At 40.9% G+C, this 72,089-nt stretch overlaps 1 protein-coding gene across 4 annotated transcripts; it reads right to left on the reverse strand.

Moving 5' to 3' along the window:
- Positions 1–7,105: 7,105 nt before the first annotated feature.
- On the reverse strand, positions 7,106–54,677 carry PTPDC1 (protein tyrosine phosphatase domain containing 1). 4 transcript variants are annotated; one of them, XM_032799619.2, is made up of 11 exons: positions 54,595–54,677; positions 53,598–53,678; positions 30,161–30,253; positions 26,755–26,926; positions 25,873–25,953; positions 25,530–25,648; positions 24,633–24,770; positions 21,323–22,527; positions 19,671–19,856; positions 16,117–16,227; positions 7,106–7,590 (listed from the first exon to the last, which is right to left on the reverse strand). In XM_032799619.2, exons 3-11 carry the CDS (start codon positions 30,243–30,245, stop codon positions 7,474–7,476), a joined length of 2,214 nt encoding a protein of 737 aa, XP_032655510.1. In that variant the 5' UTR covers positions 30,246–30,253; positions 53,598–53,678; positions 54,595–54,677; the 3' UTR covers positions 7,106–7,473. The 4 variants fall into 4 exon arrangements, with proteins under 4 accessions (XP_032655510.1, XP_032655511.1, XP_032655507.1 ...); XM_032799620.2 differs by having other exon boundaries at positions 53,598–53,674; positions 54,595–54,641; XM_032799616.2 differs by lacking the exons at positions 30,161–30,253; positions 53,598–53,678; positions 54,595–54,677 and adding an exon at positions 27,539–27,865.
- Between the last annotated feature and the right edge of the window lie 17,412 nt (positions 54,678–72,089).

Here is a 72,089-nt window from a genome sequence, read left to right on the forward strand (position 1 = left end):
CATCATCTGCTCCTATCTTCTACTGCAAGGATTAACCCCGCAGCTTCCATCACCTAGATGACGTCTCCCATGTCCTCCTCCACATCCTCCCTGTACTTTTTCCTCAGTCCCAATTAAGCTCCTGTAAGCCCCCATACAACCAGTCATAGCTTCATCTATTGAAAACATTTCCTGTGAGATCTTGTACCATTGGGCTGCATGTCCATCAATAAGGAATCTCTCCTGTGAGACCCCATATAATTGGTGGCAGGATCTGCAATGGAAGAGTTTTATTTATAGCTGATATACTGTGAGCTTCCTGGTGCAATTACTGTCTTGCATCTTGTACTGTACTGGAATATAATAGAACTTGTTTTCCTCTGTCTCTGGCTTTTCTCTGTTTTGCTTGGCTAGTGGAGAGTTTGCCCTTTTCATCATACACCCTCCCTATGTACGTGTGCTGAATTTGTAAGGATGCCTGAGCTTTGGAAAGTGCTCTCATTCACTTCCCATGGTTCCCATTGCATTACAACTGTGAATGTTGCAGTAAACTGGGGAAGCTGGGGCATCAGCAGATCCATCTGTACTTCATTCCCTTTTTTTGTGCGCTTGCTGAGCTGCTGGTAACAACAAAGCACAAGGAAGAAGCACATATCACAACAATGTTCACCTTCGAAGGCTTCATAAACATCAGGTAACTAAATGTCACAACACACCTCAAAATCATACGAGACCTAGGCAAAATCATTCTTCTCCCGCCCAAGAGGCACATAGACACACGTAGCATTTTGACAGGTCCAGGGTGTGAACAAGCAGGCTTCATATCTGAGGCATAGTGCAGGCTCAGCTTTGCATTCACATGCTATTTTGTAGGTAGGGGGATGGACATCTTGGAAAAGACAAGTGTAAAAATTCAACAATATTCCCTAGAGCAGCACTCTGCTCACAAGAGACAAGTGGAGCTGCATAAAGAAAGTAGCGAGGGAAATGTGTTCTCCAAATAAGGTTCGCTTTTGCTGCCTTCCTCACAAGTAAAGGCTCATCACTTGTGCTCCTGAATGATCCATTTTGTACTTTTCCTCAAGTGCAGGGGTGTTATCTCAGGTGTCTTAGCCAAGTTCCAATGTAGGTTTTTACAAGCTGCCTTCCTAAAGGAAATCAGCTCCAACAGCACCGTTCCCCCATACTGAAAACCCATATATAAAATAAATTGAGAAATTGAAATCTAAATATTTTTCTGCCTCTTTCTCCTCGACATCCTAAATTGCCTTAATATGTGATAGTTATTAAGAACCAGTGGTTCTACACCAAACAAGAAAAGCATCTCCCAGGAGGGCAACAGTAACTATTTTTCTCCCCTCCTCCAATCAAGAATATATTCATCAATACAGGCCTCAAATAGGGTGACCAGACAGCAAGTGTGAAAAATCGGGACAGGGTGGGGGATAATAAGTGCCTATATAAGAAAAAGCTCCCAAAATCAGGACTGTCCCTATAAAATTGGGATATCTGGTCACCCTAACCTGAAACACACACAAAGTTTAAAGATGGATTGGCTGCTTTACGGCCATGACATCAGCATGCGTCAGTTCTAGCTTTCTTGGGCACCTCAATTCCTGTACAGAATCCCAGCTGTCTTGTCAGAGACTACTTGGTTTGGCTGGATCTCCCGAATCCTCATTCACACCAAGCACACACATCTTGGCTAGAGAACATCATCACATTCCCATATCCCTCCCTGAGTGCTGGGGGGCATGAAGAACTTCCCAGCAGGCACGTTGAGATGGAGGGAAAAGCATGTGTTAAGTACCTCCCAGCACGCTAGCATGAGAAAAGGGAGACTGTGAAAAGCCTCCTGGAAGCTGCCCCACCAGGCACCCAAACTAATTCAACCTCCTGACCCACTGACCAAAATCACCTTAGCGCTCCCACACAGTTGCACTCAAATGACCAAAATCACCTCAGCTGTGCCCCCCACAACCTCCCTCCAACCAAAATCAGGTCAGTTCCTCCCAGAGTGCACCTCAGTGACCAAATCACATCAGTGCATCCCGGCAACCAAAAGCAATTCAACTGCCCTCCCCTCTGCAACCCTTGTGACCAAGAGCAATTCAGCGCCCCCCACATGCACCTCAGTGACTAAATCAATTCACCATCTCTTGTCAATGCATCCCAGCAACCCAAACCCATTCACCTCCCGCAACACCTCTTGCCTCCAATACATACCAGCAATCAAAAATCCAATCAGCTCCCAGGAACCTGGGTGACTGGAAGCAATTCTACTTCTTCCTCCCACAATCCACCCGACACCATAAACCAGTCAACTCTCCCTGCCCCAAGATCATTCCAGGACACCAAAACAAATTCAACTGCACCATGCGCGCCCAGACTCACTCCCGGAGACCCAACTCTCTCTCTTACACACACAGAGATGACCCTCTGCACCTCAGTGCCCAAAGCCAACACACACACACACAAAAACTCCCAGCAACCAAAAACAATTCACTTTGACCTCCCTTGTACCTATTTGTAGTCTCAGCTTCATGGCCGCATACTGACTGTGTGATTCTTTGGGCCCCTCCCCTTCAGCCCCTCACCAGGGCTGAGGGAGCCATTAGGGGCTTGTCACTCTCTCTCTCTCTCTCTCTCTCTCTCACACACACACACGCACGCACGCACGCACGCACGCAGCCAGGAGAGGGGAGGGAGCTTCCCAGCTCAACCCCCTCTCAAGGTCTTCAAATTTCCCCAGCTTCAACCCAGGACTCGGGGAAGGGGGTGGGTGGTCCTTCACCACAATGCTTCTCAGGCTGCTGGGAAGATCCACACTGGGTAGGGCTTAGGCAACTTCCCTCTCTGGCTCCAGGCCCTGCCGTGCATTGTGGGGCTCTCTAAGCTGTGGGCACCTCAAAACGAAGCAGGGTAGCATGTGCCTGCTTTCCTGCACGTGTCCCCTGGGGAGGGAGACCCCCAAAGGGGCCTATGCTGCTATAAGGTTTAAAGAGTCAGGCATCTCCTTTATCACACAGGTGAAAACTAAGATCTCATTGGCTGACTGGGGTCAGGAGATTTCCTAGTAGCTAGTTTTAAAATCACAACTTTGCAAGCCCTAAACCTGTCCCACTTAGCAATCACTTCCACTGCTTTATGGAGTGTTGCAGCCATTTAGCATCTGATTATACCTCATATTTCAAGCTACCTTGTAACTAACCCCTCCCCCCCCACACACAGACGTGCTTTGTAAGCCTTGTGGCCTGACGCTGGAGTAAGTCAGTCTCTGTGCCCATCTGCTAGTGAACAGGAGGAAGGATAGCTACAGAGCAAGACCTTCATTTGCATATGGTTTCTACCCAGCATTCCTCTAGTAATGTTTTGAGAGTGACCATCACTGTAAACAAAGTCAGAATTGTTAGGGTAGTGGAACTGATTTCCAAGGGAAAATAGAAATCTTTTTTTAAAAAATTATTATTATTGTAATTTGGGTGAACAAAAAGTTTAGCCGTGAGTTAGACTTCTGTTCAGAAGTCCTATGTGCTCCTGCTTTTCCTTTCTAGAGAATTCTAGTTTTGGAGAGGAATTTTTTAGGTAAAACATGATGTAGACTGAGAATTTCACTACAAGAGCCATTACAGAGAGCTTTGCAATGGGACATAATGCAAAGTTGGCTCCTTGACTGAGTACAAGTTAGAGAAGGCTTTTTGAACTCCAGTGAGGTCCCTTCAACCCACCACTAACTAAAACTGAAATCAGTCTATGTGGGTGACGTGGGGGAGCCTCAGGACCAGGCAACACTTCCCAAGAGACTGGAGACAAGTCCGCTCAGGTGCACCTCAGGACTTTGCAACTATGATATCCACTGACACCAAACCATGAGTGGCATTTAACATATGGGGGAAGGAGAGGTAACATTTAACAGATAGAGTAAATGTTAGTTGGTCATCTTTCCTCACCCAGTGTGAGTGTCCAATAGGCAGAGTTACCATTGGGAAGTGCTTGATTTGTCATTTAGTTACATTTAGTGTTGCTGTGTTTTCCCAAGTTGATGCTGTGTCCCCTTTCCCACTAATAACATTTTCCTTGTTTCATCTTAGACTCAGTGCTTGTAAATGGGAAAGTACTGCCTGTTAAGAGCACTGAGAGAAGGTAGTTAGTGATTCTAAAAATTGTGGGTAAGGGCTCAAGACGGTGGTGTTTGTTCATTTTACAAAGGACTCCTAGCTATTTGAACCTGGCCCTCATTGCTTCCTCATTGCTAGCAGAAAAGTTATACTTTCTATGTTTTCATTGTTGTCTTATTGGCAACTATGATCAGTTCTGAAAATTAAGGACCTAAAAATTGGCTCATTTTAATATATTTGTCTAATAATCTCATGTTTGTTTCCCTCCATCTGACCAACAAAATCTCCTATCACCACAAAGCTTCACCTCAAGGCAGGTATTGAAATTGGGTTCCACAAAATGGGCTGTAAAATGGTCAGTAAATTAACCTTTTAGAAAATGCTGCATGATTCTGCTGCCTCCTTGAAGCCACAGGGAAAGGGATAGGATTGAGGATGGCCCAATACTAGAACAGGAAATGCAACACAGGCTGAGCTGCTCCCTGGGCTAATTAGCTGACAACCCTCTTAGCAGCTCTGTTCTAGGGCTGGCTGGCTGCCTAGCTCAGAAGCAGAGCCTTGGTCAGTGAACTAGCTGTACTCCTATTAGCTTATGACCCCTTGGTCGTCTCAAATCCCACCACTGTCCCAAGCCTCCCCTCCCCCCCCCCCCCGCCCCACACACCAATTCTGCTACTTCATAATCTCCAATGCACCACCAAATAATGTCAATTCTTCTACAGCTCCCACCTCAATCTCTGCCACTGTCCATCTGCAGCTGCCCTTTCCCCCATTATTCCTACTGTATCATGTTCCCACCCCTACCTTCTGCCTGCCTCCCTTCTCCCCAACAGCAGAGTCCACATAACGTTCAGGGCAAGAACACATTTTCATACAGGTAAACATTTAGAAATGTAACCTGCTTGTACTCATATAGGTCTTTGCTCAGTCTGAGATTTGCATGAGCTTGTGCTGGTGCACAGTATGCCCTCTCTCTCCAGAACTATGCTTCCCTCAACCCAAAGGCTCACCTACCAGAGCCCTGCTCACTGCATATCCTTCCTGACACAGTGTCACTCTTACTGTGCTCATGGTACAGGACCCTAATGCTCCCTCATCAGCTACCCCGTTATGCCACGTTACTAAAGCCCCCTCCCCTTCTCCTCCTGTCAGGGCTGGCTCCAGGGTTTTTGCCGCCCCAAGCAGCAAAAAGAAAAAAAAAGAAAAAAAGCCGCACTCGCGATCTGCAGTTCTACCACTGCCGCTTCAGTCTTCGGCGGCAATTCGGTGGCAGGTCCTTTGCTCCAAGAGGGAGTGAGGGACTCACCACCAAAATGCCACCGAAGACCCGGACATGCCACCCCTCACTGTTGGCTGCCGCAAGCAGCTGCTTGCTGGGCTGGTGCCTGGAGCCACCCTGCCTCCTGTGCCAACTGACTGAGCCCTGCTTCCCAGCACCTGTCCTCCCTCTTGTTCCATCCGATTCCTGCTGATATATGATTCCCTCCCCATGTCCCCAAAGAGAGCTCTACTTCCCCAAAACGTGTCCTCCATCTCATCTCTTCCATTTCTGCCATGGGCAGACGATAACCATACTTGCACTTCCTCCATCCACAGCCCCCACATTCACTCCTGGGGCCTTCAGTAGGGGGCACAGTGGTAATTAGCCACACTCCTCCAACCATCCTCTGGGTGTGGCCAGCAAGTCTGCATCCACCATACAGTCAATCACAGTGCACACATCTGGTTCCTCAAACACGTGCCTAACCTTAATCTTAATCTTAGAAAGGTTAATATAGCTAATGAACAGACTAACACAGCTACTCCTCTGATACTAATGAACATAAGTTGAATAGACTTATTTAAACTTAAACTTAATAGACATTTAAGTTTAAATAACTAATTTGTTACTACAACCTAAACCATTCTGAGTTTGGAATGAAGGCTAGGCATGTGAGGAATTGGATCTGTACTTTATAGGTTTTTGAATGGTGGAAGTTGAAAAGAATTTCTTGTGGAGCTGTGAAACCTATGAATGCACTTGGGTATTATAGATGGATGATAAAGGCATGTGAATTGAACGTAATCTGGATGTTAGTGTTGCCTTAGCTGGTGATTTTCTAGAGTTTTAGTTTACAACGTTTTTTGGGTGTGATTCATATACACTATTTTACTTTCACATGTACACATTTTAAGATCATTCTATAAAGTCAGGAACTGATTGGCTTTGAATTTGGTTTATGGAGTTATCATGCAGTTAGCATTTATAAATTATGAACATAACAAACACTCCTATTTTTAACTGAATATATGCAATCACTGATGGTGTTGTATAGCTAAATATTTTAGAACAGGAAAGGATTTTTTCAAGTTTATCTTACCATATGAGCTGTAACCCTGCAAATTGGGGAACCAACTTGAATCCTAATCCATAAACAGAAATTGTTCTTTGGAGTATACATAGATGTCTTTAATGAAATAAATAGACAAAAAAGCAACACAATACTTTAGCATCTGCAATACACTTTTTACATTTAAGATTTTCACTGGTTTAATTTTTATAGGTTACTCATGTAAGTTATGACTCAGCATGAATAAAAAATGAAGCCTTTGAATAAAGTTTCAAATTTAAATAACTTTTCAAACATCTGTAGGTTTCTCTAGCCAGCTGGAAAAGATTACTCTTTCCTTTCAAGCACCTTCACATACATTCAACTTTCCATTAAAAATAAAATAATTTCAGAAACCTTTTATATTAAAATACCTAAAAATATATAAAAGTTGGTAAATAAGCAACATATGTTGAAAAGTTAAATGCTTGTTAGGGTTGGGGGGTTTTTTGACACAAGAAAACAACGTTAAGACGTGGTGATTTACTACAGCCTATTTATAGAGAATTTTTTCCTACAAATTTGTTTACTACTACAACTAATCTTATTTTAAGATTTCCAAAGAACCCAATAAATACATCAGAATGTTGTCAGTATTTATTCACTGTAAAGTAAAATGAAGTATCATTAATGTAAACATTAATACATTAAATAATTGTGTAACATGGCACTGACATTGTGGCAATTGTTTACCATAAAAAAATATAGCTTATTGATGAGACTTCTAAATCAATAAATACAGTTTTAAAACAGAGTTCACAATATAAAAGCATATTGCTTCAAACCAAATGCTACAGTACAGTCACACAGTAGCAGCTCATTAAAATATCAACTTTTTAAAGCTGTAAATGGAATAAGGCTCACTACAGCTCCCTTTTTAAAAAAAAAGTTCTTTAACTAAAACTAAAATTTGGTCAATACATGCCAATTAGCACAAAATACTGTAGCTGGTAAATGAAAGATAATTTGACAGGACCACTGAAGTCCCCAGCATAACTGTGTAAACATCAAGAGAGGTTATCTGTTTCTTTTTTGGCCTCCTTTCTTTTTGCTTCCAGTATTTGTTTAAATACTTTTCTCAGAGTGTTGTAAACCTGTGGTCCATTTTCAGAATCCAAACTCATCTGGGAAAAGGGAGAAATTAATTTTAATGTTTTACAGTACTGTATGACATGGCACAATACAGACAGAAAACACTAAATAATACATATTTTAAAATACAAAGTACCAGATGCATTTTCATATACTTATTTTAAACCAGGAAATAGGTATTTTTCATAAATCCCCACAGGTCTGAACAAAACTATTGCAGAGTACTTCAGTTCTACCTACTGACAGGTTAAAAAAAATGGCGGTTAGAAATAAAAGAGGTAGGAGGAGAGATGTCATGCTGATGTCTACAGTCTGAATGGCTACTAGTTGAAGCATGGTTGTGCGTTAGATATGATCCTTCTTTTCAAATTATTTCAAATACTTTATCAGAGGAAAGATGCTCTGAGTTCACCATCACCAGAACCTACCATATGACTAAATTTAACCTTCACAAAGCTTTACATCTGCTTTTATAATCACTTGTTTATATGTATATATCCCATGCTCCCCACCACCTGTGTATGTGGATAAAGACCATGCATCCATGGAACAGGGGAGGGGACTTCACTTCTGCTACATGTTCCCCTTTGTGTCCCTACCCAGCAGAATTCTAGTTCCATGACCATGGAAGATTGGGAGAAATTGTTAGGCTCTGGATTCCTTCACTCCACCCAAACCTGCAAGAGAACATTGCACAAACGAACACAATTTGAGGTTCTGTTAATTGGCACGACTTTCTCCTTCATGTGAGGGGAGTTCAGATGGCTGTTGCAGCACATGGAGTGCTTGAGAGCATGGGTTATGAAACCATACTATCCAGGGTCTAGTTCAGGGATCAGCAACCTTTCAGAAGTGGTGTGCCGAGTCTTCATTTATTCACTCTGATTTAAGGTTTCACGTGCCAGTAATACATTTTAACATTTTTAGAAGGTCTCTTTCTATAAGTCTATAATATATACCTAAACTATTGTTGTATGTAAAGTTTTTAAAATGTTTAAGAAGCTTCATTTAAAATTAAATTAAAATGCAGAGCCCCCTAAACCAGTGGCCAGGACCCAGGCAGCATGAGTGCCACTGAAAACCAGCTTGCACGTGCCATAGGTTGCCTACCCCTGGTCTAGTTGAAAATGGTGAATCTGGGAGGCAGATCAGAGACAAGATAAATCCATGTGCACAGTTCTTGGATAATCTACAGGTAATGGTGTGGAAGCCTTAGTTCCTGGCCAGGGGGACAAAACAGTAATAGGTATAGATTTCACATGTTGCACATGCTTCCTCTGCCCTCCATGATAACTAGCATAGGAAGGATGGGCCCTATAAAAAATAACCAGTATTTGACAATGGAGCTACATCAAGTTACCCCAGCTGAGGCTCTGACCCACTAAATGCAGAATTCTGTGCACACTACTAGCTTTACTATTCATGGTGTGTGGGCTTAACAAATGTACATTGTTAGTCCTTTTCTAATCTTATTTCACCTAAACCGTATTTTGATCTGACCAGAACAGGTTTCTATTCTATATATTATACACACTAAGGCTCTGAAATACTGGGGCTATAGTTTCTATAGTTAGTGCAAATGACCTTCATTTGTAAAACTACAATATTACCAAATATTCCTTCAGAGATACTTAGATAATTTGCAGGTACTGCCCCAATTGATGACAGGAACAACATACACAACTCTTCCATAATCACTAGATCATGGGCCGGAAAAAAGCATCTTAGTTAGTTTAGATAAAGTTGAGGACAATGTTAATCTTAATTACTGAGGCGGGAAGACTTATCTGGGGGAGGGGAGGAGGATCCAAACTGAATCAAACAGTGATGCCAGCCTTATTAGTGAAGCTTAACTTCCCCTCAGGGAGACTGACATATGACCAAGGGAAAAGTATGAGCAGAAAATGAATATTCTACCTGGTTTTTGCTTGAGGTCTGCCAAAACACAATGAGAGGTGACTTACATTACAGTGACTGAAATTTACTAAACCGTAAGTCCCAATTCTGAACCTTAGCGTCCAAAATGTGGGTGCTTGCATGAAACCTCCAAGCTTAATTACCAGCTTAGATCTGATAGCGCTGCCACCAGCCAGAAATTCCAGTGTCTGGCTCACTCTGGTCTCCCCAAAACCTTCCCTGGGGGACCCCAAGACTCGGATCCCCTGAGTCTCACAACAAAGGGAAATAACCCACTTCCCTTCCCCTTCTTGTACCTTCTCCCAGATTTTCCTGCCTCTGGGCTACACTAGGAGATCACCTTGTTCCAGTCCTTGAACCACACACACAGAGAGGACATTTCACCTTTCCCACCTCCTCCTTTTTCCCCCTCCAGTCTTTCCCTGAGAGAGCATAATCCTGGCCACGAGATCTATCCACCTTGAGCCTTAACCAGATAGAAAATCCACAGTTTAAAACAGAAGCTTTATATCAAAAAAGAAAGACATAAAAATGGTCTCTATATTAAAGAGTGACCTATACAGGGTCAATTGGCATTAAAAGAAAAACAAAATGACTTTACACAGCTTATGCAAAAAAAAAATACAATTTAAAACATTCCAGCAAACTACACACATGTAAATACAAAAAAATAATATAAGCCTATTGTCTTCTACCTTTGTACTTAAACACTTGGAAACAGAAGATTAGAAAGCCTGGAGATAGAGAAATCAGTCTCAGAGCCAAGAGAGCAACAGAGATGAGACCAAAGAACACACACCCAAAACTTTCCCCCCCTTTGAGATCTGAAAAATCTTGTTTCCTGATTGGTCCTCTGGTCAGGTGTTTGGTTCCCTTTGTTAACTCTTTACAGGTAAAAAAAACATTAACGCTTAGCTATCTGTTTATGACAAACTTCCCCTCAGGGAGACTGACATATGACCAAGGGAAAAGTATGAGCAGAAAATGAATATTCTACCTGGTTTTTGCTTGAGGTCTGCCAAAACACAATGAGAGGTGACTTACATTACAGTAACTGAAATTTACTATGCTTTTGTCTGTACAGATCTCAGTGCAGATTTGCATGCCCCATGCATACAAGCCAAGAATCTTTTAGCCAGAAGTTTCAGTTGTGCCCCTCAGAGTATAAAGAGCAAAGCAGCCCCAACCATCACTCAGTTCCTTCACTAATAGAGACTATTTGGGGGGAAAGTGGGTGGGTTGTGGGAACCATGGGGGGGAAAAAGCACTTTAAACTCCAGTTACTGTCAGTTAAGTAACCTCTCTTTCTTCAAGCATTTGTCCACATAGTTCCCACTATAGGTGAGTGGCTAACAACTACCTCTCAAGGAGGTGAGGGATAGGAGTCCTATTTAAAATATCTGTAGGCTAGCCCTGCCAAATTGGGTATCTGATCTAGAGGCTACCACAATGAAGCATTGATCGGTAAATGTATGAACAGAACTCCAAGCAGCTGCCCTAAAAATCTCAGAAACAGGGATTCCCCTGAAACAAGTTACAGATGTAGACTGAGCTCTAATAAAGTATGCCCCCTAACTCTAGAAGGAAGGGGTAGTTTATTCAACGCATAGGATATCTTCATATAGTCTGAAATCCACTTCAAGAGCCTCAGAGGAAACAGCATGACCTTTAGATTTGCTACCAAAAGCCATAAAAAGTCAATGAGGTAGGGATACATGTGAATGCCTTGTCTCCTCTGCACAGCTGCTCCCACTGAAAAGCATTTTGCAAACACACTCAGAGCTGCTGAGAGACGGAAAGGGAGGACTCTGATCCAGCAATAATGTCCACTGACCATGAAATGAAGAAGCTTCCTGAGAGCTGGATGGACTGCCACATGGGAGTAAGAATCCTGAAGGTCAGGAGTTGCAAACCAGTTCATGGGATTTAGAGAAGGAATTACTGAAGAAAAAGGTGGTCATCTGAGATTTGAAGCTCCTGATGACTTTGTTGGGCCCTCTGAGATCTAATATAGAATACCACCCTCCTTTCTTTCTTGGAATGAGGAAATAGTGAGAATAGAAGCCCTTGCCACACAACCCTAAAGGCACCATCTCAATCACACCCTGAAGAGTATCTATCTCCTCCTGCACCAGACTATTGTGTTAAGTGTCCCTGAAAAGAGACAGGGAAGAGAGTGCAGAGTTGGCATAAACTGGGGCTGAATTGAATACTCTTGGTAGATAACTTCTAAGACCCACTGGTTGGTATTAACTGAAGCCCATGCATCTGCAAACAAGGCAATTACCAAAGAAAGAGAGGGGAGAAAGGGCATAGATCCTCAACAAACTAGCCCACAACTCTTGACCCAGGCATCAAACCTGTAGCCTGTGGTCCTATGATGAATGCACATTAATAGTAGATGGAGGGCTTTTCTTTTAAGAGTTTTTTTCCTTGTACAATTCAGAAATTCTTTGCTGGTATGAATAAGAAGATGGAAATCTCTGTTTTGAGAAGGCCAGTGGTTTTGTTTGCTTTTTCCTCTGGTATGCAACACAGAGGCCAAAAATCAAAAGGTTGCTCTCAAGTTCTTCAGTGCATGAAGCACCTAATCAGTCTTCAAGATGAAAAGATTGTAGCCCTCAAAAGGAAAGTCCTCAATCACCCACAATCCAATGCTCCGAATGTCCCTAAACTTCCAACCACCAGAAGCTGGGATTAGACAACATAGGACCAATCACTCGAAACTGCCCTGTTCTGTTCATTCCCTCTGAAGCATCTAGCACTGGGCTAGATGGACCATTGGACTGATCCAATATGGCTGTTCTTATGTTCCTATGATGTGAAGCTCTTTTGGAATTTCTTACTATTGCAGCCAGAATGTTCTGCATATATAATAGCCTCCTACTCAGATTCTGAACCTTAGCGTTCATAAACTGAGAAGCTAACATGAAACCTCCAAGCTTACTACCAGCTTGGATCTGATCTCGCTGCCACCAATCAGGATTCAGGGCTCCTGATCGCCCCCAAGTCGCCCCAACCTATCCCTGGGGGACCCCCAAGACCCCCCCGCAAACCCAGAGCCTGGGTCTCCCTACCTCATCCCCCGCTCCCGCCTTTCCTGGCGTTAGCCTGAGCGCGATGCCGTATCTTTCCTTGCATACAACAAGAGGCAAATCTACCTCCCCTGAGTGCTCTGCCTTCAAACCTAGTCAAGCAACCAACAGAGTTTTCCCACCTCCCGTGTTTGTCCGTAGCCGTACTAGAGAAAAGATCTCCGCAAGTCTTAAAGAAACTTATATAAAAAAGAAGAATTACAGAGTAAATCACCTCGACATAAAAAAAGCTCATACGGCCATTGCTATAGAATTAGGATACCAGTCTGATCAAAAATAGCCAATTTCAACCAATCCGCCAGCACAACATGGCGATAAACACAAAACAAGATAGCATATAACGCCTATTGCTTGCTCCTTGTACTTACAACTTGGTAGCTAGAAGGCTAGCAGGAAGATGGATTAGAAAAAAAAGTTGTTCTCCGATAGCCGAAAGACCACAGACACAGACTCGAAAGCCCAAACCCCTCCTGAGGTTCCTCCCTTTCTTTAAAATCCGGGTTCCTGATTGTCCCTGTCAGGTTGTTGGCGCCTTTGCAGGTAAAAGACATAATGAACCCTAGACTCATCGATTTATGACAGCATACTACTTAACAGCGTAGCCCATTGTCCAATAGCTGCCTGTCGAACTCCAAGACACTCTGTCAGCTGCCAGTCCTTCCAACAAGCTACTGGCTTTGATTTGTCCCTGATGTCCTGAAGAAGTTTTTGCTCACTGTTGAGATCTTTTGCTCTCCTTACCCTCGAGTTAGTTTAGGGGACCGGCTGCTGGGAGTTTCTATGGCCAGCTTTACTACTAAGAACTCGGGCCAGGGTCGAAAATTAACCCCTGGAGGCAACTTGTATTATTACAGCATCTGCTCTTTCTAGATGCGGACCCTGGCCACATATCTTTACTGACTCATAGGGATTAGCCTGATCATGTTTCCCAACAATCAACCCTCGGAAACCAGATGCAATTGCTAGATAACTTGTAGACTTTCCTCAACAACTTCAGGATATTATGATCTCGCTACTTGTAAGAGGTTGTGAAAGACCTGAATTGACTGTGGGACAGAGCAGATCATGTACACCTTCATCTGATGAGGAAGATGAAAAGCAAAGATCCAGCTGATACTCATGTTCCCTTTTAAAAATCCGGTTTCCTGATTGGTCCTCTGGTCAGGTGTTTGGTTCCCTTTGCAGGTAAAAGAAACATTAACCCTTAGCTATCTATTTATGACAGCATATAGTTACTACAGTAGCCATTGTCCTAGCTGCAGTGTCAGAAGCCTCCAAAGACACTTGTCAGCTGCCGTCCTTCCAAAAGCTACTGCTTTTGATTTGTCCCTGATGTCCTGAAGAAGTTTTTTGCTCAACTGTGAGATCTTATGCTCTCCTTAACCCTAGATGTAGTTTTAGGAGGACCAGGCTGCTTGGAGTTTTCATGAGCACTACTATTACTACTAAAAACTCGGGGCCAGGGGTCGAGAAATATTCAAACCCCTGGAGGCAACTTGATATTTAAGATCTGCTCTTTTAGATGCAGGACCCTGCCACATATCTTTAACTGACTCAAGGATAGCCTGATCATTTTCCCATACCAATCAACCCTGGGAAACCAGATGCAAATTGCTAGATAACTTGTGAGACCTTTCCTCAACAACTTCAAGGAGTATCTATGATCTCTGCTATCTTTTAAGAAGGTTGTGAAAGACCTTGAAATTGACTGTGGAAAGAGCAGATCATGGTACACCTTCATCTGATGAGGAAGATGAAAAGCCAAAGGAATCAGCTGATACTCATGTTCCTCCATAAGATCTTACTCCTCAGTATGAGGTTTTTGTTCAAATTGCTAGACAAGCTCCTGGTTACATATTTGGGCTATCTTAGATGGTTCCTCAGGAGACGGTGATCAAATTCTAGACCTAGATCTGGATGAATAAAGAGCAGGAAAATGGTGATGCTTCCACCCTGACTACTATGGTCAAGACTGCATCTCATATGAGAAAGGCATACAATGCCACAATATGGGATGAAATACCAGAAGTATGGGATCCATAATGAGAAGGACTCCTTCTTGAGTCTCATTCAGGAGCCAGCCTAGGAAAAAGAGACGAGAATCTAGAAGAAGGGCTTCTACTGTCATGAGACAAAGAGGCAGAGAAGTAGAACTCCTCCAAGAGTGGTATGGATCTCTGAGGAGTTTTAACAGGCTGCAGAGATCCAGACCCCAATCTCTGAGAAGTAGATATTGGTACCACAGATGATGATCACAGGGAGGTTTTCATAATCAGTATCTTTGGTTCCAGTAGCATAAGGGACGTAGATTCTGTTGATACTGGAGAAATATCTAAGTGAGGAGATTGTGGTTCTGCAGTGATTGCTGTGGTTGGAGAATTCGTGAAAGCCACCTGCATTAAGAGAGGAATGGGCACCAAGGTGGGAAGAACCAATCTCAACAGTATCAGTATGGAAGTCTCAATACATGGGATCTTCTTAATATGCAATACTAAAAAAATCTGTGACAGATGGTACCAATCAAGTTAGTACAAAGAAAGAGGTATTGGTTGCCAGAGACAGACAACATGGTACCGAAGAAGCAGAGTAATATTCCGCAGCCCTTGAAGACTCATAGCACCAATTAGTTTTGGAAGGAGGCAGTTTGAAAACATCAGTGTGATGAATCTCAGATCTCTTCTTGGCCAATATGGAGGAGTTGAACACCGTTGGAAGATCTATGCTTTCTCCTACCGAGGGCAATAGCAGTTGCTGAATGACACAGAAAGAACTGAAGAGACGGCTTAGCATATTTCTGAGAAGCACGAGATCTCTTAGAGCCAGAAGTCCTGTTAGGTCCCAAAATAGTGTTTCTGATAACAGAAACACTAACATACACTGATTTTAAAGCAGCAGATTGCTTTCAAGAAGAACCTCGAGAGTACAAAAAGCTCTTCATTGATTTGACTTTTGCATCAAACATTTTTAAACAAACATGGCATAAGCTCTCTGCATGTGCTCAGAGAAGGATTTGTAAATTGAACATTTGTCTGTAATATGTGACTCTCCTAAACAAAAAATATATTTAACATGTTCATCCTTCACAGCTATAGCTGCCTCAAAAGCAGGGCAGATTTTAAAGTCCAGAGATAGTCTTAGCCATGTAAACTTCCACCCTGGTACTGAGGGAGACTCAAACAAAAGAAGGCTAATTATCTTCACAGTTAAAAGTGTGCGCTTTATTTCCAGTTTGAAATAGTCTAACTTCAACTTCTACCCAGTGGAAGTGGCCTAGCAAGACATAAAAACGAAGCCAGAGAACAACAAAATAGTGATTGAAGGCACTATTTTTACTCCATTCAATACTCAACACCCACAGTTGACCTGTGTGGAATATTTTTCTGTGCTTTGGGGAGGATTTGCTATGACAAAACTTTTATACCTTGAAGCAGATAAGTGTCAGTATAATAATTATTAATGAATTACTAAAATTTTTGGCTAAGATTATTACTTCATCCTCCATAATCTACAACACAATCACAATTTCATGGGCGAGTTGCTACTTGCCTTAGTGAAAGCTTTAATGGCCCGGGTAAGTAAGGCTTCCTCCACATCAGCTGGTATTGTCTGCAAATTCACTACACAATGGAAAATACAAAGAATAGTCTGATATTGTTCCTAGTGGGTAAAAGAAATATAAAGTTATTAAAAAGGAAACATTTTCAAGGAAAACATTTAAATAATTGTTAAAAGTACGCCAAGAACTGTAGACCACATTAACCGCACTTGCAATAAAATCCAGGGGAATAAATTCCACAAGGATTCTCCTGCAGAGTTCTTACATAATTGTTCAGTAATGGGAAGCGAGGTTCTGTTGTGTTAATTTTGATGAAATATATGGGACAAAGGTGTCAACGTATCCTGAAACAGTCCAATATTAAACAGTTTCAGGCAAGGTTCAGGATTTGGTATACAGAGATCTAAGCCTGCTTAGTATCATGGCAAATACACCATTAAAGATATATACACACACACACACACACACAAAAAGGGTGGAGGAGGACTGTTAACAGCATTTGAAATGTAAAGTATTAAAGCTTTCATTTAATGACCTCTCTTGTTCCCTTTAACAGTAGAGAATTTTTAGAAAGAAAAACCCATGTTGAAAGTCTTCAGGATGATAGAAATGGTAATTGTCCTTTTGCGGAAAAAAAGAAGTTACTTCAGAGCGGCTGGAACTGTTGTTGTTGCTGTTAAAGTCTGATCCCATTTTCTAAAAAACAAAACAAGATAAACACACACAAGAGGGAAGAGAGAGAGGAACAGCAAAGATAGAAAATTCAACTTCTGTCTCTGGTGTCAGTTTTTGCTTGCAATCTCACTGCTGGAAAAAATAAAGGCCACAGCACATGGCCTTACCAGCCACTCTGAGACCTGGTAAACTTGTACTAGCACTGGGATGTTCAGGAAATTGCTTTTAGCTGCCTCTTTCTGGCCACAGGCTTACAGGAGTGTTGTGAAATACAGTCTTGACCAGCTAACCCAGCTCTTACTAAACAGAAAGAAAAAGGAGAGAGATAGGAAAAAGATGAAATAAGGAGGAGAAGGAAAAGGACACACAACGGGAGTGAGGGAGGTTGACAGTCTCGCATCCCAGGTAATATTCGGGCTTTAGCCAGAGTTACTGGAGGTGGCAGTGTCATCTGGTTCCCTTTCTCTGGGCCAGTATGATCAGAACATCTCTCAGGATTAGGATGAAGGAGGCACAACGGTGTCATGCTGGATCCTGATATTTCAGAACAGGGTGGGAATGGCAGCCATCATCATGATGAAACTCACTCTTCCCCTTACTTTCTCTTTCAGTCATCCAGCATTTATGTCCATCCCAACTTTCCTATAAAATCTTTTAAGGACTCCAAAAGGGAGTGATGAGTAAACTAATCCATCCTCCTATTTTTTTGCCCACCAATTAGGCCTAATTTCCAACAATTTTGGTTCACTGATATCTGGTCCCATGCATCTCTTGTTTATGAGACATGATCTTAACACGATTTTTGAGTTGTTTCGGTAGGCTTTTTTGTTTGGACTAATTCAGTCTGTCTTCCTTTTGCACCTTTTCTCCATCAATGTTTATTGTTACAGGTTATTGTGACATTTTATGAACTTTCACTCACTTCTTACAACTGAGCCCACAATTGGGGTAAAACTTGTAGGTGCAACTATTACAACAATTCTCCTGCAGAATGTGAGTAGCCCCATGACACAAACCCCAGGGATCCTCTGAAACTTCTAGGAGTCAGGTCTATCCATGCACATGCTTCCCCTTCCCCCTACCCTAGGTTTCCCAAGCCCCACTCTTTGACAGTACCATTCCAATAGATACATGCTCCAATGCACTCTCCTACCCATGGCTGTCCACTTAGAGTCCACCCCCTAAGTTGGGGAATCCCTATTGTGAAAAGGCACAAAAAATTATACAGCTCCAGATTGTATTATCTTTTCCTAGGAAAGACTATAGGGCTCAGGGAAGTATATACTCCTAAGCCTTTCTCCTCAATTAACATCTCACTCCCACCCATGGCCTGCCCAACTCCCTTTCCAGTGTGGATCACAATCCCACAGAAGGGTCTCTAAGGCCACGTCTAGACTACGCGCCGTATTGGCACGTTAAAATCGATTGCTTGGGGATCGATATATTGCGTCTAATCTAGATGGGATATATCGATCCCTGAGCGCGCTTATATCGATTCCGGAACTCCACCAACGCCAACGGAGTTCCGGAATCGACATGGTGCGCCGCGGACATCGATCCCGCGCGGTGAGGACGGGTGAGTAAATCGATTTTAGATATTCGACTTCAGCTACGTTATTCACGTAGCTGAAATCACGTATCTAAAATCGATTTTACCCCGTAGTGTAGACCAGCCCTAAGGGGTACCAAAAAAAATGTCTGGGTGAATGAGGGAAATGGTGTTCTGAAGGAAGCTGATTTCCTCTTCCACATTAGGCTCACCACCAGATCTTGGGGGAGATAATCTCCACTTGGGCAGGCAGCTTTTAAGGGCAAACATACATTACAACAACAAATGTAGGAAGATAAACAACAAATGGGTAAGATCAAATAATTAATTTTGATGCTTAGTTTACCTTCAAGAATCAAACGGTTACTTTATCTTTTATTCAGCCAAAATAATAAAACCCTGATGAACTCAGTTCAGGAAGAAGCATGACATTTCAAAACCCTGAACTGAGAGAAACTGAATGTCATGGAAGTAGACTGCAGAGAAGGCAATTACCACCTGCTGCTCGAGGAAATGTGTAACTGTGAGCAGAGGGGGGTATTAGAATGTGCCCTACTTTCTACACAAATAATCCAGAAACAAAAAGAGCACCCAAAGAACTGGAAGATTTGTCATGTGACTGAGAATTCTAGAACACAAACTCGGTTTATAAGGAAATGTTCTGAAAAGGTAGAATAGCTAAAAGGATTTATTTATCCCTTTATAGAAAACATAATGCAAATGTTTCAGGGCAGAATGACTTATTCCCCATCATGATTTGAGAATATGGAAGTCCAGAGCTTTGATTTATGTAATGAAACTTGGCCAGACTACTGAAGCATTTACTACTTGGATCTGTCAGTTCCTCACACCCTCTGCACCAACCCTCTCAGTGCTACAGGATTAGATGTTTGCACAGTACTTTGAAGATGCATAGGACTATAATGTGGTCAATATTAAGCACTGTTGCCAGACCTGGTGTTAGGGAAAGCTAAAGGGAAAGAGTTCCTTGCCTTCTGTCTCTCTCAATTTCAGGTTGCAGCAGGCTGTGGTACCTCCAGCCAGCACACATGGAAATCAAGTTTCTATTGACTACAGCTCTAAGATTTTATCTATCTTGGATATTTCTAAAGTACCCATCACCAGAGCATCTAAGCATTGATTAAAACTTACTGTGAATTATCAAGATACATTTTCATTTGATTTTTATGGAGTTTGAAATTTGTTTTATTGCAAGTTACCTTTAAAAATATAAATTCCTTGTTTAAGGGCAACTGATGCAAAGCTTGAGTTAATCTGTACTTTTCAGTAAAATAATGAATTGACATATATAGTGTTTACCTTTGCTAGTAAGTTAAGAGTTTCTGGTGATTCTGTGCATTTTTTTGACAACATGTCAATATCCTCTTTGGTTATAACAGGTTCTTTTAGTTGCTCTATCCAGGACCACATCAAGCTGCAAAGGACAAAAGGATCTCTCTCGGCACAAATTCTATCCCAAGCTCCATCTCGAGAATTCAGTTCTTTCTAACAAAAATAAAAATGCACCATCTATTTACTTCTGCTAAGATTTTCTTTGCTTTTAGCAGCACTTGTTAGACTTGTGCACAAAGGAGACAGTTATCAGCCCCATGAATATATTTCCTCCTGTAATGAGGTTCCCACTTGTTGCTAGCATACCTTCTCCTGCCTAGAACTGGGAAAGTAGATCTCACAGCATTAGGTCACCCCTTCTGTTCACTCTGCAATAGTCTTTATTCTGGTCAGTTGGCCCTCCAACGAGGTCACTGTTTAGTCCACCCCTTTCCACGATTACAAAGTCCAGAGGACCTCTCCCACATGCCTTCTCAAGATGGTGTCCAACCCCAGCGTGGGGCTCAAGAGCCACTAAACCAGCAGGTGGCAGGGGAACCCAGGCCCATGAATTACACCAGATTCCAGCCAGAGAGACCTTAAAACCAGCAATCCAGGTCTAATCAGTCCCTGTCCCAGTTGATGGCTCCCTCTTACCCAGCCTTTTGCCCTCCCTTGCCTGTTTCTGGTTTTACCACGGGAGCTGACTCTGCTCCTGGTGCTACTCCACCCCCTTCTAGCCTCTTGCTAGACTTCTTACTCCAGGGCAGAATCTCAGGGCTTACTCTCCTCCTGGTCTCTGACAACTTCCCTCATCCCAGGGAGTGACTGCAGCACCCTTCTGCTATCCCTCCTGGCTTTACTGTGCTATCCCAGCCCTTCCCCAGCTGGGTTTCATTCTTAATCTTGGTCCTCCCTCTTGCAGGTGATGCCAGATAACCCACCTGGCCTCTCAGACCCTTGTTAACCCTATCAGGGCTGGTACAGTTTTACAAAACTATCAACATTAATCGGCTGCAATGCAAGTGGCTCTTTAGACCAGAACGGCAACACAAATAGTACATTGTACAATCCAGTGCCCTCCAGTTATACGTGGAATATATGAAACAACTTCTGATTCCTGTTTCAAATCAAATGGGTTCCGGAGGATATGGTTTTGATGATTTTAAGCAGTTAAATTTCTACTAAATTCTCTTATTTATTTACACACAAAATCCTGTGACTAGCTGTGAGAAAGCTCTGACCTGGCTCTAACCTAAAATCTTGAGGCACTTTTATGTTACTAACAATGTTACGACTATAGCTATCAACTGATTTTAAATTGACTGAACAAACACAAATAGAAAGAATTTTTCTACCTTTCTGTTAGATGCTAACAGTAAAGTGAAATTTTGCTTAGTTTTTTTAGTTGTTTTTGTCAAACTTCAGACCTCTGACCACATAATATTTCTGTTGAAGCAAGAGCCTTTTATTTAGGTGATTGGCAATTTCAATATCAGAGCATGTCTAATGTGTATAATTTATATGGGTGTCAGAGACTTCTCTCACAAGCTAGCAGTGGAATTTTTGCTGCTGTTTATACTTTAAATATACATGTAATAAACACACAATATTGAATAATGTTTTAGAAAAAGTAGTACCTGCCACATTTCTACCTTCTGTTTCACTTTCTCCTCATCCATAAATTCATTAAGATTTGCAAGGGCTTTAGCTGCCAAAATTCTTCGTGCATCCAGACTTAATTCTGATTGCAAAACAATGTATGGAACTGCTTCCAATAGATCTTTACTATCTTGACTTTCATATCCAATAGATGATTTTTCTTCTAAAGCAGAATTATCAGAGTCCTCAGATGCACAAACTCTTCTGCCATATACATTAGTCTCTCGCTTCTTTCTGTGACCAATGTCCTTTGCAAAACTACATTTTGATGTTCTTGCTTCCCTGTCATTATGTACACGTTCAAAACCTGAGGAAAAGGTTTTACTACGCTGCACTTCTTTTGGCGATTTTTTTGTATAGAAATTGTTTTGTCCATCTAAACTGAATTTACCTTGACTCCAGAAAATAAATGTACTACGAACTAAGGCCTCTTTGTTTAAATCCAGCTGAGGAGACTGAATGCCTGAAGAGAGAAAATGTTCCCTAGTGTTCTGCTGCTTAAGTTGGTCAAAGAATGGTACTTGTGCAGGCACTGTCCATGGAGTTTCTCCTTGTTCCAGGAGAAATGCAGTTCTCCTTAAATCTGAGTCACTATAGCTTAGACGTCTTTTTGAATGAGTCAAAGGCTGAAGGCATTCAACATTCCGCCTCTTCCAAAGAGGATCATATTTGTGTTCATGGGAGAAAACAGAATCCTGGGTTTCAAAAGTGACATTTCCCACTACTGAGTGGGAGAATGGCTCTGATGTGTCACTGTTCTGTCTTGTTAACTCTTTATCTAGCTGTGTAGAGTCCAACTGAGAAACAGCCTCTTCAATTTCAGAAGAGAGATCTGGTATATCTAATAATTCCTCCTCTATCACTTGCCTGTTTTCAGCCAAGTCCAACAGCAGCTTGCAGACTAGATGAATAAGTTTTGGCACATACTTGAGATGTCTACTCTCATAACCATGGAGCAGATGCCTCTGACGGATCAGATACTGGGACAGAGTAACTGCATGTGCTTTGGGCTCGCAGCAAGCAAACACATTTCTTAGAGGGATCAAAAATTGAGTGAATTCTCTTACACATACTAACTGTCCTCTGGTTTGAATAGAATTAGGCCTTTTTGCCCTAACAAAAAGAATTGCTTGATCTGCAGTCATTCTTGTTGCAAAAACTAAGTAACAAGCTATCAAAACACCTAGAAAATTTAAAGACAAATGGTTAACATGTTAATACATTATAAAATAAAAATTAATACACACACATAAGGATGTAATTTTTATGTCCAATTCATAGTGTACTATTGTCTAACTAAGTGTATATGCAATTTTTGCATCATAATACAAAGATCAGAGCTGTATCAAAGAACTAGGTAAACACTTGTCTCGATAAGACAGATGAACTGCTTTAGTACTAGGTTACTGGTAATACCCTAGATGGCCAACACTGACCATTTTTGTGCCATCTCCTTTTTCTTTTGCTGCTTTTTCCTCCCTGAATCTTAACCACTTTCCAGTCTCTTATGTTTCCCCTGTTGCTGCTAGCTGCCCAAGTTGATCCTGTACCTGGTACGTACAGTGGGAAATAATTAAACTTCCCATTGTTAGTTTATCCACCAGTAAAAGGATACTCATGTAAATCATTTGGGAACTCAGTACGTAAGACTGCCTGTCTTTCCATGTGATATCATGGAAGCAGTGATAAGAAGAGGCATGTTACATGGTCTAATTGCAAAGGGGCTAGAGGCAGTGCATTTTCGGTGAAGTGTTCTCTGGAACTCGCATCCACTCTTGGTCCACCAGAACCAGAATGTTAGCCTTCAAATCATACTCTAAAACTAGTCTTCTGTTCCAAGCTTTCGTGGGTCAGAAGGATCAGTAGGTAGCACTAGGTGGTAGGAGGGAGCCACTAATGTGTGGATTTGGGATGTCATGTTTCTGACTTTTTATGTTCTCTTTTATAAGTTACGTCAATGTTGTACATGCACCCAAAAGTACATGTGGAAATCTTACCAAATGAATTAAGAAATTAACATAAGAATAGCCTTGACAGAGTATGTGCCTGTCAGACAACATGGGGCCTCATTTACCTCCCAATGAAATAGAGACTCCCATTGATTTCAAGGGTAGTTCTTATAGGGGAAGTTCTATATGCATAAATCAGGGGGATACCTTGTGCTATAAGCATACCTGAGAAAAGCCCGTTTTCTCTAACAGCTGCACACTGGTGCTAATTCATTAATGTAAAATATATTCAAAATGTAGAACATCATTATTACAAAGGAGATTGGTGAACCATACCTGGCTTTTTGCTCTCTCTGTTCCCTGAGAGGCTCCTGCAGCCTCAGGTGGATTTTTTTTTTTCTTTCTAAGCCTACCTATTTTATTATTTCTTGCATATACAGCTGTTTGTATCTCGGATCTCCAAAATGGGATCTTTACTTCTGGCTGCAAGGATTTGAGGCCTGCAGCTGTTTCACTGATCTCCTTCCTAACTATTTTCCCTTACTTTGATATAGGTCAGTATTGCTGTCATTCTGTGGATGTAAGAGAATTTGAAATTGAGGTGGCTACTCAGTGGAAGACTAAGGTTTAGAGCTTTTTCCTCCCTTTTAAATAAGAAATTAAATCTCCCCTTAGCTTGTATTAACTTTGTTAAATGCCATCTCTGAGTGCTTAAAGGTTTTTTCCCAGCTTCCCTCCACATTTTAAAAAATGCCAGTTTCTCTCTCAACTGTGTTTGCAGCACAGTTGCATCATTTTCAAACTCCTCACACCCATAGGGAGCAACGGTGGCTATTGGAGAGATGGGGCCAGGCAATGAGACCTATTTGGGGAGGGGTCAGAAGTAAGTACAATCTTTAACACCTTCAAACCCAAAAGAAACCCTCAAGCTCCAAAGACCAAAGGTCTGAGTTGGGAGGGTAACCACAGATAACTGTATTCAAGACCAGAAAAGCACGAGATGAATTATTTTCTTAATTGGAGACTATGTGGAGTAGCAGCTGCTTAGGTGAGGAGGCTGTACAGTTTCAATATTGCTGGGAGATTGTTACGTGGATTCAAAGTTTCTCTAAGCTTTGGTTCACAGCTCATATCTGTTAGCTTTGTTCTCTTGCTGCCTCTGCCAGAATGACTCTTATTTTTTACAAATAAATTTTGTTTCCAAGTTTAATCACTTTACGGCATACCTCCTCCGAGTGATAAATATACAATTTAAACAAACCTATAATGATTTATATCTGCCATTATTTTGTACCTATAGAAAATAAGTTCACATTAGTTTTTGAAGTTGAACACATACCTGTTCGGCCAAGTCCTGCATGACAATGAACAGCTACCCTCCCTTCCTGCAAGGCAAAAGCCATCACTTTTACCATATCCAGTATAGTAGTGAGAGATGCCACGCCATAATCCTTCCATCCAAAATTATAAAAATAAACTAAAAAAAGAGAGAATTATTTTCTTTAGTACATAACGTTAAATCTGTTGTTCCATATGCAGAAGAGAAATGACTAGTCATAAATGAAAGTACTGAAAAAATAAAAATAATCTTAATAGGATTGACTATATATATTTGTTTGAAACAGATTATTTTCACATTTCAGAGAGAGCTTGCTGTGAGAATTTCATGGACATGCTGAGGTAGTTAAGATGTTTCAGACTAAAGCTCAGCTGGAATGGAAAAGGTATAACAAACCGAGTGATTCATACTAAAATTACTGAGCTATATATAGGAAAAGTGTAACATTCTGTTTGGGCATAAAAGCACATCTTAACTCAATGTCTCTTAACTTTCTTAAGCAGATACACTCAGTGCAGTATGAAAAAGTAACGGTATTGATACAAACCTCTTCAAATCAAAGAAACAGACATTTTGAAAAGTGCCACATTACTCACAAACATGTCTGAAACACAGTTAATATGCTCTATATCTTTTTACCAGGCATAGTTTCCTATCTACTCTAGCTGCTCATTCTACTGAAATTTAACACACCAACCACATACCTCAGCCAACAGTAGCATGAGAGAGGGAGCAATGTACTATCCAAGGTTGGACTTTGCTAAACTTAATTTTTTATATTTTGTGTATAGTATTCCTTATATAACTGCTCTTAATCCAAAAGCTGTGTGTCAGAAAATCTGCATGTACTGTACTGTACATGTAATTAATGAGGAAAAGCAGCAGGAGGGAACTTACTTCCATCCTCCATGAAAGCTTCAGGAAGGTAGGTAAAGCCACTTTCTTGTTCCAGCGGGTTGCCACAGCTAGCATGCTCCCCAGGACGCTGAAGGTTAATTACTGTTTTTATGTCACACCTTAAGCAAGGAACAGAATAGTCACATTATATACAGCCATAATTTCATTGACCATTATTTTCTAAAACATACACTTCTCCTAAATGCAGAATGGATGCTTACCTGCATATTGCTAAAATGAAAGGACCTTTATCAACAATCCAAATCTAAGTAGGAGGGAAAAAATGGATCAGGGATTATATCAATAAGATCTAGAGCAATTCATTATCAATAAAATTCATTACCTTTGAAACTGCTCAATAATGTTATACTTCTCAATAATTTCTGTTGAGGGTCGAGCCATGGCCAATATATTATCTGTTATCCTGAAAAAATAAATTAATAATTTGGATGGATATTTCATTGTGATGATAATTTCATGGGTAATCTACCAAAATATATAAGCTTCCTGAAAATGATAAAAAGGTATCTATAATGAGCAATGTGCATTTATACCTTTTTTGAAAAGTCTTTCATCAGATTACATGTTTTATAAATCCCACTGAAACAATTAAGTTATATAACAAAATACCATTATGAGAGGTGCTCAAATACCATGGTGATGAGCATGATACAAAACTTAAGCAAATAATGGCTACCCAGATCACAATTTCTGTATTTCTATTCAGAGACATTTTACATGTTTCTTCTTAACTCATTTTTATAAAATGTCAATATTAATTTAAAAATACATTCCAGTGACCATATAGATGGAAAAAAATCTTTCAATATTATTATTGATATAATATTTTATCTTCAATCATGTTTTCATTCATTTTAATCTAAACCAATGAGCATATTTTAACAATTGTATTTAAATTTCAAGGGAAAATGTCTGTAGTTGAGAACATTCATGTAATCTGTAAACAGGTATTTATTATTTTGGATCTGAGCCAGAACCAACTGAAGACAATGTGTGTCTTTCATTGACTTTGATGGGCTTTGTATGAAGGCCTTTATGGCTTACTGCTAAGTATTAATTTTTAACTAACCTTTTATTCCAGTACATACTGTACTTAACTTGGCAGTTTATATTTGGTAGAAAAATGCAATATAAATTTATTACCCTAAATTCTCTAATGGAGCTAATATAATTAAGCTTAGTGAAACTGAGTACTGCATATTACCAGGAAGAGTAAAGTCCTTTAATAGCTTGCTCTTGGTCACTCCATCGACCTGGGTTTTCATACTTGCAAGCACGTCCACCACATGCCATCGAACACTGCATATGACCAGGAATGACATGGCGAAGGCGTTCCCCTACCTTAGTATATTTTGCGGTTGGACGCCTTGAATTTCCTACAACAGAAAGAAAAACAGAATACATAAGGTTAGCAAACTATCATCACTACCCTAAAATATAATACAGCAAACTTTTAAATGATTAAATTACAAAAATATAGTATATTAAAGATTTTTCAAGAGATTTAAGCAGCAAGGATTCACAATAAAAATACCATTCTTTGCTTATATTAGCACTGAAGGTTATATTAATATATTAATTAATTCATGATATCAACTTAGTTTCCTTCTTCATGAAATTATAGATATGTGATATCCTCCATGATGAAGCAAATATCACGGTCACCTTTTATCTAGAAATGTACAGCATGCCTGCACAAACACATATTAAGCTATCTTTTGCTTTAATTATTTTCTAAAACCAAGGTGTTAAATTGAAATGCTCTACAAGTTAAAAATAAATCACAGATTAAGCCCTGAGTAAGATATCAGTAAATACAATTATATATAATAAAATGATAACCACTATAAAATGATTTTGAAATATTTCATACGTATTTATATACATCTAAATATCTGAATAAGATTATACACCTTTAGTACACGTTATATAATACATAGCTGTAACACCCAAGTATGATTTTTGGCAATAATCTAAAAATACTTCACTTTTTTTCTCAGGAAAAGTTGCATTCAACTCTGCAGGGCTTACAGATGATATGGCCACCATAACACGGTGCGTGGATGATGAGAGGACCTCTACAACTGAGCTCCGGCGCCTTTGGAGTATGCGGAGAAAGGGATCAGAGGAAGAATGCCTCCGACCCTGAAAAAAGTTGCTAAAAATATTCACAGCTGAGCGCCTCCTGGGCGAACCCTCCATAATCGATCACCCCTTGCAACACTTTACGAATGCCGTAGAAAACAAACTGGATCTGAAATCCAACTTGCTCAATGCTGAAGTTACACAGAGATGTGTATCCTTCTGTATGATCTAACAGCTATTCAGGATAGGCTGAGCAGTCTCCATAGTAACAAACAATGAAGCCACGGATGCCAGCTACCCTTGTGGCAGCTAAATTCTATATGAATTGATTCTGCTTGGGACAAACTGTTCCACTGCTGATGAGAATATTTGCATTTCAAGTAGATAATTCTGCAACTGGACTGAGACAATTTTCCAAAACAAAATGAGTATTTTAGCAAATTGCAGTTATTGTACATTCAGAACATACTACACAGTATATTATATACCAAAATACAATCAAAATGTAGTTTGGGGCACTGCTTTTCTATAAATCTGTAAGTAAATATGCTCTTCTCCCCCACTGATTAGTTTGACAGTCCACTGCCATCTTTTGCCCTCCACTTAGCTGCCCCAAAATGCATTGTTAGTTCTCTTATGATGGGGATTAGTGTGTTGCTACTGAAATTGTTCAGTGATGAATTGCAGACTGCTCACTCATGGACCATTCATATCCACTAACAAAACACAATTTGTTATTGAAAACAAAAGGTTTATTTTTTCAGAGCAGAGCTTTTTATTAACCAAAGCTCTTGGATCTACTGGGTTGAGGTAAAGCAGACTATTGGGAAAAGCAGCCATATAATTTGATTGCTCCAAGTTTCAAGCGGTAGGTATCAGGCTATGAGCTGCGTCTCTCTTTGCTTCCATGCTAAAGACGGAGATTGTGCTGGCCAGAAAGATTTCAGCACTCTCAAAATCACAGGGTCAAACCGTCACTTGCATGGCATAAGGACTGTAAAAAACATTTAAAATAATAGTCATCTTGTCACTTCTCTGTTAGAGTGCAATTTATAGATCTTGACGCGCAAGGTAGAGAAAATAAAAGACAGAAGAAAAATCAGTATAACCTGACCCAATAAGCATGTTACTCCTGTTGAACTCTCTTAGGGCCATGTTCTACTCTCAATCTGGATATGCGATTACCATCTGATGTCATTGGGACTTGCATACGTACACCAATGGAAGTCGATACCTCTTGAAGTGGAACTTGCATGACAAAACTGGGTAGGTAAAAAGTGTTTTTTCCCAGTTTAAAAAACCTCAGGCAATAATCTCTTTCTTCTAGGTGCAGACAGAAAGGACATTACTAGATTTTGAACAGATGTGCCACTTGCCTAGTAAGGGCACACAGAGAGGTTTGGTGCTGCTCCCAGCCCTATCACTTCCCAGTGATGGCAGGAGGGAAGAGGAACATCTAAAATCTGTTCCTTTGGGTGCTACTGTTGCCCAAGAGCCTTTGCTACCCTGTTGCAACCCTAATGCTGATGTCAGGAAGGAGAGGCAGTATTAAAGCCTGTTCTGTGGCTGTTGCCCATGACTGTCTGCTACCAAGCCATGCCTTTCTCAACCAATCGCACGCTAACTGAGGGTTAGAAAATAGCACTCCCCTCGTCCCATTGGGCTACTGCTATCTACAAACCCTTTTTAAAAACCTGGCATGCCACTATTGATTTCAAAAAAGGAACACTAGCACTTTGAATTAAGTGGATTTCTAGACCCGAAGGCCTGCTAAGGTAAGTTTTTGAGGTGTCTGTTATGGGGTGATTATAGGCTTTTTTAGTTTAACTTCTGAATCTGTTTCTAAGGCCTTACAATTATCTTAACGTTTGGAATTTTAGGAGTTATTTTTGTTTGGATAATAATTGGTGTAAGTATCATTTGTGATTAAGGGGATTCTTTTTTAGAGATGGTTCAAATGCTGGCTACATCCATTGACTATACCAAACTTTCAGCTCATCAGTTATTTTGCCTCCTTAGATGTAATTCTGTATGGATCTTCATAAGTCAGTAACATTTTTCTTCTATATATGTCAAATTCAAGGAAGTTATAGTGCAGCGAGCAGTTGGTGAGACTGAGGAAGGCAAAATGCCATTATTCTCTCATTGACTTCAGTGCCATTTGGAAGTATTCAGCCAAAGTGATGAATCATAATTATTGCCTGTAAAAACTGTTACTATTTATTATTTGTTTTTGTGGCACCCCACAATGTCCCGAACACAAAAGATGACAGTCCTTGTACATAAGAAGTTATAACCTAATAGAAACAGAAAGCGAAATGGAAGGGAAACATGTCAAGGTGGTTACTCGTCATAGTGATGTTTGAGTAACACACTGAATTATTTGTACTGCACACACACACACACACACTATCTCCACAACCGAGCCATAACAGATGTATATGGCTTTTATGTTTTAGAGATGATTCCTTTTCAAAAAACTCATCTAAACTTCCTTTTAAAGGGCATATTAAAGAAATGATTACCTGAACTCATAGTTGAAAGATATGCACTGCTCTTTACCAACGAACAATAAGGCAATTCATTTCGCAGCAAGACCCCTGCAGCCATGGCAGTACCTGTTGAAACAGCAACATGTTGATTGTACATATATCAGGGGAGACTTAAAAAAAAATCACTGGAGGATAGCTACACATTATAAAAATATAGCTGAGCAAGTTACATGCAGTATAGAGTGAGACAGAGGCCTTGGGCAGTTAGATGTTGGCCGTAACATTCATTGTTACACAGTGGATTTAAATGCAGGAAGTGACAGATTGTCCCAGAAAATTCAAGCTCATACATCCTGCAATTTTAGTTTTGGAGTTCTGCTGAGTATGGACTTCAGGGCTGGACCCTTTATACGAATGAGTCATTTGTCGGAGAAAAACTTAGTTCTCACTTTTTGGTTGGGTGCAGCAGAATCAGATACTTTATTCTGTTTAGCAGCTACAGCAGGGAAAGAGTGCAGTAGGACATAGGGTCTCCCCTTCCTAGACAGGTCTCTCAACAGGTAAACAATTACAGCAGCATTTTACTTTTGTTACAGACAATAATAAGCAACAGCTGCATTCTGTTTATACATAGGTCATCCTGATATCTTGTTTTTCTCACTTAAGAGATTCCAGTCTACATTTCATATTATCTACATATTATCTACACAAGGTCGAAACAACTTCTCACACAGTTCTTTTCCACTCACCTCACACAATCCTCGCTTCTACAAATCTCGCGTTATTAGGGTTACAGCTAGCCTGACTCTTGCTAACAGAGACTGTCTTGCATTAAGATCACCTACAAATCCCTGTCAGTTCTTTCTCTACTTTTACACATTCAACAAAGGTCCTAGAATATTCAATATTCAATGCACTGCCATCTCTAGAGTAAACACAAGATTGTAGAACAGAAATCTTGCAAGAATGCTTTTTTTCCAGGAGAAGCTAATGAAATCATTGTAGTAGCACTGTTTCTGGATCAGAAACTTCATATTTACAATTTTAGATTACTTTGTATTTTTCAAGAGACACCCATTAATGTGTGCAGTTATCTATAACAGCAGGTGTAATCACCATAATTAAGCATATGAATCAGCTGATGGGCCTCAAAACCTCATGTTGGCAATTATGGATACCATATTTTGCAGGACAGTGCTCCACTTAGAAGACTGGTATCTGAGATCTCGACAATGTGGAGAAGGGCCTTTTGGTATAACCTAAGCTGTGAATTTAAACCGATAGTTATACCAGTATAAACTCCCATAGGGACACTCTTATCCCCGTGTTGGAGTATCTTTTTCTCATTTAGCTTACGTGTGCTAGGAAGTGGTTTAAACAAATAAAAAGGCACTTTTAAACAAGAATAAGAGCATCCACAGAGGAGGTTATATCAGTAGAATAGGTAAAACTTTCCCATGCAGACAAGCCTGAGTACCAAATTCTGCAACAATGTTTTTGGGATTCAACAGCACTAAGTAAGCTGCCTCAACGTACAGGAAATTTACTAAGAAGGTGTTGTGGAAGTGAGAAGGCTGTGTGTTTGTAAGGTGTTAATTGCTTGTTTTTCCTTGCCCACTGTTTAATTTATGCATATTTTTGTATAATTGTTTTTTAAAAATTCAAAGGACTTAAAACATCCTCACTGTGCATTTATCAAACTGGAGCACTGTCTGATTTCATGATGGAGTAAATCAGAAGTATCCCCAATGAAGACAATGGGCCTGGTTCTCATTTATACTAAAGCCACTTTACATTGCTCTGGCATTGTTAAGGGTCTTTAGAGTGGGCATAAGTTACATTTACACCCATTTTAAGGTCCCTTTAATGACAGAGCAGTGTAAAATGGCTTTAGTGCAAATGCAACTCCTTCAATCTCAAGGTGGCTGTGCTTTGTGTGGATGCATGGAAAAAGAAGGGTAGTAAATCCTTTAAGAGGGGAAGGGGAGGATTGGTAACTACCCACGAAAATATATTGGTTACGTCTGTTATTCAGTGACAATGGGGTAGACCTGCCAGATGAGGACAGGATATATTTCTGGCCAACATGAGAGAGGAAATTACCATTCATCTGGGAATCGGGTTGGCGGGGAGGAGGCAGTCATGCTAATTGCTGGTGCCTGTGTGTGGCAGGAGTCCAGTGCAGGTACTCATTCCATAGGGGGTCTGGTTCCCTGATAAACCAGAATGAGAAGTGGACCTAATGGGGAAGCATCCCCTAAGAAAGCTAGGGAACAGAGATGGGGCTCCTAATGTCTACTCCAGCAAGGAGATAACCTCTTTCCCCAGCCCCTTAACTCTCATACAAAGGGAGGGCAGTGGGGTACCAGCAATGACCAGCTGTGGAGGGCTGATGGCAACCCTCTACCAGGTGGAAGTGATTAAGGAAGGAAATATTGCATGGATTACTGCCAGTTACTTCCCAGATGGGTTAATACAGTCGAAGCCTACTTAAGCCACATCTTCTCTTTTTTTCTGTGTTTCCAGGACAATAAGAATCAGGCACAGTGTACCTTCAGGTAAGTGAAAGCATCTTAAGAAACAAAAAGCCTTTAGAATCTTCAAGGATGCCAAGAAGTGCATTGCATTATAAGGAAGAAAAAAAGTTAGGGTTACCTGTATATGAAATGTTTTCTACGCTGACCCTTGACTTTGTTGTTTTAGCAGCAAATTCCTTCATCATATGGGTAGCTGACAGCTATATTTAGGTAGCCCAGCATTTTTCATTTTAAGAGTTGCTTGTGCCCTTTTTTCAGAAGTGCTAACATTTTCACTGTTTGCATTGGGTCTCTGGAATTCAGCAAGGGGAAAGCCCGCACGCTAAAGAAATGCCTTTTATTTGTCTCATGAAGTTCCATTCAGGTTCAGTTGAGTTGTAAACTGTTTAAAAAAAAATCACCATCTCCCTTCTCACTTGCATTCCTCAGGAAAATTCTGGCAGCCTGCCAAAATTATAACTGAACACACACACATTCTAAAGATTTAGGTCCATGTTATCCATTGTTTAAAGCAGCAGCATCACCACCATCTCATGCTGCACTCGGAATGCCTGGGAGCTGCCAGCGCAGCTGTAGTGGCAGGACGGAGGGAAGGGGGAAAAGAGCTGAGTCAAGCCAGGCTGGGCTTCCCTGATCCAGCACAGGACCAAGACATCCCATTTTCCATCCCCAGGGAATGACCTGGGGGCAAGAGTCCCCCAATCTCCCCATAGGGGAAAAGAGACAGCCAGATTGGACTCCTCTTGTTATCTCCTCTGGCCATCCCATTCTCCATTCTGGAGGTACCAACTGTGGTGGGAGGAAGGAATGATTGTTAGACTGGGTCAGACTCTCCCCCGTCACCCCTGGACCCAGAATATGGAGCCAGCCAACCACCTCTCCCCTCCTCCTGCTGCCACCTACTACAATCAGTCCTGTAACTCAAGAGGCCAAAGTCTGCACTGCAGTGCTGATGGTCAGGGTTCACACCAGATGATGGTGCATGTTGGTTGAATTGTACATATTCGAATTTTATTTTTAACTTTTTCCTCTAACAAAAACACCACCCCTGGAAATTACATCCAAAAAACTGTTAAAAGAACGTGATTAGTTGTTAAGTCAAGCACTTGAAAATTTGGAAAATGGCTGATCTCCTTTCTGAGTATGCATTGTCCGGCTATGCCAGAGGAAAGACAGGAGGAAACGGACATGGTTTAATTAGGCTGCGACTTTATTCACTTAAAATATCTGGCGTATCCAGCAAGAAGTTGTACAGTGCAGCTGGTCATCATTTCCTTAATAATTTACACCTAATTTTGAGGGCTGCTGTCAGCCCTGTCCCTTCCCAACCTGATCCCAGGCATCCCATTGCTGGGCCCCCACTGCCCTCCCCTCACATGAGGGTTAAGGGGGCTAGAAAAGGAGGGGAGTTGACTTCTCATTGGACCAGATGTCAGAGCCCCAAATCCTTTTCCTCGGCTCCCCTACAGCCTGCATTCCTCTAAATCCCCTTCCAATCCATTTGATCCAATGACCATAGCCTTTCCATAACAAGTACCTGCACTGGATATTTGTCCCAAATATTACATAGTAAGTTGCGATATTGTAACCTAACCCCATGTCCCACCCTACCGGGTCCTGCTGTGGGAAGGTGGAAAAAAAAATACCCTATCTTGGCCAATCTGGCAGCAAGAGAAAAATTCCTTCCCATCCCCAAGAAAAAGGGCAACTAGCATAAGGGCCACGATGGATCAAGAAGAAACCCAGTCCTTTTTCAGATTCCATGGGTGGCATGATGGATACTGCCAGACCAATCCCAGTGAAAGGTGGCTTCTCCAGACTGTCCAGGGTATAAATACCCACCCTTCTCTTCCAGTCACCTGGAAGTGTAGTTACTCCACATGTCTGGTCCAGCCACTTCCTGCTCCATCAGATACATTTTCCCTTTTCCTCCTTCTCTAGTACTAGTTGCAGAGGAAGCCTAAAAATGGGCAACAACCCCTTTACTTCCTGCCTGCAAGACAAGGACCCACTGCATACAGCTGTGATGAGCCCATTACAATCCAGTTTTAACTACACGATCATATACTGTTTTTTCCACAGGACCTTTGCCTTACTCAGTGCACAGAATGAAAGAACAAGGCTGCAGGGGCAACCATAAATCTGGCATTTCTAAATTTCAAATGCTTGACTTCACAACCTATAAAATTTTCTTTTAACCTAATGTTTTGATACTTAATTGTGAGAGACAAAATAAATGTGTGTGTCAAATTCTAATGACAATCTGATCACTTTATTCTTGTGCCTTTACTAAATACATTAATTTTTTTAATATTATTTCCATTGGCATTGGATTCATTTAAGACTTACTAAGTCTTAGTTCTTCAACACATTTTGATTCTTTAGAACTCTTTTGTTCATAGTCCATAATGGGAACATCTAGCTGTGATGCAGGCACTGAAACTGCTCATCACAATAGGAGATCTTACTATTAGTGCTATTTAACCACAAGCTAGAAGGCTACTTAACTCAAGCTACTGATTCACACAAATTATTTCTGCTGCAGCCGATTGAACAATACATTTAACAATTAAAATAACTCTCTAGATGTTGGATAAATGGCACAAATTTGCATACAAAAATAGTTTCTAAATTCATCCAAATACAAAAGGAGAATGGAAAACAAACAGTGTATTTTCCAGATGCACGCTACAGGGACACTGTCAAGTTAATCGTACCTGGGAAAGTTTTCTGTCTGAAAATTTGTACTTGCTTTTGTTACAATTAACATATGCGAGTACAGTAACTGAGGTTAAAGGAAAATATGTTGTTTGTTTGTTTGAGGGGAGTGCATATAACAGTACTTTGCACATTTACCATACAATCAATTTTGTGTGGATCATTTATATAATACGGTAAAATAAAGTAAAAAAAAAAACATGGTGGTAAAACCGCAAAAATTGGCAAAAGTACTCAGGTGAAGGTGTGTTTTCCAAAACTATTTCATATTTTTTTAAGAATTAACTTCAGTTACGTTTGACGGGGATCTCTTTTATTATAAGAAAAGATCAGTATTGCAGAAAATTGTGTAGCTACAGAATTGCAGAAGGCTAATGAACTCTTTCTAAATAATAAAGCAATAAGAGTTGGTTGATTTGCCAAGGAATTTTTTTACCTAGGAACTGGACATCCTTGAAATTCCTTTCCAGAAACCAGACAAATCCTACTGCTCTTTCCCATTTGAGCAGTGCTGTGGACTTCAATATTTTCTTTATTTTAGAAGTCCTGTAGTATTTCATTTCAAACATGAGTATGCTGAATTTACTACGTGACAGTTATTCTGAATTCAGTAATGTGAGCAATACTCAGTCTGCATTTATTTTTTTTAAAACAAGCTAAGTGGGATTATGCTTACTTTAAATAGCAAAATAGCTCTTTTTGGAACAAGGGCAAAATGTGGCTCACAGTGAGGAAATGTGTTGTGATTTGGAACAGGAAGTACTATTTAACATTGCAGTATTGTAAGTATATACAGTAAACTGATTCAGGCTACGGATTTTGTTTTGCATTGCTACACAAACAAGCACAGTGCTAAAGTAAAACTAGTGCTTGAGTAACAACTGCTCACTTGATTCTTATAAATGGCACGAGAGTGGAAAGAGAATTAGGGACTTGTGATTCTCTGTTTAGCTGCTGCAGTTTTCTTTAAGCAGTTAGGATCAAAGTTGAAGGCGTTTTCTGGAACGAGATTAGCATTTTCTGTTTCTTTCATTTAAAATATAGTTTTATTCTTTAAAGTCCTTATTCACCAGTTTGTTCATTATATTTTACACTCAATCCTGGAACATGCTAGAGAAAAAAACAAACAAACAAACAACCAGCATGTTATTTTAGGCCATGTTCCTAATTCTCTTGCAGAACTAATAAAGTCAGGTCTTGAGGCAATCATGCTATGACAGTAATCAGATTATCTACATTATCCATGTGACATACACCTCTATTGCCATGACAGCAAAGCAGGAGGTCTTTAATCTCAGATACATGGTTTTATTTATAGATAGACAGACAGGGAACAGCATCTTAGGCGATCTACCATCTTCATATATTTAACCACATATCGACCACCGATTACAGTGCCATTAAGTCTGCATAAATAACATAGCTAATGGAACTATAGTACAGTAATAGCATATACCTATTGACTAACTGAAGGAGACAGCAATATAGTATTGCCCAAGGACACAATGGCTCCTGAATTGTGGTACACTGTCTGATACCAAAGACTGAGGGAAATATTGCACCAAAGACAATTATTTTATTGCTCGTACCATGTTGCCAGTCAGTATAGATTTTGCAGATATTTTCTCCCCTACCTGAAGAAAACTGATCCTCAAATAAAAAGGACCCATAAGTTTTGGCTGGCTGGCTTTGGTCACTATGCTGATCTACACTTTTGTTGACTGAACTGAACCAAAATCCCATTATGCTCTATAGGGCTAGACCAAAGGTGAAGTGGAAAAGTACTCCTTGAGAAATTAGGGATATGCCTACACTGCATCAAGGAGTGAACTTCCCAGCCCAGGTCCAGACCAGACTTGTGTTTGTGGGGGGGCACACTAGCATGCTAAAAATTACTGTGTAGATGTTGCAACTCAAGCTGAAGCCTGGGTTGTAAGGCCTGCCTGCCCATCCACCCAAGCTTGGGAGCCTGAGCTGTATCATCTACCCAGCTATTTTTAGTGCACTAGCATGAGCCCCCACTAACACAAGTCTGTGCATCAGGACTGGGAGGCTTGCTCCCAGATACAGTGTAGATGTATCCTATAGAGCTGAGACTGCAGGTGGTAGTTTCACTACATAAGGAATAGAATTTTACTTTAGACTGTGAAATCAACTCTCACAAACAAATGTATTAATTAAAATATGTAAACTGCAAGGGTAATTGCAAGGGTAATTGGATAAAGTGTGTAATGCAACTAAACTAAGTAGCTAACATGAAACAAGTAAAATGTATCATTACTGGAATGCTTTGTGTTTGTACTCATTAAGTTTACTGTGGAAAACTACTAGTAGTTAAACTGTTAAAATCTCTGTTTTTGTACATGTAGAATCTGTCACAAAATAAAATGTACGCTCGGAGGCTTGCAAAATATGCACCATCTACCAGGTATGGATGATTATCTGTACAAGATTTGGTTAGTATAGATGTCTCTCTGTCTCGCAAAACATGGACGGGGCTAAACAGAAGATGTGTAAGGCCTGGTAATACAGTGAAATTTGTGGAATGTTTTATTTGTTATAAACAAGGGTATGTGTGTATATGTATAAGTAGAATTGTGTTCAGACTATGGAACAGACAGACTGGAGAAGTAACCTATGATTACTACAAAGCTGTTCCCCTGACTGGGTAATGTACATTCCTTTCTGTATTGTGCTGATTTATCTTTGATTAATAAACTGGCAGAGTATGGGTTATATGAAATTTTGCAATATGTATTTGATAACAGATGAGTAGCAGTCATCTGGAATTGAACTAGAGTAGCTGAGAGTGAAATAACTATCAGGTTCATTTAAATTTACATCGTGCATTTTGCAGACCTAATTCTACCACTCTCTAATACCTTATTGAACCAGTTCTTAAATATGTGCCCTGATGACATTCAGCCACCTTCCTGGCAAGACTTTTTCACTGCCCAGTGTCTCTTGCTGTTAAGACTTTTCTTATTACTTAGCCAAAATGAATAATTTTTTAGCTTCATGTCACTGCACCATATCTTATTAACTTGTGAAACTCCCTCTTTTCATTTATATCATTACTCTGAAATCAGTCATTCAATGTGTTCCTGCCTACAGAGTCTTTTTAAAAAAACTACAAAACGTAGCTCTTTATCCTTCAGTTATTTTTGTTATAGAACTGGATTAACAACAAATGAATTGTTGAAGAAGCTAAAAACAACTTGAGTAGAACTTCAGGTATTCTTTTAGACACTATTTTTTGTGAGCAGCATTTTTTTTCCATTTTATAGCACCACGGCTTTCATTAGGCGTTGAAAAAGCATCTCTTAAAGCTTCTCAGTGCTATTTCTCAGTAACAGCCACAAAATGTTGCATGTTCCAAACATATGAATCTGGATACTCTAAAGCATTGATCCATTTAGGATAATGATCCAATAAGACGCTACCTGTCATTCTCCCACTCCATGCTCTTCAGTACTTCCAAGTCTCTGAAATTTGCAACAGCAAAACCATGTAGCACAAGAAGTCTGGCTTACACATCATAGGACAAAACCTGTCTAGTACTCCACTAGTGCAGAGAGACAATTCTCTTGCAGAGGAAGCGGTGTGATTACTTTGTGCCACCGGGGGTCGGGGGGAGAGAAGGGGGACCCAAGATTTAGAGAGATTGCACAGAGGGACAAGAGGACTTCCTATTTACAATTATCAGTCTGCAGAAGGAACAATACATGTGGCTAAAGAAAGAGGTTGGTGGTTCCACCTCTATGTCTGTTGGGTGGAAGGAAGGACCACACAGGCAATGGAAGCTACTCCTCTAGGTCCCATGACTGGCTTTGCTGTCACTCTGCCCTTGAGTGGAAGAAGATTCCTTCCCCCCTCATCTCTGCTACCTGGGAGGTCTGCCTGGTGCCCAGATGTTGTTTAAGCTGGGTGTTGTGCAGAGTATTTGCCTGAGAATGAAGGAGAGAAAAATGGATAAAGTTTGACATTCTGGCTGCCAGAAAAGAATTGCACTGACTAAAAGAAATGAGAGAACAAGACTATGTCTCAAGTAATTAATATGGTTAACATAAAAATACAAATAATTATTGCCTTTTCTTACAGAACCGATTTCCAAAACTTGCAGACAAGTTTCTCTTTTCTAGAATAGAAGGGCTCCAGTTCTTCCAACTCAGCTGCCACCATGAACAGTAATCCCATAGTAAGGCTCATTATCATATTTTTGTTGAACTAAATAAATATCTAAAGGCCTCTGTCCTGCAAACTCGTATGCCTGTGAGTAACTTTGTACATGTGAGTAAATCCATGGAGTTCAGTGAGACTACTCATGTACTTACAATATCAGGGCCATAGTTAGTAGCCAATTTTAAAATCTCTGTGTATTAGAAAGTCAGTATTTTCAACCTCAATATAAAAGGGACACAATGAACTTGAAGTCTAATCAACTTAATGAGTGAACAGTAGTATCAGACAGTACATATCTCCCACAGTCCCTCTGTTGGTTTTTGTGGATACGTCCATATCTTCCTGCTTTTGTTTTTTTAAGGTGGTTATGCTTTTCCCTGTCATCTTTCATACATAAACAATAAGCAAAAACATCTAAGGGTCAGATTTTAAAAGTAGGTGCCTAAAGATACAGATAGGTGCCTAGTATCAGAGGGGTATCCATGTTAGTCTGGATCTGTAAAAAGCAATAAAGAGTCCTGTTGCACCTTATAGACTAACAGACGTATTGGACAAAGTGGGTATTCACCCACGAAATCTTATGCTCCAATACATCTGTTAGTCTATAAGGTGCCACAGGACTCTTTGTTGCTTTTTATAGGTGCCTAGTCCCTTTTGAAAATCCCATTAGGCATGTTTTTATGTCTTTAGGCACTAAATACTTTCAAAAATCTAGCCCGTTCCTGCCAACAATATCTTACATGAGTAATTACTCTGGCCCTACTGAAGCCAATGGGACTACTCCCCCGACTAGTTAGTCATGTGGATAAGTGTTTTCAGGATCAGGTCCCTACCTGCCAAAATACAGGAAGGAATGAAAGCAACAACACAAAGTTCTGTAAACTGCACAAAGTTTTCTTCTCAAATCTCTAAATGTTGTTTTCTCTAATCTCTTTCAGTTATAGCAGCAGTTCTCAATCAGGGGTCTGAGGCCCGAGCAGGTTTCAGGGGGTCCGCCAAAAAGGGCCAGAATTAGACTCACTGAGGCCCAGGGCACAAAGCTGAAGCCCCTGACACTCAGGGCTGAAGCCGAAGCCTGAGCAGCTTAGCTTGCGGGGCCACCTGTGCCGTAGGGCTCTGGGCAATTGCTCTCCTTGCTACCCCTAATGCTAGTCCTGCCTTTTATATGCAGAAGAAAACAGCTGTTGTGGCACAGGTGGGCCAGGGAGTTTTTATAACATGTTGAGGGGGCCTCAGAAAGAAAAAGGCTGAGAAAGCCCGAGTTATAGTAACCTTAGATGATTCTTTAACCTACACTGGTAAAAAGTAAGTCACAGTAACGTGATCATAAAAAAAAAAAATCCTTTTACCCTATTTCTCCAACATATAAGAAACAGTTATACTTGTCATAATTCAGTTTTTTAAATCAGGTATTTTAAAATATGCAATAAAGAGTTTTTGACATTAACACATTTTTAAATATGCTAACAAGTAGCCAATTAGAAGACTTTTCAGCCAGAAGTATAGGTCACTAAAAAAAAGGAGGCAAATTTTATAATAGAATTGCTAACTCAACGTAACATCGTCAGAAATAATACAAATTAGTACAAATTGGTAAAGATGCTCAGAGAAGTAATGTTTTTATTTCCATATTGCATTATTACTAGTGATGACAATTTAAAAAGGGATAATATTATTCCCTAAGGAGTTTTCAAACTAGCTTAGCAACAAGACACAATAGGTGGATGAAAAACAGATGGGCGGTGAGGGGGAGAAATGGAGGTCAAGGTAACAACACCACACGTTTTCATATAGACTAGCCATATGACAGTTACACAGTGAGGTGATCCTACACCTGTGGCAAAACACCCAATGATTTAAAAGGGAACAGGATTAGGACCAGTATGTTACTTCTGTACCTCCCTCCATGGACTTTTTTTTAAAACAGAAAAACAATATTCACCATCTGTTTCAGTAAGAACTGAATGTGACTTAATCATTAAGCATAGTGTTTACACAGGACTGTGACTGCTTATGGTATATCATAGACATACACAAGGAACAAAAGCATATAATTAGGTTTGGAAGGTTTAGATTTTTATGGGTAAATGTTGATAAACACCAACTTCACTGCACAAACACTGTCAAAAAATATTTCTACTGATGTCAACTGAAATTTACAAACAAACAGGCAAAGTAAAAAACAATACTGTCTGAGAACGTAAGAGTTAAAATCCAGTGATTTAGTCTTTTGAATTAGGCTTATTACAAATAGACTAGTAAATGAATAGTAAAAATACGTATAATTTGTTGATTTAATTACAGATATTTACTTTGCATATTTTGACATGTGATATTGACCATGTGTCTTCATCATTCATAAAGCTTTAACTTTTTGAATCTCAATGTCTGTCATTAAATAATTTTCTGATGCCCTCCTCATAGTTTTCCACAAGTGTGAAAATTTAAATCAATAAAATATATAAAAATGTTTAAAAATAAATATCAATATCATCCAATAAAATTATATAAAATAAAAGTCAAATTCTGCCAAGCCTACATACAAGACAGCAGAACACTGCGTAGGTGTCGCAGCCCTGGGTATTAATTGAAGGTGGGCATAAATTAAATAGCAAGAAATTTCATGCTAAACTGATGGACAGGTCTAACAATTGATTTAATTAGTATTATTTAATTCACTATCAGAGTTCTTCAGTAAATGCTAGCACGATAGTTTACAGACCTTATTTTAAACTACCTTGAACAGGCTGGCAGCCAATAATTACTACTGGGAATTATAAAGGAACAGGGTAGAAGTGAATCCATTAACTGTTCTACAAACAAAACTGGTGACTCAGATATTATTAATCTTGCATCTCATGTTTAGTAAGACTATTCTTTTTCTAATTTACATGGTGAACTACATACAGAAGAGTGAATTGGATTGTCATTATAGCTTGGAATGCTATACACAATTGAATTTTAATATAACTATGCTCACAAGTGCACACGCTTTAAAATTGGACTTTAGCAATGTCAAATGAATATAAAGTTCTGTCCTTTGCAAATTTCAAACACTCAGAACCGGAGAGAGTTAGCTTCTCATTTTAAATTAGTTTTAACAAGCAATTTCAATATTTTCAGTTTAACGCCTTACCTGTTATGCAGAAAAAAGATTGGGTGACTGTTGATCCCTTCATTACTGCAGATTTGACAAAGCACAAATACTGTGTTGTATGAAAATACCCATTTATAGAAATGAATCCTAAATGTTGTTGCAGTTTTTACTAGAATTAATTGGATTTGTAAGGGTAATGTGGGAGGAGCCAATAAGAATCAATTTTTTTCCCCTAAGACTACATGTGCAATACCTAAGGGACTATGCAGATAATCATTCCATAAACTGCTTTCTGTGTCTGGTTTAGATTTTAAAGGGATTGAGGCAAACAGGCTACATTAAACCTGATATTTTAATAAGAGAATCCTTTTCCTCTTCCTTTTGTTCATCTCGCTCCCACTACTGTCCAGCAAAACCTGTTTGTCATTTCTGGTAGGTATTTATAAGATGTGCTTGTTAACCACTGAAGCACACAGAGCTGGCAATGTAGAGATAATTTCAGATGAAGTTACATTAAACGAGGACTCTGTAATAAATCAATTTTGAAACACAATTAATAATGTCATGCTCAAATCTTTGGTATCTCATCTGTTCTTTTAATATTTTCTTTCTTATTTTAACATAGGAGCCTAGCATATAACTAATGTAGGTATAGCTAGTGTAAATTAATGGGATTAAATATTATATGTTTACAACAACATGAAAAAACAAGTGCTTCTGAAGACAGTATACCTAATCAAAGCAGGAAGAGCCTAACTATATGGATTCGGGGGGGGGGGGGGGGGGGGTGAGTGAATCAGCAAACAACTAACGAATATACAGTATGGGAAATATTTTGCTCTATTTTACAAAGTTCATTTCAACCACTGAACATTAGTTGACAATACAAAAGGTTTCCACTGATACTCGCAGCTCTTATTAAAAAGCTGGCAATGCAAGTAACAGTTGTTGAAAGTTCACCATAACATGGCACCCCTTTCTGCCCCCTCCTCTTTACTTAAAAACACAGTAGCCTATTTTCACACAAGCTTCTTGGAGATAGGGAGATCTGCTTTATTTACGCAAGCAAAGTGATCCGGATACAAATGTTCTAAGGGTTAAGCCTACAACCCAATTAAGCTTGGAAAATAGTGTGTCAACTAAGGACCTGTCTTCATTTGGCCAGAGGAGACACTGAGTTGGTAACAGAGCTAAATTGTTAGGTTTGTTTTTAGAAACATTCTTCTGATCAGATTTAACTGTTTATGATGGCTAACATCCGTGGAATTAGTAAAATTCAGAGATGAAAAAAATTCAGCTGCTCCTATATGCAAAGCTTCATATAAGGAGAGCGATAGGGCCAAACTTTAAATTGCAGATGCTATTTTTCACAGATGTTATTTTTGCAAACACAAAAACTGATGTGTACACAAACTGAATTTGCATTCAAGTTATGTTTTTTCATGGCTAATTACAATATCCAATTTGTACAAATCCAAGCACAACTGTGCAAAAAGCCCAGCCATGAAAATAAAAATTTGGTCATGGAAAGTTGCATCCACAATTTAGAGGCCCCATTGAGGTCGCTTAAAAAATATATCCCATTGTTATTCACAAGTTTGCTTTTTCTTCTTTAGATTTTCCAGTTAAATATTATTTTCTTAAAAAATGATATGGTAAAAATATTACTGTTTACAAAAATGATTGGTTTGATAGTATAGTCCTTGGAGAAAGTGAAGTAAGGAAAAGGTTACATGACAATTAAAACCACCCTCTGTGAAAAGTAAGTTTGGTGCACTCCATTATGTTATCAGACCAAACAACTTTGACTCACAAATGTTTCATTTGTTAATTACAGAGGGAGAAAAGAAATCCATTAAATCCACTGTTTCCACCCCTCAGGGATTTTGTGTCTCATGAAGAAACTATAATTTTGTATGTCCAGTCAATTTTTTTATTTTAGAAATATCAATGGCAAATATTCACTGCCCGAGTAAGCAATAGATATTTACCAGGAGGGAAAAAGTTATTTTAATTGTATTTTTTAAGCCTCTTGGCTATGTCATTGCAATTCCTTTCCCTTTTGTAGCTGAAAAATATTAAGTGAAATGATCCATAACTCAAAAATACATGTCAATGTTTTTAACCATACAGCAAATTGTTGCTATCACTTTCGATATTGTACCTAAAATTTATGCAGACAAAAGAAGACTGAAGTATATTAACACACTACGAGGGATGCCCTAATCATACTTGTAATTTATTTGTAACTGACAGATTCTGGAGGACATATAATTTCATTCTGCTCCCTTGTAATGTTCCCTGTAATTAACATGCATATTAAAATATATTTTTAGGACTGAAGGTGCTATAGACAGTAGTGACAAATCAGATGATAGAATAAATTGCTGAGAGGCAAAATCATAAGGCCTTTAACTAAGGAAGTTAATAGTGCTCATTTTCATATTTTCTACGTTCTATAATACAGTTAAAGAGTAAACTCTAATTCCTTAAAAAACTATTTGAAGAGGCTCATTATTTCGAACTTTAAGGTCAGAAACTTGGTAAGTTAACTGAGATGCCATATATATAAAAAATAAAAATAGTATTAACTATTTGAGTGGCAAAATTGTGTTTGTGGCTCTTTCAAATGTGTGATTAATTCTAGCTACAAAACAGTTTCTAAAAATTAAAAGTTGTAGATAGTTAATATATAAGAACCAAGTTCTTTTGTTGTTTAGAAATCTGACCAGATCAGATTTTTACACTTCAAAAATAATCGCTTTAGAAAGTATTAATAACATGTCCCCTTGCTCTTTTAGTATGTCACTTTGAGATTCATTTTCTAGAAATACTGAGCACCTCCAGTTCCCATTGACTTCAGGTGGAACTGTGGGAGCTCAGCACATCTGAAAAATCAGTCTCTATGGGTCCTATCCTGCAAACACTTAACCATGTAAGAAACTTAATTTACTTGAGTGGTCCCTTAGGAGTCAATGAAGCTATTTAGGTAAGTAAAATTATTCATGTACTTAAGTGTTTACAAGATGGGGACCCTCGCTGTAACTAACAAGACTGTCACTACTTCATGGATCCAAATTTGCCAGGTTCTGAGCATCCTCAGTCACCCGTCTGACTTCACTGGGAATTGAAGGTGCTAAGCAGGATTAGGCTTGAAAACAGTAAAAACTGAAGACACACAAATAACACTACCAGCTCTTGTTTTAAGTACACATGGTTCACAATTGTTGCAGAAGTGGCTCCACACATGACTGTTTGACACCTGCTAGTATAGTATGCATGTCAGATATTTCAAATCTCAGCACCCACAACCTTGGTAAATAAATTACATATCTTTATGGAGTGTTTTGTGGGTGGGGGAAACGATGGAAGTTAAGCTGATTTTTTTAGTTGAATATAGAAGAAACAGAATAAGTAGTTGAGATTTTTTTAAAATTGAATTTAAGGCAAAGATAGGTAATTTCTAAACATTCAGATGAGCTTCTTAGTGAGAACTGATGCATTTTGGAAACTTTGACATTTTAATATTTAAATGACAGCTAATGAGCACTTCAATAATTACTTTTCCTAATGATAACATAACTTAGTGCTGGCTGCCTGTTGATTTCCAAGTACGGTTCAAGAGTTGGCGGTCTGGAGCCCAGTTGAGAGCTTGCCCTTTTGCTCTGTCCACTTGCAAAAGTTATGACCTACTAGATTGCTCTAGCACTTCCTAAATTTGTATTCCTCAGTACTAAAGGTAGGTTACTAGAACCATCTGCCCTAGTAACCTGCCAGAGTTTAACTAGCTCCATGGTTCAATGTCATGCCTATTTGTTCAAACCAATTATTACTTCATTTCTATTTTCATTAGGGCTACAAGGTTTTGAGCCAGCTGAGGAGTTATTTTTTGGGTTTGCTGTTATTTGCTGTTTTCAAAGAATTAATGCACAGCCACAGGCAAATGAATTATCGTAATACTCCTGAAGCCTTTAGAACTCAGCAGTTACTATTTAAACAAACAAAAAAAGAATCCTAAGCACTTTGGAAAATTCTACCAAACTATCCCATACATGCAGCCACATTAACAGGCTTTTTAGGTAAGTAGAACAGGACCTGGTCACTAGATGTCTGGCAACTAGTGTGACTAGAACTGTCTATGCTGTCTTAGGGCTGCATTACAGAAGGCTTAACATTCACCTTTCCATGACCCCCAGACAACTAATTTATCTCATTAGACCAATGGAAAACTGCAAGTTTAAAAATTCTGACTACAGTTAATACCACAGTTAACGCACTTCCATAATACAATTAAACAGGCAGAATCAAAGCTTCAAACTGTCCTGAAAATGCAAATATACACTACGGTAAGGAGAACTGAACAAATATGAATGTCTGATTTATTTTAAATGTCTTGTTGTCTCCATTATATTCCTGGCATGTATAAGATATGTATCCCTCACAGTTTCTAGGTGTCACTCTGATCAAATAATATAACTCATTGAAAATAAATCTATTTTTGGTGCCATACTGTGGTACTTACAGGATCTTTTAAGTTATCTTGTGTTAAAGCATAAGATACGACACACTGCACTGGAACTGCACCGCATTTAATATTATGTTCTCACATTGTACCTTTATTTAAGAATGTCAAAATGCTTTATAAGAGGGAGAAAGTCAAAGAGAGAGGATTAAGGGACACTGGGAACTTAAAATTATCATGCATTATAAACACACACGTTATCTATTACTAACACTAAAGATCCAATCTACTTATCAGTTTAGATTTGAGATTTTCAAAGCTAATATTAATTTTCATGGGAGTTGTGTGTCTAAATCTCCGAGTCAGCTTTGGAAATTTAATCTATGCTCTTTATTTACATTTTGCTTCTCTCTGTTTGGGCAATGAAAAGCAATGAAGCCAGCTTTGCTTTCAGCTTCCTAATGTTGAGATGTTTAGCAGTATTGGTTTATAAACAAGTGTTTTTATTATTATTTCAAATATTGGGGAAACATTTTTATTTGTTTTAGGATTTATAAAAGCTTGTTTACAGCTTCTAATTTTGGATCCAGTTTATGTTGGCACAGCAAGCCACGGGCAGAGTCAGGACTCAGGAAAGAGAACCCAGCTTGGACTCTCAGTCCTGTACTCTAACACACACACACACAACACACAATAAAATGCAGTTGTAAGCTAAAAACATGCAACCAAAGGCCATGCCAACCACTCCGTCTGAAATGTATTATTCCACTCAGAAATTGCATGTATTCTTAGTGATAACGGATAAATGTATAATCTGAAACAATACAAATACAGTTTCAAGTTTTCTATCAAGTACAATCTTTTTTTAAAGATTCTCCCTGTCCCTCTACAGACAGTCCTATCTTCCCATATTCCCTCCTCTTGTTTCTCCTTTCCTTCACTATTAATTAAAGCTGTCACCAAAGGGGAAGTTGTAAATATGAGATGGTGTAGCACAATAGCAAGAAGATTTAAATTCAAAGGATATTTCTAAAGATGGAGAGTTGTACTGAGTGACTACATAATGAGTATACAATGGTTTAAACTTGTGATTGGTAAGGGTGACTAAACTAGTCTTGTAAGAGAAACACCTTCTAGGAAATCTGTTCTTAGCTATGAGGACTCAACCACAAAGAAAGTCGCAACTAAAACCTCCCCATTTAATCAAAAATTCAGTCTCTGTACCAGGTCCTGGGATGGGGACGGGAGGAAGAGATACTTCCCTCCTCCACCTGCACCCATTGCAGTTCCACACTCTTCCCTCAACCCTGCACCACAGTCACCGTGCCCTAGAACTGAGTACAGTGCAAGAGGAGTCCCATTTTGGATATGTCTACATTATGCTTTTTTTCAGCAGAGTATAGTATACATATCTCTGTAGCCCCCTAGGACAGGTATAAACAGCAGTGTTGAATCTGAAGCACAGCTCAGGTGAGTACTGACTCCAGCAGCAGGGAAAGGCTGTGGCAGTGGGGAAACAGGCTCAGCCTTTCCCCATTGCATCCCCTCTGTCAGAGCCTTTCACTTACATGTAGCTACACAATGCAATGAAGATGCAGCTTGCTTTTCACTGCAGCATGTAGCTGCTAATGATGTGTAGTGTAGACATAGCCTTTGAAAGCCAGGAACTTCAACATTTTAATCCTTGCACTGACATTAACTGAGTCCGTGGCCTTGGGCAAATCAGCTGACCTCTCTGCCTCAATTTCCCCCATCCCTAAAAGGGGGTAATAATATTTAAGTGACAGGAATACTTTACGATTAATTACAACACTGACTTCCTAGGTCTGTGTTTGGCAACTTGAAATTTCTAAAACATTTAGCATTTAACTGTCCCTCACTTAGATCACAACTCTGCCATCTGACACTTACGTAATCAACTCAGAGAGCACGTAGACATTAGAGTACAATAGCTACTGTCTTAGCAGCAGCAACAACACATTCAGTGTGATAGTACAAATATTATAATCGCTCAAGTATTCTTGAAATAAACTTCGGAGATTTTTCCAATAAAAAGTTCCAAAATTTTCATTTGATGTTGTTTAGAAGAGATATGTTTTATATGTGGTTCAAGATATATTATGAAAAAATGGAAGAAATCAAACTCAGTGAAAATGTCTGTTGTGAAAAATGCATTGCTTTTATTCTATTTTCAATTATACTTATTTCAACACTGTAATAAATGGGCTCTGTTCTTCTGTTACAATCCATAATCTTGTCCTGAATGTCTCAGTTCTCAGACTCATAGCAAGTTAACTTATTAGGCAGAAAAGCTGGTCAGCCTGCAAAAGCCTTTAATTTTTAATTTTTCGATAATAAGCATGTGTTGTGCGGGCTGCCTCTCAGTATCTATCTGATTTATGTGAGGCTAATCCCCAGAACATACTTTCAGCCTGAGGTATCTCAACAGCATAGTGGTGGATGAGGACTGTGACTAGGGACTCAGGTTAATACTAACAAATTTTCAAGTTCATGGATAGCCAAAAAAGGATTCATGATAGGTAAAAGATTAGGAACCCCCACTATAGAGCCTTAGCTGGACTGAAAGTACCATCACAAAGACCTGGGTTGGAGATTTGCTGACGAGTAACGGCTGGAAGAGGGGGAGACTCAAACATCTGTAAGTAATGGAGAACTGAATGGGTTTCTTATTTCTGTATCTAGAATTTTAGATTTAAGATTGTATCTGCTAAACCGTTTTGGATATATCCCTAGGGACCTAAATTAAAGCTGTCTTCTTGAGCTGTTCTATTAGTCAAAACACTTTGTGCTGTGGGCTCTGACACACTGCTCTTGACCCCGCCTCTCACCCTCATGTCATGATTTGCAAGAGAAGCCTCAGAAGACAGCCTTACAGCTATCTTCCACAACACCTACACCAGGGGAATCCTCCCCCCATCCTCCAACCAGATACAAGGCTTTTAGAGCCCCATTATGCCACTCCGACCTTTTGTACCTGGCCAGAAAGAGTTTAATGATCTGCAAGCATCATTCTCATACACTCAAACAAAGGATCAAAGTATTAAGAGGACACAACGTGATTTGGTCCCCCTTCAAAACATACTACACTAATGAGGCACAGAAAAAATATTAGGGGAATTTCTGTCCTTGAAGCAGGTTCCCCCCCGCCCCCCGCTTTAAGACTGAGTACTGCCAGGAGGTATAAAAACCAGGAAAAATCTTCCAAATGTTCATTAGCATACTTAGAGATATAAAACAATTAAAAAGATACAAATGCAGTGCATCTTATCTTCAACTTTTAATTGATGTGCTTCTTCCTTAGATCACGCATAATCTAATTTGTTTTTTTCTTAGTGAGTCACAATTCCTTGTGTAGGAGTTCCTGTACTCTGCAGTGTCACCTACTATGAAAGCAAACCTAAACATAATACATACATACATAAATAGACACACACTTTACATTGTATAAGTGCAAGGACTGTCTTCCTCTATTTGGAAAGTGACTAGTATGTGGTGGGTGTCTGGACTCACAGACTTATATAAATGTATACAATAGGGGAAAATCCTTTTTGGTGGTACACATTGCATATTTCTGCTACCTGTTCTTCTTCTTATCTCCTACAGGAAATGAGTGCAGAATATACAATAGACATCTACAATTTGGCTCCACAATCAGGATTTTTGCCAATGACAAAGTAATTGATCTCAAACAAAGGGTGGTGATTGGCCATACTTTTAGAAGCGAAGGACTTGAAATCACTAAATTTTTGGTAAAGTAAGAGAGAAACAGCCTGGTATCTTTGTAATTCTGTGGCCACTCTACTTGAAACAAAGAAACGTTATTACTTTTACTGAGTGGAGAACCCATGTATTATGCTATAAATCAAGAAAGCTCCAAAGTATGTGTTTCAGGTTACATTCTCATTCAGCTGGCAATAACTGAATTGGTTATGGCATGAGATGTTTAAGTTATATCTCTGCAGTCCTGTCCACCAAAGTTAATTTGCACAGGGTTTAGTTGCCCAATTAACTTTCCGTTGAATTTATATGTTAATTGCCTAGTAAAATCCCCTTCCTTCCTTCCATTTTAAAAATATATATAAATGTGTATCATATGTGGCCTCCAATGTACACTTGGTCTCAATCCAGCATGAGAAGTGACATCCTGGGAATACTATTTATCTCACGAGTTTACAAATCTCAATTTTATTAGCAAACCTATTCTGCAATTGCATGAATTTTAATATTCTGATTTACAAAATGCCATAAACATCACAATTTTTTTAACGTTACGTGAATGGTTTAAAGAAGTGTGATTACAATCCTAGGCAGTTAAATCAACTGAGCACTACGCATTTCTCATCCCACTTTCTGGACCTACTTACTGATGTCTATCACCAACTGAGTCATCTCTCTCTAAACAGATGTTAGCAGTTCAGCATACTATATATAGCTTAGAGGACAAACAAGCCTGTGAACCAATAACCTGATGGCTTAGTGTCCAGTTTTTAGCTGGCACAAAGTAAACAAGTTCAACTACATTTTCTTGCCTCATTGTATTACTATAGGTTAGAATGTGTTATACAGAAATATTTTTAGATCTGTAAAGAATCAAACAGCTAATATTAAAAACTTAAAAATTTATTCACTATCAAAAAAGTTTAACAGTTTCATGTATTACACATGCCCCTAAATTCCCCTGCCAAGGTTTTGTGGTTTTACAATTACAGATTCCAGTCTTTACAGTACTTCTCACTTCTTTTTCTGTAGCAAAAAAGAAAGACAGAAAATTGACTAGAAGCATAACTGTGCAGCTGAATGCACACACTGAAAAAATCCTTTATCTTTTAGTTGTAATAGCATGAAGTGTTACTTGTATCAATTGTCAGTAAAACATTTTCAGACAGGAGTGACATTTGAATTGAAAGTGTCTTTTTAAAAGAAAATCATTTTGCTTTTTCCACTGTTCATGGCATTATACTAATCTTCGGCAACGTTCCTCATCCATAAACCCCCAGACTATACTCCCATCTGAAAAATGATCCTGCACACCATTCACAAGTCTTTAATTTCTACATATCCCACTAAACTCCACCTTCCCAACACCCATGGAATTTATTCTACTGTCAAACTGTAGAGCTTTTAGTCATGATCAAGCCTTCATTATTTGTAGCCTTCACCATATTTTGCGATTATATAAAGTCACCAATACAGTATAATAAACCAGTTTCACAATTGTTAGACATTGCACTAAAACAGATGTTAAGAAATATTATCCAAGTAGTTTTATGCTGCCAACCAAGAAAGCCAATTATAGGAAAGGACGAACTAGTTAATTATATCTTAAATTGACAGTGCCTGACCCTGAAGACTCAAGTATTATCTCTCATTTACTTTTCCCATGCTGTCTAACACACAGAGCCACCATATAGGTTTTACAGAAACTCTTGATGCAAAAACTGGATGGAGAAAATTGCTTCAAAATAAAGAGCAACTGCAGACACTTGGCTTACTTCACACGTATTACTTTGGGATTAATTACTCCACAGACTTGGTGCCCAATTTCACTGACTGAGGTGCAGGCCTCTTGAAAACAGATGGTTCCTTCTAAGAAATAATAATCAAGGGAGCTGTTCAAAAGAAAAACAATTACTCTACATCATAAACATGCAAGCTAATCACTCTGTTATTTATTTGTTCATCCAATAAATGAAGTGTTAAGATCAGCCTATTGGCAAAAACAGAAACAGAGTCTAACAACTACTATTAGGAGTGAGTTAAAATGAAAAGAAAAACGTGTTGGCATATTCTTCATCTCAAATTCAACTGAGGAAGGGACTAAAGGTTGTTTCTCTAAAAAGAGTTGGGTAAAATAAGTATTGGTTAACTCTAGGAACTAACTGCCAAGAGAAGGAATGAAAATGTCAGATTTTGAAGAGGACAGCCTGTTTCAATTTAAAGTACAGATATAGACTGAAAAGTGATCATATAAAAGTGGTGCTGCCTTATCCAAGAGATCTGCTCAGTGTGTGTCTAATTCACTACAGCATTGTGTGTGCTAACTTGAATGACAAACAAATGTTTGTGTTCCTATTAAACCCCAGAGAGCCAGCCAGTACTCTATGGCCCTCAGGAGAATAAGCAGGATCCTACTATGACTCTTGCTTCATCAACAAAATTGTCAGCCACTTTCAGAAAAGTCAGCTGAAAAATGGTTATTCCTGGTAATGAGTTGCCAGCCACAAAGTAGAGTTTGTTTTTAGAAGCCCAGGTGGAATTAACAGTGCTAGAAGTCAAAATAAATCTTTTAACATAGCCATTGAGTACATTTGCTCTTGATGTCACTGAAATAAACATAGAGCTGCACAACGGCACATCTAAAGTCACTTTCCTGGGTGTAACTGCTCTTTAATGCTTTTTGCTGGTGCTGAATACCCTTCACTAACCAAAATGCTCTTGAACCCATCTCCTTACCTCAGCTATGAAGAGCAAAGCCCAGCAGCTTCCCTAGGAAGTGGACTATCAAGCACATTCTTCTTGCTGATCTCTGCCTTCCTGGGCACAGAACAAAACCTCAAATTACACTTATACACACATAGGCACACATTTAGGATGTTTAAAACTAGACTGTCCAAAGCAGTCAAAGTTTAATTAGATGAGCCATCTGTCACTTCTGTGAATCCTTAAATCTAGAAATGGGGAAAAAAATCTATTATATTGCCTTCTACTACTAGACTTTCCACAGCTTGGCCCAATAAAGCAACTGATCAATGACTGGCTACTTTATCAGACTCCATCTATGTGAGTGCGTGTGCGTGAGTGTGCACACAAGTCCATGCGCTCATACACCATGCCTAGGCAGGCAAGTATGTACGTGCGTGCACCTGTGCGCTTGTTTGATTCCAACCCCCACAAACTGTCAGGGCAGGCTGAGGGGCTGATGGACTAACTGGGTGAATCCTTCCCACTGCCTGTCTGAAGAGGGACAACCCCCCGCCCAGGGAGGCGGATGTACAGGGAATGATTTGACAAGTCAGGCTTGAGGTAAGTACCCTGCCTGCCAGGCTGGGCTCCTAGCACCAGGAGAAGGCACATGGCTTGGCCCTGGCTTTTTATCACCAAACCCTTTGGATGCCCTGCGCACCCACAGCACCCCTGTGTACACACCTCCCTGCCCACACAGGCTGGGGCTTCCCTGGGCATAAGGACACCCTGCCCCTGCCCAGCCTGGGGCAGGGAGGGGGGGCTAGTTCTGCCGGCTGAGCGCTGGCCGGGGGCGGGGAGCAGCCACAAGATGCTGCCCCCGCTGCCGGGGAGCTGGACCTACAAGCCTGGGGGGGCTGGCGCTAGGCCTGGGATGAGGGGAGCCGCGGGGGGCGGGGTTAGAGAGGGGAGGGGCTGGGCCAGCTGCGGGGGGGCTGGATCCCGATGGCGGCCAACGGGGAGGGGGCGGCGAGGGCGACAGACCCACCTTGCTGCTGCTCCGCTGCGAGGTGGGTCCGGACAGCCCGGCTTGGGGCTGGGCAGGGGGCGCGGCCCCGCCTTCGGGCCGTGTGGGGGTGGGCCGATAGCCGGCCGGAGGCGGGGAATGCGCATGCGCCAAACAGGGACACCTGCGTTTGGGACTAGTGAGATACCGCGGGGCTGGGCTGGGGGTGACGAGGCGGTGATGGACGCGGGGGGGAGTGGTGGAGGATGGGGGGCAGGCGGGACTGGGGTGACGGGGAGGAAGTGGTGGTGGAGGATGGGGGTAGGCAGGACTGCGGTGAAGGGGGGAAGCGGTGGTGGAGGATGGGGGCAGGCAGGACTGGGGTGAAGGGGCGGAAGCAGTGGTGGAGGATGGGGGTAGGCAGGACTGCGGTGAAGGGGTGGAACTTGGCGAGCAGACAGCACTGGGGTGAAGGGGGAAGCAGTGGTGAAGCATGGAGCAGCCGGGACTGGGTTGAAGGGGCAGAGCGGTGGTTGGAGGTATTGGATGCAGGCGGGAACTGGGGATGAGGCAGAAGCTGTTGGGGAGGATGGAGGCAGGCGGACTGGGTATTGAAGGTGGCAGAGCTGTGTGGAGGATGGGAGGCAGGCGGGACTGGGGTGAGGGGCAGAAGCTGTGGGTGGAGTGATGGGGGCAGACGGGACTAGGGGAGAGGAAAGCGCTCGGTGAGGATGGGGGCAGGGTGGGGACTGGGGTACGGGGAGGATAGTGATGGTGGGAGGATGGGGGGGCAGGTGGGACTGGGGTGAAGGGAGGAAGCGGTGGTTGGTGGAGGATGGGGGGCAGGCAGGACTGCGGTGAAGGGGTGGAGCTTGGCGAGCAGACAGCACTGGGGTGAAGGGGAGAAGCGGTGGTGGAGGATGGGGGGCAGGTGGGACTAGAGTGAAGGGGCGGAAGCAGTGGTGGAGGATGGGGGTAGGCAGGACTGGGGTGAAGGGGTAGAGCTTGGCGAGCAGACAGCACTGGGGTGAAGGGGGAAGCAGTGGTGGAGCATGGGGGGCAGGCGGGACTGGGGTGAAGGGGCAGAAGCGGTGGTGGAGGATGGGGGGCAGATGGGACTGGGGTGAAGGTGTGGATACAGGGGTCAAGGATGGGGGCAGGACTGGCACCATGGGTTTTTCTACATCCAAAGGCAAGAGAACCAGAGTTTTCCCTGCCACACTGGATTGCTCGCTGTTCTGAACTTCCCATTTAATCGAAAAGTAACATTATTCACATAAGGGTTATTCCTACATCCTGCACTTCACTGCCGGGGCCAGTTTGCACAAGATTTATGTTTGCAGTCCACTCGCTTTCTCCCACACTGTCTATAACAAAAGAAGATGTGGTAGCCAGAATTTTTTGATGTATTCACACACCATCCACAAACATACCATTTTTGCATAAAATACTGCCCCAATGACAGGTAGTTCTATTAATTACTCTGAAAATGTATTGATTTACCCAACAGTTTCTGTTTGTTTCTTTTGCTTTAATTGTTGCCCTACAGCCTTTATACTTTCAATCAGAATGATTTTGAAGGTGGTTATTCATTCATAGACTCTAGGACTGGAAGGGACCTCGAGAGGTCATTGAGTCCACCTAGCTTTCATAGAATACGTTTTTAAGAGTAGATCTCAGAAGTCTTTCATAATATTTATCCTTACAACACCCCTGTGAGACAGGGAAGTAATATTGTCCCCATTTTTAATATATGGACAACTGGGGCATACAGAGGCTAAGGGACTTGCTCAAGGTCATATAGGAAGTCTGTGGTGAAGTAGGGAATTGAACTTGGTTAGTGCCTTAACTATAGACTGTCTTTCTTCTCTTATACATATTATGTGTCACAGCATGGAGAATCTCAATTAACTATAGAGATAAAAATACAATCAAATGAATAACTTCAGCTCTATGGAACTATTTCAGTCTGTAGCATCTTGAGCTGTAGCCAGTCACATTTGAGTCTTGCAGTCCAATTGTCTTCCCATTATACTTAATGAGAATTTTCAGATTGGCTCCAGTAAGGGCAGGATAAGGATCTGAGGGCCTCAGGTGCATTATTAAATATTCACAAGCAAGCACAACTTGGCTGAAACATACAGAGTGAGAAAATCCCTGTGAGTCTCCCTCAATTTACTAATATGATTAATGCACAGAGCAGGCAGGTTTTCAAGTTGGACACCAATGGGAGGGTGTGTTTTTTAGTGGCGGCCCTTGAGGTTTTTGCATAAGAGAGTTATGGCAGCTGAGGAAGAGAGCAAAGAGTGTTCTCAGCCAAGCTGTTCCCCATTCCTTACCTTGTCTACCACCTTACGTTCATAGGAGGATTGGTTTGAGGATTTGTTCAGAGTGGGAGCTTCCTGGGAGTTTTTGCAGTGCAGAAGAGGGCAGTGTAGCAACATAGCAATTGGGGATGAAGGAGTGATCCCAGGTATGTATAGGTCCCCACTGGCTAGTGCAGTGATGGGCAACTTGCAGTCCACATGCGGCCCATCAGGGTAAGCTGATTGCAGGCCGCGAGACATTTTGCGGACGTTGACTGCGGGCATGGTGCCCCACAGCTCCTAGTGGCTATGGTTCGCCATTCCGGGCCATTGGGAGCTAGGAAGCGGCGGACTGCAGGGATGTGCTGGCCGCCGCTTCCCACAGCCTCCTGTTGGCCAGGAATGGCAAACTGCGGCCACTGGGAGCTGTGGGGGGCTGTGCCTGCAGATAGTCAATGTCAGCAAAATGTCTTGTGGCCTGCAATCAGCTTACCCTGATGGGCTGCATGTGGGCCACAGGTTGGCCACCACTGGGCTAGTGGCTGCTTCAGGTGAGCAGAGTGCAGAGTTACACAAATTGTGACAAAACTTTATTTTAATAAAAGGGACACCAGGATATGGCCTGAAAACAGGGACACTGCAGATTTATTTCCGGGGATGCATGGTTACCCTATCAATGCCTGCTGTCAACCAGAAGAAACCTACAGTAACTCTTTGCTTAACGTTGTAGTTATGTTCCTGAAAAATGTGACTTTAAGCAAAACGATGTTAAGTGAATCCAATTTCCCCATGGGAAGGTTATGTTCCAGGGAAATTTTTTTCACCAGACAAAAAACTTTTATTTTTATATAAAATAAAACTATATATATATAGTTTTTTGTCTGGTGTGTGTGTGTGTGTATATACACACACATACACACACAGTATAAGTTTTAAACAAACAATTTAATACTGTGCACAGCAATAATGATTGTGAAGCTTGGTTGAGGTGGTGAAGTCAGAGCATGGAAGAAGGTGGGATATTTCCCAGGGAATGCCCTACTGTTAAATGATGAACTAGCATTTAGCTGAGCCCTTAAGAGTTAGCACATTGTTGTTAATATAGCCTCATACTGTACAAGACAGCACGAATGGAGGGAGGGGTGACAGCACGGCAGACATAGATGCACACCCTGTGAGCGAGAGATGCGCATTGCCCCTTTAAGTACACTGACACCGCTGTAAGTATATTGCCTTTTTAAGTAGAACAGGAAGTTGAGACAGCAGCTGTGGCCAGCAAGCTCCCTCCAGCCTAAGACTTGTTGTGACCCCCCCCCACCTTGCTTTATATGGAAAAGGGGGGAGGGGGACACCCTGACATTAGCCTCTGTCTTCCCCCCATACAGCAAGCAGGAGGCTGCTGGGAGCAGCTCCAAGGCAGAGGGCAGGAGCTTCACATAGTGGGGGAGACAGCTGAACTGTGGGCAATTGATAGCCTGCTGGGCAGCTGCTGCACAGGTCACTTAAGGTTGCGAGGAGCTAATAGTTGGGCTGCTGGTCAGGTCCACCCTGCTCCAAGCCCCCATCAGCTAGCTGCAATGGGGGCTGCTCTTCTTGCAAGCAGTGGACAAAGCAGGCGGCTGCCAACAATATTATAAGGGAGTGTTGTACAACTTTAAATGAGCATGTTCCCTAGTTGATCAGCAACCTAACAAGCTTAACTGGGAAGACTTTAAGTGAGGAGTTACTGTATAAGGGAAAACAAAGAGGCTCATGAATTCTGTTGTGTCTCACAATCAGCAGTATAGATTTTTTTCTACATTTATTTATCTCCCATCTGAAAAAGGCTTATCTAGTCTCCAAACTGGAACTAATACTTCTGAGGGAATTCTGCACTACTGCGTGCGCGCACAATTAATGGGCTGTGCATATTTTTAATTTTGTGGGGAGAAAAAAGCGTGTGGAAATGTTGCTGCAATTCTGCCTTCTTCCCACCAGAGGGCGCTGTGGCACAAGAACAGCCGCAGCTCCCAGCAGACACTAACTTACGCAGTTCCACCTTTTTCCCACCAGGGGGCGCAGTGGTGAATGCAGAAGTGGCTCTAGGTATTTTGCTGCCCCCAGTACTGCAGGCAGGCTGCCTTCCCTGACTTACCAGCAGGAGGTCCCCAGTCCCGCGGATTCAGTGGCACGCCTGAGGGAGGTCCGCCAAAGCTGTGGGACAAGCGGATCCTCCACAGGCATGCCGCCAAAAGCAACCTGACTGCCGCCCTCCCAGCAACCAGCAGAGCGCCCCCCCCCCCCCGCAGCTTGCCGCCCCAGGCATGCACTTGGCGTGCCGGTGCTTGGAGCCGCCCCTGGGGGCATGGCTTGATGGGGCCACAGAGACAGATGGGGAGGGGATAGGGCCATAGAGGGATGGGAGAATGGGTGTCTGAGTAAGGGTGGAGGGACACATGGCTAGTGGGTGCAAAGACACATGGGGGTGCAGGAACATATGGGGATGGGGCAGATGTGCCTGACAAAGGGAGAGGCTGAGGGTCTGCATCGGGGAAACACCCTAACAATCCCTTCCTGCCCCCCAAAAAACCTGTTCCATGCTTTCCCCCAACAACCCTGTAAGTTCACACCCAGGCTCCTTCCCAGCAATTTACTTCCCTCTCCCTTAGCTCCTCCATTACCCCTGACTCCCCCAACCTTTTGCACTGCTTCTAAGGGGTGCAGGAAATATGGTTCTGTATTTTAGTTTAAATGAATTATTAGTCAGAGTTTTGTATTAATATGCCTAAGAGGGAATCTATTTGTCAAAAAACATTTTCTGAATCTTTTTTGTTGTCTGTATTATTCCAGACATACTTGCTAACAGGCATTTTGAAATAAATGACCAAAAATAATTGAAACTGGTGTGATTATATTATTTTGAAAAAATAAAATATGCAGAATTTTAAAATATTATGCACAGAATTTTTAATTTTTTGGTGCAGAATTCCCCCAGGAGTAAACTAAGAAAGAGGAGGGGCTTGTCAAATGTTCTGTTTAAGATAGTTCAAATTGAAAACTACTGGTGTATGCACAAGTGACAAGTGGCATCATCGAACTTCATGAGTTATGGTTTGATTCTGGACCAATGATTGGTCAGTTTGGATTAAAAAATGTTATGCGATAATAAAATAATGGGGTTTAAGTGGCAGGCTGGGGAGGAGGCTGGATAATCCCATGGTACTGCTGCAAAGAGTTTACAGCCTTGCCAGTTGAGCTCTACTCAGGGGCCCTGATTTTGAATTTATTTTTTATATCTATCTTTCGCTTAAAAATATGGAGTGAGAGCAGCAGTGAAGAAAATTTACCAAGGCAATTTTAGTTAGGGTTTTTAACATCACTATAGGTAAGTAATTTTTAATATATTATTACCCTTCAGATGGACCTCTTAAACACTTCAAAAGACAGAGCTTCACTCAGTTCAATAATTTACTCCTACAGCTAATGATGAACACTGTGCATATTTAGTATTCTGAAAGACTTCCACTTCAGCTCTTCTGAACGCTGTTATTCTGTAAAATCTACATGTCAAGAAATTTCACTGAAATTGAGGATTTTTGCTCTAAAATTAACTACATTATAATGCAGGAAAACTGGTGTTTAGGGCTCAATCCTACAAAGCACTGAGAACCCTGCACTAGTTCCAGCAAACAGTTTAACATACATGCTTAGCTTTAAGCTTGTGAGTAGTGCTATTAACTTCAGTGTAGTGCTCACATGCTTAAATGTTTTGCTGGATGAAGGCCAGAATACTCAGCACCTTGCAGAATTGAGCTGTCAGCAAGAATGCTGTGACGTGTAGATTTCATAATTCATTTCTTACCTTATATTTATTTCTTATGGCATAATGACTTGAAGAAATTAAACTTCCTGTAGGCTGCCAAGCAGAATTTGGGTCATGTAATCAGTTTCCTGAATGTCTGACCCTCTTGTAGCCAATACTTTTTTTTAAATGAAAGCTCTGATCTTTTGAGGTGCTGAAAACTCTGAGGGACAGGACCTAAAAACATCAGCTAGTCCTAAATGTGCTTATTCACATGCTCTTACAAGTTGCACTTTTATGAATCGTTTATTCCCTGTTTGAAACCAACAGCTGAGATGTTCTCAGAGCAAATCAATGCATGCTGTTCAGTGGGAATTGAGAGTGCTCAACAGCTGGCAGCTGGAAGTCTTATCAGACAAACTGATATCACCATCAGTCACTGGTTTAATACAAATAAAATGAACATTTTCTAGAGGCTTTCTCTGATTCATAAAGTGTTTTGTAATAGGATATTGTCACAGAATCACATCTCACCTTTTGAAAATAAACATCCGGATTTTGCCTCTATCCTTAGGGAAGAGATAATTATTCTATGCCAATATTCTAGTCAGCTGACAGTATCTCTTTGTCATAAAATGGACAAGATATAAAGAGACATCTGCATGACCTCCCTCATTTTTACATGTCCATGAGGATAAAGTAACAGGAAAGAATCTCTAGGATTTCCACCTTCCTCTCACCCGCAGCCTGCTATTTAAATTATTGTAATTTATTTTTTAAATCACTACTGTCCTTGGAATCTTGAAACATCTAGTATCTGCTTGAACTGCCTCCTCTTAGCTTTCCATTGAACTGTTGCATCTACATTCTGATGACTTGCAAGTTGATGTGGTCTGGCCCAAAGGTGCACTCGGCTTAAACACTGGAATTTAAAACAAATGTCAGCAAAAATATTCTTTATATTGTATTCACAAGTGATCTTAAATCAAAAGTCCCCTGATATATGAAATTACAGTGGGTTCCAGATCCTTATTGGGAGGGGCAGTTTTGATTTGTTTATGGAGCGACAGATGGGATATTGAGAACATAAGGTGCTTTCTTTTATGATAGTTGGAAATGATGTTGTATCATGAGTAGGGCTGTTGATTAATCGCAGTTAACTCACCTGATTAACTCAAAAAAATTAATCGTGATTTAAAAAATTAATTGTGATTAATCACAGTTTTAATCGTGCTGTTAAACAATAGAATACCAATTGAAATTTATTAAATATTTTGGATGATTTTCTACATTTTCATATATATTATATTCTGTGTTGTAATTGAAATAAGTGTATATTATTATGGATTACAAATATTTGCACTGTAAAATGATAAAATAAATAGTATTTTTCAATTCACCTCATACAAGTATAGTAGTGTAATCTCTGTATCGTGAAAGTGCAACTTACAAATGTAGACTTTTTTTGTTACATAATTGCACTCAAAAATAAAACAATGTAAAACTTCAGAGCCTACAAGTCCACTCAGTCCTACTTCTTGTTCAACCAGTTGCTAAGACAAACAAGTGTGTTTACATTTACAGGAAATAATGCTGCCCTCTTCTTATTTACAGTGTCACCAGAAAGTGAGAACAGGCATTTGCATGGAACTTTTGTAGCTGGCATTGCAAGGTATTTACATGTCAGATATGCTAAACATTCATATGTCTCTTCATGCTTCAGTCACCATTCCAGAGGACACACTTCCATGCTAATGACACTCGTTAAAAAAATAATGAGTTAATAAAATTTGTGAATGAACTCCTTGGGGGAGAATTGTATATCTCCTGCTCTGTGATTTTACTTGCATTCTGCCATAGATATTTCATGTTATAGCAGTCCTGGATGATGAGCCAGCATATGTTGTTCACTTTAAGAACACTTTCACTGCAGATTTCACAAAATGCAAAGAAGATACCAATGTGAGATTTCTAAAGATAGCTACAGCACTCGACCCAAGGTTTTAGAATCTGAAGTGCCTTCCAAAATCTGAGAGGGACGAGGTGTGGAGCATGCTTTCAGAAGTCTTAAAAGAGCAACATTCCAATGTGGAAACTACAGAACCCAAACCACCAAAAAAGAAAATCAACCTTCTGCTGGTGGCATCTGACTCAGATAATGAAAATGAACATGCGTCGGTCCGCATTGCTTTGGATTGTTATACAGCATAACCTGTCATCAGCATGGATGCATGTCCCCTGGAATGGTCGCTGAAGCATTATCTCCTGCAAACGTAAACAAACTTGTTTGTCTGAATGATTGACTGAACAAGAAGTAGGACTGAGTGGACTTGTAAGTGCTGAGGTTTTACATTGTTTTGTTTTTGAATGCAGTTATATAACCAAAAAAATCTACATTTGTAAGTTGCACTTTCACGATAAAGAAATTACACTACAATACTTGTATTCAGTAAATTGAAAAATACTATTTCTTTTGTTTTTTTTACAGTGCAAATACTTCCAACCAAAAATATAAACTGAGCACTATATACTTTGTATTCTGTGTTGTAATTGAAATTAATATATTTGAAAATGTAGAAAACATCCATTCTATTATTGTTTAACAGTGTGATTAATTATGATTAATTTTTTTAATCGCTTGACAACCTTAATTGGGAGGTAGGGTTAACCCTGCTAACCTCCAGATCTATCTAGGACTGAAATGAGTTTATGTTCCCTGTTCAGTTCCCAGGGGAGATGTGCAAAAATAATGAAAAGCACCATTACAGTTAGCACTAATTGATCGTAAAGAGGCCAAGGACTACATAGGAGATGCTGCTCGCATTCCAGAAGAGAGCCTTCCAGATCAGGACTCCTCCATTGGCAGAAACAAATGAAGTGGCTTGGCAAATGGGGTAAAGAGGTGTTCTACATAGAAGGAGAGGAGAAAGTGTTTGTGGAAATGCCTCTGAGTAGAGTGAGAACAGAGTCCTGAGGGACTGTAACAGAAGGAGGAATGGCACAGAGGAAGAGCCACCAAAAGAAATGCTGACAGAGTCTTAGAAATGTAAGAGGAGAACAGGAGAAGAAGAGGTCACAGCAGGCAAGGGAAGACAGGATATCAAGGAGAAGAGAATTATCCATAGTATTGAAGTCAGAAAAAACTCAAGGAAGATGAGACTGGAGTGTTGGCTTTGAAATATAGGCAGGAAAACGTCATCTGATATTTTGGTGAGAGCCGTTTCATTGGAATATAGAGGGTAAAAATAGGAGGGATCCAGGAGTGAGTTTGAGTTCAGAATAGGTGAAGTTCTGAGAGATAGAATCACAGACCCTTTAATATTGTGGGGCCAAACTCAAATCTGATATTGGTGGATGCAACTCCATTGAAATTACACCTGCTTACATCAAGTCTGAATTTGGCCCTCCGTAATTTGGATTTTGACATATACGTGATTGGAAATTGTCTTAGATCAACATATGCCACCTTGTGGTAAATGAATATGATGCACATTTTCTTTCAAATATATTTTTAAAACACTTTTATTCTAGATGATGTAAATTGTATTCTGGTCTTGCTGGGGGACGCAGAATAGACACATGGGTCCCTTCTATAGCTCCTGCATAGTTTGGAGCCCCAACTGTTCAAATTCCTTGGTGAGCTCTGGAACCTCAGTCATACACTTCTGCAATACCCAGTGCATTGTCCTGCAAACCTTCATCACTTACACAAGGGCTGAATTTGATCCAAAGTGCCTTGTGTAGGATATTCTGGAAGCCAAACATTTCTGCAAAACAGATTTTTGTTTTGAGATTTGGAGGCACTAGCAATTTAATAAAGTGTTCTGTTGCAGTTTTAGCAAAGAACAGCACAGTGCTTTTCGGCGAATGGCTCTGACATTTTGACCCAAGATTTAAAAAAATATGTTGGGAGCATTTTGGAACATGACTCTGATTCCACTCTCAGATCTGCAGTTGGCATCACAGGGCAGCTAAAACCACATTTTTAAAAAAAAATCTGCTTCTAAGTATATGAGTGTTTTAATACACAGCAATGCATGCTGCTCATGTTAGATTACAATCTGTTTAATAAATTATTTATAATTGCGGTGGAGTACTTAAGGCACCATGCTGGGCCTTGAGATTTGGGTTTTTGTCCTGGGCCTATGGCACGTCACTTAAATTCTCTGTGCCTGATTCGCATTTACACCTAGGCTCCTTAACACCACTTTGGCATGTAATGGGGTCTTAAATTAGAATAAAGTTCTCTGCCACAGATTCCCCATTTACAAAATAATACCTAACTCTTTGTAAGTGTCTTTGAGATCTTCTGAAGGAAGGCACTATAGACATGCAAAGTAAGGAACTGACTCACTGAACCGTATCGATTTATGAATTTTTTTATTTTACCTTTTTCGGATTGAAGAGAATGGAAGTTTTTGACAATCTAAAATATTTAGAAAATAATGAAAAATTATGCAACTGATGTAATAAATGATTGAAAACCCTGCATATCACTTCCATGACATTGCCTATAATAACTAAACACTACAGTATAAAGCATGAAGGATTGCTCAGTCACCAAATGTTTTCCGCTGCTCCCCGCCCCCACCCCAAGCACTGGGTTTGCAGTTCTTTATTCTATGCTCTTTTTCTTAAGTTCTGTTTTCCCGCTGAGGAGAGCTGTATCTGTGTTCTTTCCCAGAGTGAATACAATCCTTGCAGAGATGTTCTTGCTTCTCAACAGAGGCCTTTCATTTACATTGTTTATCCAGGCCCATCACACATTCTACAATATCTGTCCTGTTTGTAACAAATCTCAGCATTACAGGAGGGGAACAAAAGAAGGGGGATAGTGGGAAGATGTAGCAAAACTGTGCCAACAGCAAGACAAAAATAATTGAGAGAGGCTGCTATGAAGATGATGAATATATTCAGTAGAACAGGAGTACTTGTGGCATCTTATATTCAATAGAATGCCCTATTGCAATTATTAGAGTTTAGAGGCCAGATCCTAAGCTAATTTTATTTGAATTTAGGTCAATGATGTTACCAGGACCTCCTAAAGGATTCAGGAGGCCTGGGGCAAAGAAGCGGAGCTGCGATGCTTGTACTCACCCGGGGGCATTCCAGGTCTTTGGCGGCATTTCGGTGGCAGGGGGCCCTTCAGTCGCTCTGCATCTTTGGCAGAACTGAAGGGCCCCCCGCCGCTGAAATGCCGCTTAAGACCCGGACCGCTGCTGGGCCAGGGCTCGCTGGGCCCCTGTGGGGCCTGGGGCAAATTGCTCCACTTGCCCCCCCTCTGGGTGGCCCTGGGTGTTACTGTTTATACAAGCTGAGTTTCTAGCCCTAGAACATATCCCTCAATCCGGGTTCCCATCTCTCCTTTTATCTCCCTCCAGGCGAGACAAATGGCACCTACTGTATGCTGATGTAAGCAAAGTCAGGATGAGCTCTACCCTGACATCTGGTGGTGAATTATGGTGAGTGTGGAAAAGAATTTCAGAGGCTGATCATGTTTGCATAGCCCACCCCGCCTAGCATAGCCCACGGCAGCCTAAAATGGTTACTTTCACAGCTGTGGGATCCCCAATTTCTTTGTTATTGGGGCAGGAAGAATAAAGTGTTGTCATCCTGATTATGTAAATGAGGAACTATGAAACTGTTTTATGAGAGTCTCACCATAAACTAAGTAACACTTGCTAGACAAGGGACATGGGTTCTAAAACCCAGTGAATTGAGAGAGAGGCTGGGGACCTGGACCTGGACCTGGACCTGGACCTGGACCTGGACCAGAAGCACCTCCTCCTCCTCCTCGTCTCTCCACTGTTGAATATCAGAGCTGATTTTTGATTCCCTTAAGAATCTAGTTACAGGTTACTGAGCTGAACTCACTTTGGGCTAGTGGTGCACCAGCACTGGGGCTCCCCTACTATGAGCTGAAATCACTAAGCTGAGTGCTGTGCTAACTAGTGGGAGAGCCTGAAGCTATATTCTGGAGCAGAGCAGTTTGTGGGGACAGTTGGAGTGCCCACAGAGCGAGTGGAGCCAAGCAGTTTGTGGGGATGGCTGGAGCGGATCACGGGATGGCTGGTGAGGCAGAGCAGCTGGCAGAGCGGAGCAGTTTGTGGGACAGTTGGAGCAGCCCACAGAGCGAGCAGAGCCAAGCAGTTTGTGGGGACAGCTGGAGTGGATCACGGGACAGCTGGTGGAAGAGAGCAGCTGGCAGAGCGGAGCAGTTTGTGGGACGGTTGGAGCGGCCCAGAGAGCAAGTGGAGCCAAGCAGTTTGCGGGGACAGCTGGAAGAGCAGAGTGGCTGGTAGAGTGGAGCAGTTTGTGGTGAAGGCTGAAGCAGAACCCCATGGAGAGGCAGGGCAGTTGGCCCCGGACCATGTAAGCTGCCCCTTTCTACCCAGGCTGGGTGGGGGGAAAACCCTGCAGATAGACTCTTGAACTTTGGGGCTGCACTGACCTGGGACAGAGACTTTTGGGACTGTGAGTGATCTTTGGGTTGCTGAACTCTAGGGACATTTGGGGTATTGGACTTTGGAGTCTTGGGGTGATTTGGGGGTTGCTGGACTCAAAATCCCAGGGAAACGGACATGGCCCAATTTCCTGGGTGGGTCTTTGCTCATGGTTTGGTCTATGAACTCTAGTTGAGGTGTTTTCCCAATTTAATGCTATGTTGTTTATCTCATGTTATTAAACATTTTCTGCTACACTGAGACTCTGTGCTTGCGAGAGGGGAAGTATTGCCTCTTCGAGGCGCCCGGGGTGTGTGTAAGATTTTCCCAGGTCACTGGGTGGGGGCTCAAGCTGGTTTTGTATTACACTGTAAGGAAGGGACCCCTATGTATTGAACCCGGCCCTTGCTGCTATCAATTTGGCCTGGCAGAAGGGTTACACTATTAAATTACTTAACCCTCTCTCTTATCATGCTATCATCCTTTTTCTCCTATTGATTTTTTTCAGCCAAACTTACTGCTTTAAGTTATTGATTTGATTTGATTTATTTTCAGTACTGTGTATTGAATTTCCCTCCTACACACATTTTATGTTGCACGTTGTAGAGTTATCAGTCACTTTTCATTTCAGGACAGCCAAAACAGTGGTTTGGCCTTTGCAATCAATAAACAATAATAAGCATGATGCACTGTGTCCTCCTGATCAGGTGAAGAGATGTGCAAAACTAGATGGCCATCACAGAAATATGGATGTTCCCTGTGCTCTAACTTTAAGAAAAACACTTCTAGGAACATCTTTCATGAAAGGACCAAAAGCACTTTTAAAACTTTAATTATGTCTCAACCCATCAGGTAGGTATCATCCCTGTTTAACAAATGGAGAAATGAAGGGGCAGAGACCCAGATTTTAAAAAGTGATTAGAGATTTGGGGTGCCTTTGTTTTTTTGAGTGTCTGCATCTTAAAGGACATCGGTTTTCAGAAAGCAGAGAGCATTAAAATCACCTCTGAAAATCCTGGCGAGAGAATTCAAGTTTCATGCTTAATGTCATAGCAAGTCAACGGAAGAGCAGGGAATCGAACACATTGGTCTTGAGAACTTGGCTCAGCCTCACTGGCACTTAGCCACCTGAATCCCATTGATTTCAGTGGAAGTCAGGAGCCTAAATACCTCTGAGGATCTGGGCCCTTGTCCACTGCTTTTCCACAATACTCATTCTTCATTTGGAAAAGCATGTTACTCTAAAGTGATGCTACCCAAGTTTGTATACCTTAAATGTGAACTACCACAATTGGTTCAAATATCTGTTTGCAAAGCCCACACTGTATGTAAATAGGTTTAACTGTTTAAAACAAATGCTTCTGTGCTTTTTTTAAAGAAAGAAGCCTGCAGCACACGTGCTTGAGAACAGCCCTCCAGTAGCAAACCAGTGTGACTCACAATGAAGAAAAACAAATTTTCATGATATTTCAATTTTAAGCTTCCAAGGAGTAATCTAAACCACAGCCTCTAGCCAATCTACCCTAAACCCTGGCCAGAAAGAAATATATCCCAATGTGAGAAAATATTGTAGTTCATATTGTAGGCCTCTTCTGGAGTACTGTGCCCACTTTCGGGCACCACACTACAAGAATGATGTGGAAAAATTGGAAAGAGTCCAGCGGAGGGCAACAAAAACTGGGATGTTAGTCTGCAGAAGAGAAGAATGAGGGGGGATTGCTAGCTGTTTCAACCTACCATGAAAGGGGTTCAAGAGGATGGATCTAGATTGTTGTCAGTGGTACCTGATGACAGAACAAGGAGTAATGGTCTCAAGTTGCAGTGGGGGAGGTTTAGGTTGAATATTAGGAAAAAAAATTTCACTCAGAGAGTGGTGAAGCACTGGAATGGGTTACCTAGGGAGATGGTGGAATCTCCTCCCTTAGAAGTTTTTAAGGTCAGTCTTGACAAGCCCTGGCTGGGATGATTTAGTTGGGAATTGGTCCTGCTTTGAGAAAGGGGTTGGACTAGATGACCTCCTGAGGTCCCTTCCAGCCCTGATATTCTATGATTCTATGATTCCTCTTCCCACGTAATCCTTAGCCTTCCTTGAGATTGCTAATAAGAATGTAATTAGTGCAATTTACCAGGGTGATTTTTGTGATGTGAAAATTTGCTCACAGAGAACTGGATTGACACCAACAACTCAATTCACATAGACATGCTTTCAGATGGTGATGATTTTCAGTCATTACAGACCTATGCTGGATTTATATCTCTGGCCTAGAGGTAAAAGGGACTATATCCCCATGACAGTTTGGGAAATTTGTCTGTGTGAAACTTATGAATTCTGGCTGATGTTATGAAATTGCTGTTTCATTGAATGTCTCAATGTATCAGCCATTTGCTACTGGGGCTGATGTCACCTCCCAGACTAGGAACAATGGAGAATCAGTCACCTAATTGGGAGCACGTTAGAACAATGCTCCAGCCTAGGGGAAAATCCATTCTATTTGGTTGTCTGCCAAAGGAGTTGGAGTAGTGGAAAAATCCACAGCAGAAAAGAAGGATTGAAAAAACAAGGTGTTGGAACTGCCTTTTAAAAAACTTCACAGACTCGGGTGGTTCAGGGAACTCAAAGGGACATGCTTTCTGAGCAAGGGGAACCTTTTGGCTGTCAGACCTGAACAAGCTAGAGGGAGGGAACTTGCTGCAGGAAGCAGAAGTGGCTCTACGACCAGGAAGACAAGATTCAGTTGGGAGAAGGGACCTGGAACTCCTGAAGACATCAACCAAAACCCAAAGGAGGCTCCAGAGTGGTGAGATCTCTAGGGAAGGGAAGTGTGTTTTGTATTTTGCCTAGATCTGGCTCCTGTGCTTTGTCTGAGAGTAAGGAGTGATTGGTTTAGAAATTCCTCTGCAAAGTTGGTGTCTTATGTACTTCAACTGTCACATGTGTCTCATTAGTTAAATTATAAAACAGAGTACCCAGGGGGTAGTGCTCTGGGGAGGCTGTACTTGAGTAACTGGGGTGTGTTGGGGGGTGAGGAAGAATGAGCATCACTAGTTCTGGGGCCCAGGGGAGCTGGACCATTGAGTCCCTAGAAGTAATACTACAGTCTGCACTCAGGAAATATGCCTGAAAGACTATGACTGTGGCCTGCCCAAATGCAGGGTTGCTTAGAAGTACACAAATTCAGTGTTTGGGTCCAGACACAGCTGCCTGCTGAGAATCCATAAGCGGGAGCTCAGCCAGGGCTGTGACAATCCCATTACAAGCCCTTTGGCTCAACCTGTCTCACTAGAAGAGAACTAAGTGTTTCCTGAAGAAAGTATTGGGGCAAGTTCTCCATCCCTCCTGAGCTACATTCAGTGCAGGAATGGGTCAAAAGTAGCACTAAGCCACCTTTGTGCCTGCAGATTCTTAGCCCTGCCCAGGGCCTACTGGGCACCCAATGTATGTTAGTGCGTCCCCAAATTTGCTCTAACTTAAGCTCAGCTGCAATAGCTCCGTAGGGATTGTTCCACAGCAGAAAGCAGACAGAGCACACATCTCTGTCCTTCCCGCAACATATCCCCAGCATTACCCTAATGGAGGGCATCATAGAAAGCCCCTTTAACTCAATGTGTGACAGGTTGGGTCACAGAGACCCCCTTGGGACTGCCGATGTGCTGAGACTACTCCTGAGCCCATTTTCCCCGCCAGCTTGGGACTTCAGTACCCTGTCTTGTTGTGCCGGACACCCTAGCCGGCTGCAAACACAGACCAAAGTCTGAACCACATCCCCCAAAAGCTGAAGACTTAACTGAAAATAGCGTAGAAAGTGCTCCTGTCTCTAGCACCCAGACAACCAGTTCCCAGTGGGATCCAAACCCTAAATAAATACATTTTACTCTGTATAAAGCATATACAGGGTAAACTCATAAATTGTCCACTCTCTATAACACTGATAGAGAAATATGCACAGCAGTTTTCTCCCCCAGGAATTAATTGCATACTCTGGGTTAATTAATAAACAAAAGTGATTGTATTAAGTATAAAAAGTAGGATTTAAGTGGTTCCAAGTAATAACAGACAGAACAAAAGTAAGTTACCAAGCAAAATAAAACAAAACATGCAAGTCTAAGCCTAATACAGTAAGAAACTGTATGCAGGTAAATCTTACCCTCAGAGATGTTCCAATACGCTTCTTTCATGGACTAGACTCCTTTCTAGTCAGGGCCCAATCCTTTCCCCTGGTACAGTTCTTGTTCCAACTCAGGTAGTAGCTAGGGGATTTCTCATGACTGCAGCTGCCTTTGTTCTGTTCCACCCCCTTATACAGCTTTGGCACAAGGTGGGAATCTTTTGTCTCTTTGGGTCCCCACCCTCTCCTTCTAAATGGAAAAGCACCAGGTTTAAGATGGATTCCAGTACCATGTGACATGTCCTGTGAGACCCCAAGCCTTTATTCTTCCCAGCTTGACTCACAGGAAGGCTTGCAAGTAAACAGAGCCACCTACAATCAGTTGTCCTGGTTAATGAGAGCCATCAAGATTCCAAACCACCATTAATGGCCCACACTTTGCATAAATACAATAGGACCTCAGAGTTATATTTCATATTTCTAGTTTCAGATACAAGAATGATACATTTATACAAATAGGATGAGCACACTCAATAGACTATAAGCTCTGTAATGATACTGTACAAGAGACCTTTTGCATGAAGCTTATTCCAGTTACATTATATTCACACTCAATAGCATATTTTCATAAAATCATAGATAGTGCAACATCACACAGTGATGTTTCCCTCAGGTCATTTTTTTAGGCCTAACAGTGTCTATGTGCTGCTGGAACAGTGTTCAAGAGCCACAGTTAAACACAGAACTGGGCCAGGCTTTGCAAAGTGGCCATGTAATAGAATTTGAAAGAATGCAGGTCATACAGAAAAGTACATTCAAAAATATATTTTGATCATTAGAAAAAAGCAACGGAACTTAAGTGCCATTAATGGAGCTCAGCAAATAATGAAAAAGTCTGATA

This window comes from Chelonoidis abingdonii, chromosome 17, assembly GCF_003597395.2.
Source record: "Chelonoidis abingdonii isolate Lonesome George chromosome 17, CheloAbing_2.0, whole genome shotgun sequence".
NCBI classification, from domain to species: Eukaryota; Metazoa; Chordata; order Testudines; family Testudinidae; genus Chelonoidis; species Chelonoidis abingdonii.

Excerpts from the sequence above, each read along its gene's own strand:
- PTPDC1 (XM_032799616.2), bottom strand. The coding sequence starts at position 27,752 with ATGGAGGGTTCGCCCAGGAGGCGCTCAGCTGTGAATATTTTTAGCAAC. Across the intron at positions 19,857-21,322 it reads AGAAGGTAGAAATGTGGCAG|AAAGAACTGAATTCTCGAGA; the intron begins GTACTACTTTTT and ends TATTTTTGTTAG. Across the intron at positions 16,228-19,670 it reads CTCTTAACTTACTAGCAAAG|GAACAATATCAGACTATTCT; the intron begins GTAAACACTATA and ends TTTACCCACTAG.